Below are 66,864 nucleotides of genomic sequence, written 5' to 3'. Positions count from 1 at the left end.
TCACGGCTGCTTCGCCCCCTCGCACCCCCTTCTCCAGCCAGTGGGAAGGACGGAAGGGTGGGTCTTCGTCGGGCGTACTTCGGGGGAGGAAGAGTATGCTCTTTGGTCTGGTGCTGTTGGATTGCATCGTTGTTTCGTCTTAGTGAGAGTGAAATCGGTGCTAGTTACTCTAGGCTTATGAGTTTAGATAGCTTATCTCCTCTTGTGAGAGTGGATTTGTGTACTCTGCATCACCCTCATCCCGAGCAGCTACTACTGGGGGCACTGCGGTGGTGATGTGACCGCTCGTAGGAAAATACCACCACCCCCACCACTCCACCCTGTGCTTTTTCCTGTGGAAGACAAGCAAGCGACGTAGCAGTTGGAAACTAAATCAGAGCAGGATTTTATTTTCTTTCTTTTATTGCATGTAATGTAGTGTGTGTAGTGTAATTTTTACAGCAGTGGAAGATGAGGAGAAAAAAAGTGGACTTGAGCAAGAACACATCGAAAATCATCATCCTCCTGTTCTATTCCCGATGCAGTAATGAGTAGTTGGCAAGGGTATTTCATTAAAGGATACACTGTGTCCTTTCTCTCTTGAAGGAAGGAGGAACAAGTTGGAGGAGGTAGTCTCTGGAGGCTCATGCGATAAAAATACTAAGGAACTTGCAAGCCGTGCCACCATAAAGCAGTTGTGTGGTATCTGAGAAATGCTTTTTCAGGGAGGGAGTTGAGGCACTGCTCCTGTAAGATTGTGCTATTGCATGTAATAGTCTCCCCCCTCTGGCAATGATGTAGCTTTGAGAAAAGATGATGACTACTAATTTGAACTTAAACACATGCATTTGCTGAAAGAGAACCTTGTCAAATTCTGCATGTTCAATCTGTCTCTAAAGAAAGGCAGCTATGGGAAAGACAGAAGAGTGGATCTTCATGTACATAGAGTTTATTGCAGAGGAGGAGTAGTTCACTATCATTCCTTGTTCTGATGATGAACCTGTTACTCTTTCAATTTACTGAGAGCTAATATGCTCACGTAAGTATTGTTGAGAGGACAGATTTGGTCCTAGTGAAGCTGAATAACAAGTGTGATACTTGTTACAGCACGAGAATGCTCTGGGACTAGGTGGCTGTCTTAGCCAGAGATTACTGAAATGCTTCTTTAGAGAAGATAAACTATATGTTAGTGTAGTGGTATAAAAGTTGAATTGCTTGTGGAGAAATCTTTGTCTTGCAAAGAGTAAGTCCTGGCTAGAGCATTGTCTTTAGGTTGATGGCTTTCTTATTTTTTTTTTTAGTGGATCATCAACTAGTAAACTAAGATGCTGTTGAAATAACTGAAACAAGCAAGATCTATTGTTGTCTTGGATGTTCTCTAGAGGTACTCGAATTAATGTTTTAAAAAGTGTTAAAGACCTATTTATCTTCCTCTGTAAAATGCATCCAGCATTTTAATTTCCCACGCATAAAATTTTGAAGCTCTTAGTTGATAACAAGCACTTATTAGACAGTATAAAGCTTTATTTGTGGTAAATCGACTTTTTCAATATTAAGAAGGCACGACAGTTCAAAACCTTAAGGCTTGAAGACTTAGTTTTCATAGGGCTGGCAAACTTATTGCACTAGCAGTTTTTTCCCCTCACTTTGTTCAGCATGATTTCTGCTCTTTTGCAGTTAAAAAGGTGGAGTTGCAGGCTTGAATAGTCTTGCTAGGTTATTTTTACATGTAAATGTAAAGATAATAGTAACAATGAAGTTAAGAGCATCCGTGTGCAGTGTTATGCGGTGGATTACTATTTTAGTCTTGATGAGTGTAATTTAGATGTCAGTCTTCCCAGATTCCTTGTGGCTATGTGAACTTGACTGATAAGGCTTCAGAACATCTGCCAAAAGTGGGAATGTTTGTTTTCAAGCACAAAGTTTTGAAGCATAATTTATGGATAAAAGGGGAAACTCAATAAACTACTAGTGACTTTTGGACTGTGAGGTAAGAAGCAGGGGAAGATGGTTTTTTGTCAGTATCTTAAGTTTTACATAACTTTTTTTGACCCTGAAATTTCCCACGGTAGTTTTCCTAATCTCTGAAACTGTCACAGGTGAGTGTGAAGGAAAAACAATGTAATGATTGTAGCTTTTGAGAGTGCTTCTAAATACATTTTGAGCATGATTAGATGTTGACGGAACCTGAAACCGCTGACTGCTTTTGGTCACCATGCTTTCCTCAGGTCAGTCAATTCTGATATGCTAGGAAGAGGAAGAATTGAAAGTGGCACCACAAAAGAAAAACCCGTGTAGAAAAACTTGAGTATAAAATGAAATCAGTTTTTGTGTAATAATTTTGACTGGCAGCTGGAAATTATGATTTATTTTATCTATAGTTGCTCAGAGAAATATTACCAGGAAACCCCCGAACACTCAAACAAAAAAAAACTGAAGAGGGAATGAAGAGAGAAAATGCATATGGAATCTGAAATAACAGCAACTTTTGCATTTTTGAATAAAAATAGGCCTGCTTTAATAAATAACGCTTTTTTTAGGAAAGCGAGACTATTGGGTTCAGTGTACATGTACAAGTAATTCTTCCACTTCTCAGTAAAAAAATGCGTGATGCAGTGAAGTGTGTACTAAACTTATATGATCAAATTCAGTGTAGCTTTAAACTAGGGGAGATGTATGGCATCTCTGAGAAACATTATCCTAACCTTTAATCTATAAAATAACTTAGTATACATTGTGGCAAATATTTTTCAGCTATGCTGTATATGAGGACCTGTGTGCCACTGAGTAATGATTTCGTTGTAATTTCAGTGCCTCGTTAGTTTGCAGCGAGTAATAAGTTTTTTGCGAAGCATTTTTTGTAGTGTAAGCATGAATTAAAAAACAAGCAAAACTGTAAAGTGAAGTGAATAGTAAGGAAAAAGGGACAAGATGCCTTTTCCAGGGACTTCGCTGAGGAAACAAAATTTTCTTTTTCATTTTGAGTTGTTGGTCATGTTTAAGCTTCTCGGTAAGGCTAGAAACATAAGTGTGTTTGGGGCATGTTTTTAGATTACCATTGATTTTTTTTTTAATTTTTTTTTCCTAAAGCAGCCTGGTGTACAGAACTGCAGATTGTAGTGGAAGGGTTGGATTATAAAGATGTGGATAAATACAAGTATACAGTGTACTGTATACAAAAAATGGAATTGCAAATTAAAAAAAAAAAAAGAAATTCCTAAGTAACTATTGACCAGAACAGTCTATTTGACTAGAAACTTGTTTTATGATTTTTCAGGTGAAGTCATGACAAAAATGAGGTCAAACAACCCAGGTTACTACCTTGGAAATGGGAAAGTGTAGTAGAGTGCTCAAAAGATAACAGAATGTATTTTTTCCTTGTTTTATGTAAAAGGCAATGATGACAGTTTAGAAATTAATGTTTGAATGTGCATTTATTTTTTTGAAAATGATGTGGAGAGAAATGCACTTCTAAAAAGGGGTTAGGTGAGCCAATACAATAATTTTAAGAGAAGGAATAGGAATACTATAGAAGGTATTTGGAAGGTATTTGGAAAGTTGGAGATAATGAAATGTTCGTGAACTGTGTAGTGGGTAGGGCAGTGTATGAAACTGCTGTGTGAAGAAGCAAAGTGACTGCACTGGTAGAAATAACAGAAAAATTTCCAATAGAGGCAGAGTTAAACCTGGATTGTTTGATAATTAGCAAAAAAATTAAGCCAGAAGTTGTCAAGCCCATACTTCAGGATAACTGAATCTAATAAGCAGTGTGTCGTTTTGGAGCAGTTTGATTGTGGTAGGTCTGTTGTGTTCAAGATCACTGTGGTGCTCATATAAAATAAATACAAAATAACAAAATGTAGATGCTAATATTTTAATAAAATGTGTAGGCTCATAATTCTTGACTGCTATTTAAATTTTAGACAAGACAGCTTCAATTTATCTGTAGCATTGCATGGAAATAGTGCAAGTTGGAGTTGCTCTACAAGAAGTGGTTATAGAACTTGCATGACAGGATGAAAGCAGGCTTCATTAATCATAAATTTTAGGCTGAATGAAAAGTGAGGGTGCCAACTAACGCTTTGGCTTCTGGTGTGCAAGAACTCCCATAATATATATATATATATATGGAAGTGAAGTGTAATGTTACTTGAGTTAAGATCTAAATGCTTTGAGTATTGTAAAGAATTGTGATGGTTGTTTAGCCACTTGTGCTACATAAAGGTTGAACAGTTTCTTGATTTAAACAGTGTGTTTGTCTCTTGCCTCCTTAAATAACTTAATTTTCTCTCCTGGAATATGAAGGTGGATTGATACTGAACAAGACAAGGCTTTGGCAGGATTTGTTTCCTGTAAGATTACAGTGTCAAGTATCCTGTTTAGAAATATGGTCAAACCTAGATTGTTCTCTTTCCCATCCCCTTTTTGTAGTATTGCTTCCAGGATGATACTGGGAAACGAAGGACTGTTCTGTAGCAGGAGAAGCAAAGGTATGTTGCTGTTAGAGTATCTATAGCACCTGACTATCCTTCAGGTGCTGGTAGTAGAGCTTTTAAGGTATGTAAAATCACAATGCATCTGCTGTGTAAAAGGAATTGGGGGTGCATTGCTTCAGTAAGTAGCGTGCGTGGGGCTAATGAGTAGCATTTGTGGAACTCAAAAATCAAGGTAGAAGGGCTAGAATTGAAAGTCTAAATCTCAGTTTTCAGAGACAAAATTAGTAGTGAATGGAAGTAGTGTAAGAGAAATACAAAACCAAGTATACAAACTGGTAGAAAGTTAATCTTGGTAAGTGCCAGCTACCTGCAGTGCTATTAGTAAATGTTGTCCTTTTTTTAGTATTGATTTGGTTATCTGTTGAAGGGTCAGTACACTTAAAGAGTATTACTTTCCATCCCGTGCTATACCAGCTTGTTGCGTGGGTAGCTTGACCTGGTGTCCTCTGGCTGAATGCAACTTTATCCAGATTTCTTTATCAGAATGTATGGCTACAGACTGGTTAGCTAAGTCGGCAAAGTGAGAGTGCTGAGATTGCTTGTGTTGCCTGCTTGCTGTGGAGTCCTGGTATATTACCCCTTAAAGATGAACTGTGTGATGAAAGATTACTTTGCTCTAGCACTGTTTGTACTTGGACTACTTGTTTCCAACTTCGAATGAATGTGTTATATTGAGTCAGGATTATTTGAACTTTTTTTTATCCAGACGACTGCTATACTGACTGGGATATAGATAGTAATGCAGAAGTTCCTGTGACGAATTTTTTAGGGACTTGGTAAATGGATACTAACTGAATAGCTAGATTTTCTTACTAATATGAAGAATAGCTATAGGTGCAATTATTTGTTATTATTTTGTTATGCCATGTGTTGCTGGTTTTTGTTGCTGTTGTTTGAAGAGGAGGAGGTGTATATGATGTTTAAAGGTACCTTCTAACCCAAACCATTTTATGATTCTATGTGGGGTTTTGTATGTGTTTTTTCAGTAGGGTTAGCCTATGTAAAACAAGATTTTTAAGAAGTATTTATTTGAAGTACAGTTGCATTCAGTGCCTTGGAGATCGTAGCTATTTGAAATGCAGTAATGTATTTTTGAGAGGATGGAGAAGATAATTCATTATTGGATTAGGCCTGAGATAGGTTGATTAAGCTTTCTTGTTAGAGGTAAAGGGGTCATTAACATATTTCTGTCTAGAAAGCAGATGGATTACCTCACAGAGTATCATGTAAGTATGGAAAGTTATCCCAAGAACAGCTAAGAAAGAAAATATGAGAATAGTTGAATGTGGATAAAATACAAGGAGATAGATGAGCAGCAATAATGAGTGACATGTGCACTAAAGAATGTCAGGGAAAATTATGTTGTGTTTCCGTCTTAAAGTGAGGAGAGATGAAAAAGCTGTTAGGTGAGAGCTTGTCTTACTTCCCTATGTGTGAAAAGACAGTGAAGGTGTAAGATAGTGGGTTAAAATGAGGTGTAGGTATGTATGAGTTGAGGGAGTTCATGGCCAATATTTACCCTGGTTCTGGAAAAGCTAGAGCAGTGTTTGTTTACTATGCAATTTAGTACACAGGCTTATGGTGAAGAAATTCAAGGCATAGCACAACAACTTCTAAGTCATAAGAAAAACATCAAACAAACTTTATTATCTAATAGATGAAGGCTTCAAGAGTGCTTTTTCTCCTCATTCTTTTCAGTTAATTAACTTTTAGACTCGGGACTGTTTCAAATGAACTCAAAAATTGGTCTTTGTGTGCATGAGTTAGCAGTAGAATAAAACTAGCAGCAAGAATATAAAAACTTCCAGTCCTGGAACTTCAGTCTCTGTCCTCTATCCTTGTACTTGTGTTTTCCTGAGTACGGAAAACTAAGCAGGTAAAGTTTGACATCAGCATGTTGTCAAGAAGGTCACTATTAGTTCAGGTAGTGAAAAGTAACAAGCTTCCAGATGATCTTTAATCACTACTGCGTTCTTCTGTTCAGTATTTTTTCTTCTCTTCAGTGGTTTTTCTAGTGTACAGAAGGAAAAGCAATTTTAATTTTGTAGTACCTTAAAATAGCAGGTTTTCACATTCTTAACATGAAGGCCCCCACTCCTCCTGTCAGGTTTTCATTATCTGGCCTTGAAGATACCTTTGTATGTCTGCAGAGGATCATTGCTTTCTCCTTTTCTATTAGTCAAGGCTGGTATAACATGATAGTTTTTAAACTGGTCCTTAGTATCTTCCTGGCATTAGTTTGAACAGAACAGAATGTTTTCCTTAAGTGACTGTTGTTTTAAATACTTAGAAGGTGCTAGTGCTATCACTGTAATGCAGTGGTGTGTGCAGAATTTGAAGTCACTGAAATGGCAGTCTCCTGCTAAAAAACATGCTTCTGAAAAGGTGAGTAAAGGCTAGTCAAACAGGTCTTCATAGGTGATGTGCGTACAGATAAATGAAACAAACAAGCTGAGCTAGCTTGATGAAATTACTAGTTACTTTTGGATCTGCTATTTTCACTAGCTCTTGAGTTAGAAGATTATAAGTTAGTGTTTGACCATACCATTTTTCTTAATGCTGTTTTGCGTGGACATTCTTCACACACTTCTGTTACTACTTTTTTACTTACAATACTACCCATGCTGCATATGGTTAAGTTGAAAACTAATTATTGCTGGGACAAGCACACTTAAGAACAGCCTATTGGATGAAGGGATGCTGGAGATAGAATGTGAAAAAGTTGAGATTATGTTCAGGTTGGGTAACTAGTTTTACTGAATTTATTTTCAGTGCACATAATTGGTTTATAGTTAGTCAAGCATAAGTTAAGTTACATCAAATTCAAGGAACTTCATAGTAGAGTAAATGAGGGGGCAAAACTTTTGACTTGTGCTAACTTGGGGTAGCTTTCTTTTCTGCAAATTCCTTCTTTAGTTTCTCATACGTCACCTCTTGGCCCTTGCCACGATAAAAATATACTTACTCAACTCTGCTGAAGATTATTACTAGAGGTTGAAGAAGCAAAGATTGAGACCTGTCAAGCTTAATTAAGTTTTTGAACGTATTTGTAAAGATGGTTAGTATTTCCATTATAAAAACCCCCTGCTTGACCCTTCCCCAGTGATGTTACTTCTGTGCTTTAAACGCTTTGCACTTTTGACTTCAAAAGGTAGTGTTTCTTGAAACAGAAGTCATGTTGTTATGATTTCATTAAGGTACTTTAACATTTAAAGACGCGCTATAGATTGAAAGAAGTCAACCATGAGAATTTGATGGTTGTGACCATACCGTTAATCACTTTTTGGGAGATGTAAATGCATCCTGTTCAAAGTTTGAGTGTGGTGTTGGCAGCTGAGGTAGCATAAAACAGTCTACCTCTGGTAACTAGCAAGTGCAATATACCCATTTATCCAGGATATCCTATATAAGAAGAAGTATACAAAGTTCTGCATGGCTGTGTTTCAGCAGTTTGTGATATCGGAGGTAGTTTAAGCCTCTGCACATAGCTTATATGGCAGGGGGGTTGGAGTGAGACAATCTTTAAGGTCCTTTCCAACCCAAACCATTATATGATTCAATGTGTAGAAGACAGCTAAGCTCAATGGCTGTAAAATAGGCTTTTGACTAGAGCCAGAATAATTATCACAGTTGATACATCAGTGTTTTCACATGAATGTTTAATAACTTGTGTTACCTGCTGACAAATCAGCATGTAATAGTTTTGTGTAAGCTTCATGTAAGAACTTTTACAGATTGTGCTGAGTGTTCTACCTTACAGAAAGAGGTGAGGACTGTGGGACTCTGTGGAGCTGTTAGTCCAAGTTCCCTTGGTGATGTATTTTGAGAGCTACTCTACAGCTGTGTTTTCCAAAAACTCAAGAGGCATGGCTTAGGTGTAATAATAAATTGATGTGGCTGCGAATGAGGTGAAAACTGAAGTAAGTGAGGAAAAGGAGTTAATTTGAGGCAGCTCTGAAAAGAGGTCCTGGGTTGATTGCTATAAGTACATAGGACAAGACTGTGGACAAAGGAAGTACAGTGAGTATTATTAACCTTGAGAGGCTTTTAACAAGGTTTCATAAAGTGTCCTTGTAGCCAAATTGGTTTGGGTAAGTGGATTACTAAGTGGGCAAAAAAACTGTGTGTACTGCTGGACTCAGAAGGTTGTGATCAGCTGTATGAAGTCCATCTGGACACTTGTTACTGGTGACATGCCTTTAAGGATCAGTGCAGAGGCAGTTTGTATGTCAATCCCTCTTCCAAGTCAGTAATGCACTTTCAAGCAAGTTTTTTGATGCTACCAGATTGTGAGACTGAATTGATATGCTGGAGACTAGAGCTAACTGAGTGGGACATCTGCAGGCTGGGAAATAGCTGTCAGAAACCTCATGAAATTCAGCAAAAGAAGTGCTGAGTCTTTCTGGGGCGGAATGACCCCATGCAGCAGCATGAATGTGTTTCTAACTGGTGAAAATCAGCCTTACAGGAAAGAATATAGGGGTTCTTGTGGGTCAGTATGTGCCTTTGTGGTGTAAAAGTTGAAGGGCTTTCTGGGCATGGTCAGCCAGTTGAAGGAAGCAATTATTCTCCGCTATTTGGAGCTTGTGAGACTGCATCTGAAGTACTGTTTGCAGTTTTGGGCTCCCAAGTATGGGGTAGATGCTGAGTGGCCACTAAGTGAAAGACTACTAAGATAAGGATTCAGCAGCACCGGAGATATGAAGAGGGGCTGAGAAGTGAGTTTGTTCAGCTTTCAGAAAAGTCTAATTGCTGACTATGACTGTATAATAGCAAGTGAGAGAGAAAATGAAGACAGGTTCTGCTTAGGTATGTACAGCGAAAAAGATAAGAGGCCACAGACACAAGCTACAAGGGAAATTCTAATAAAGTGTTAGCAATATGTTTTCCCACATGGAGAATGAAGCACTGAAACAGGTTGTGGAATCTCTGTCCTTGAAAATATTCAGAACCTGGCCATGGTATGACCCTGAGCAACTTGATCTGACTTCAAAGTTGGCCCTGCTTTCAATTGGGGGTCGGATTGGATAACCTCCAGAAGTCCCTTTCAGTCTTTTGTGCATGGGTAGGCAGGAACTAGTTTAGTTCAGTTGCTGTCCCTGGAAGGAAAGTAGAAGTGGTTGAAAGTATTTTCTATTAAGATTAAAATACCAAAGTCTGAAACAAGGAATTTGACTGCTAAAAGCTTACTTGAAAGTTGAATTGCATTGTTAATGTAAGTAATAACTTTTAGAGAATTTCTTAAAGACAGACTTGCCTCTATGTCTTCTGTTCAATAAGTAGCCAGTAAAGCTAGTCCCTTACAGCACAGAGCTGAGTGGCAGTACGACAAATACTGAAAATGTAGTTTGGTAGTAAATAGAGCAGCTATTATACAGCATTACTATGCTTGGCTATCGGTTACCTGGGCTTACTGTCCTGCTGCGGTTCCTGGACAGAAAGGGTTAACTTGCTGTACTGGCTTGCAGTGGAGGGTGGCCTTAAGAGCTAAAAAAAAAAAAGTGTCAGCAATGCAGGAGGTAGCAGGCATCCAAATAACTTCCTAATGTAAGGGGTAGCTCATCAGATCTTGTCATGGACAGCTGAGATTTAGGCATTGTATCTTATGACCTGCTGCTCCTGACAAAGTGTGTTCACTTTATATTTCATAATATGGATGCAGTTGTTAAGTATTGGCAGATAACATTCAAACTTTACAAGTAATTGAAAATGTGAAGTTAATGTTTAGCTGTCTTCCTGAACTTATGAGACTTTGCTGCTTTATGTAGTGCAAAGTACAGCCTCCCTTCTCTACTCACAGACTGCAGTTCTTTGCTAGAGTAGGTGGTATGTGGGGAGACAACAAATAAAAAGTGGAGGAGTGGCCTGCTTAAGAGAATAGGGTTTTTCCTAGGGATTGAAGGTCTTGTTCCTTCACCTAGGGACATCACACTGCCAGTGTTCCTGGCCAGTTTTTAATGGTTTTATAATTTCAGTGTAGGAGGTACAGTTGTGGGGGCAGGAAATGCTGAATTCATAACAACTGTTGCTGTATGCTTAGCAGAATTGCAGGTCCTTCCTTAAAATTAATTTCATAAAAAAACAAACCCCAAAATCCAAACCTCCAAAAATCCGGATACCTGAGTGCTTTTATTAAGAAGTTCACAATTTTTACTTGTACAGATTTTGCTAGCTTAACCTTGAGCTTTCTGTAAGGGCTCACAACACCAAATGCAGCAGGTAGTCTCTCTCGGTGTGCCATGTTCCTTCCTCCATTTAAAGGTGGAACAATTTCCATTTCTGCTTGACTGAAATTTTTGCTTTGACGTTCCTATGTCAAAGTAATATCCTGTTAATATAATGGTGATTCTACATTAGTCTCGTTCACTCCAAAATGGCTGAAATGCCCTATGTAGTTTAAGTCAGCAGACATTATTTGTGTTTAAAACATAAGTCTTCGTTACGTTTTTTACAGACACTGCTTTTTAGTATGATGCACCTTTAAATGGCCATCATTTTGGCTTTTCAATACTAGCCAGCATTTCTGGTAGTATGTTAAAGTTGTTTGGTTTTAGTTTAAGAAATCAATTAAAAATCGTGTTTATACTCAATGAACTTACTTGCCTAAGACAAAGGAGAGCTATCTGTGTACTCTTCACTTTGACTTTATTGGCCATTATTGACCAAACACTTCAGAAATCCTTCCCCTTTCTTTTGAATTGGTAAAATATGGCTTAGTTCTAGGAAACTCAACTTAAACATGATCACTTTTTACTAGACCTTCTCTTTGAACATAAACAGTAATTGTGAAATCCAGAAAATGATGTTTAATGGTTTCTTGGAGTCCATAGATCAAGGCAAATGTAAGCTATTGTTAATAATGAGTCTGAGAAGGGCAGCATAGCATGGGAAGAGCAGAAGCTACAAAGGTGTGGAAAATTAAGTTACTGTATAACAAAATCATTAAGTACTGCTTTAAAAGTGCACTGCAGATGCCTATAAATATAGGCTAATTCTTGATTCAGATCTTTATTGCTTTTCATAGCCAGCTGAGTTGACTCTCATTTCAACAAGTGTTCTGTGCAGTCTTAATATGTAGATTCTGACTGACTGTTGCAGCTTGCTTGTTCTGGCTTGTGTAGATACTAATGCCTGAAGGATCAGGTATTAATTTATGATCACTAAGGCTTCAGCAGTTACAGCCCAGCCTATCTACTTTAATATAATGTTATTGGCTTGAAGATATCTGCTGTAGGATTCCCTTAGTTGCAGTACAGGGTAATAACTTTGCTAGGCACTGAAACATTTGCTACGGTGTTTTTTTTTTTGTTTGGTTTTTTTTAATTTGGACCTTTATGTGGTATTCTAATTGAACTAATGGCAGAAAGATTTGCTTATAGCTATTGCTTTTGGTAACATGCAGGATCAAAGTTGCATTTGCTAATTCTATAGGTCGTGCATTCCGCAGTGTCTGCTAGGCCTATCAGCATACTGGTGCCTTGACTATCTTTAAAAAAGGTTTCAACTGAGAGATATGACAGCTTCTTTTTTTTTCTATTCAAGAAAGCTTATTAATTTACTGGCTGCTAGCTGGTATTTATCCTGCTATGGGAGTACCTATAACTGTGGTCTTAGTGCTTTTAATTATCAGACAGAGGTTGAAGCAGGAGGAACAGTGAGATAGTATCTGAGAGTGTAGGTATAGAGCCGGAAAAGCTCAAGCTCAGCTGCAGGTGGAACAAGTAAGGGATGTTAAGGGTGACAGGAAAGGCTGCTGTAATTACACTGTCGGCAAAAGAAAAATTAAAGGAAATGTGTGCCCACTGCTCAGTGGCGCAGGGGGCTTAGCGAGGAAGAGCATGGAAGAAGCTGAGATGTACAATATCCTGTGTTTGCTTTGATTTTCACTACTAAGGTCTGTCCTGTGGCTTCCCAGTTCATTGAGTCTTCTAGCAGAATCTGTGGGATGTAGCATAACCCACAGAAGAGAAAGATATAGTTTGAGAGTCCTTAGGCCATTGGACATATTGAAGACCATGGTCCAAAAAAGATGCTTCTCAGGGTGCTGAGTGTGTTGCTGTTGTCATATTCTGTCACCTTTGAAAAGTCTTAGTGACTGGGGGAGGTTCTTGATGAGTGTAAAAAGGAAGATGCCACACCCATCTTCAGGATCCGGGAAACTACAGCCTGGCCAGGCTTGCTTCAGTCTCTGGAAAGATTATGGAGCAAATCCTCCCTAGACCTTTCCAGGTACATGAAGGGCAAAAATAGGTGGCTGGGACTGGCTTAAAGAGTAGAATTCAGTTGCACAGAGTCCAAGTGGTGGCTGTCAGTTGATACTGGGGCAAATATGGCTTCATACATTTGAAGGCAGGATATAGTGCACTTGGTAAGTTTGTGGATTATACCAAACAGGTGTAGTTCATACACTAGGAGGCAGGGCTGGTATTTTGAGGGACCTCAACATGCTTGCGAAACAGGCTGGCCAGAACATCATGGAGTTCAGCAATGGCAAGTGTGAAGTCCTGCATCTGGACTGGAATAACCCCATGCAACATCCTGGGCTGTGGTCCAGTCAGCTGGAAGGCAGCTTGGCAGGCACAGATCTGGGATCCTGGTGAACAACAAATTGAGCCTGTATCAAGCAGTTTACCCTTGCAGCAAAGGAAGATTGCGTCATCCTGGGCTGTGTTAAGCATGACAGCAGGTTGAGGGAAGGGATCTATCACCTTTATTTGACGGCATAAAACTGTGTCCAGTTTGGGGCTGCCCAGTACTAGAGAGGCGCTGAGGTACTGTAGCGAGCCAGCAGTAGGCTGCCATGCTGGTTGGGGGGCTGGACCACAGGGTGTGTGAGGAGAGGGTGCAAGAGCTGGGTTTGATCACCCTGGGCAAGGGATGGCTGAGAGGAATGAGCCCTTATTGCTGTCTGATGGGAGCATGTCAAGAAGGTGGAAAAAGGCTCTCTTCAGAGGTGCAGCACCCAGAGGGAATAGGAACAAGGTAGAGTGTGGGAAATTCAGGGTAAACATAAGGAAAAAACATTTCTCTGTGAGGGAGATCAGACACTGCAGCAGGTACCCAAGTGGTTGAGGAATCAATTTCATTTGATGGTGATATTCAAAACTTGACTGGATGAGTCTCCAAGCAGTCTGATACAATTGGGCCTACTTTGAGCAGGACTAGGCTTCTAGAGGTCCCTTGCCTCTTGCTGCCTGAAACCATTATTCTCTGAATCCATATTAGACCTAGTTTGCCTTTGCCAATAAGAAATGCATTATGAAGAAACCTGTACTCCTGTACCTAGGAGTTCGCTCGTGTTTGTGGTAGTTGGTAAGTGTCATGGTTGGAAATTATGAATATAGCTTATACCTGTGGCAGAGATGACCTGTTGAACACTTTGGAGACATCACAGGCTTTCTGTGAATGGATTTTCTCTATGAGCTCATACTGATAAATAGTGATTCCTGGGACCTGAGCATTCTGAATGCCTGGGTCTGACACATGAAGTCAAAAAAATTAAGTGAAGACTGTCTTGCTGCTGATAACTTATACTCTGGAATAGACATGAGCTTTCTAGCTGACCTAGACACATTGCAGTTTCCTTTGTTTTGGTATGTCAGCGTATGCATCTGTTGCTGTGAAGCAGAACACTGGCTTTCTACCTTATAATGAAAGACAGCAAACAGCAATGACAAAAATCTGATCACTTTCTATTGAATTTTTAGATTCTGATTGCAGTTATCTTGTATTTCTGTTAAGTCTCTGTAATGGCAAGTTTATTATATGGCAGTGCTGAAACAACCACCACATTACTTGGAAGGAAAGTTGGTTGTTGGTGTGTGTCTCTTGGAATACCAACAAGTGTTTTTTGCCAGTTTGTGGCTAGGTGGAAGAGGCTGTGCTGCTCTGTCATTGATAGCGCCCAGATTTTGAAATTAAGCAGGAGCGATGGGCAGTAACTTTTCAGACTTCTGTGGTATTCGGTGCCCTACCCCCACCCTCAATTTTCCTCTTAACTAAAAAAAAAAAAAAGTGGCAGGTATTGTGATAGCATTAAATAGCATTAAATTGTTTTTCCAAATAAGGAGTGAAGAGGTTTGGAGTCTGGAAGGGAGTGTGGGAGGTTATTTGTCTGCCCAAACCTTCAGTTAGCAGTCACTGTGGTGTTGCTAGGACCTTTCTGGAGAGAATTCATATCATGGAAGCTTTAGTCATGGGTCATGCTGGAGGACAGTAGAATCTTGTCTGTTGCATTTCCTGGAGTATGAGGTGCCCTAATGAAACATAACTACTTATTGCTGATATCTGTAAAAGGGTGTGGTGGGCAGATCAAGTGTTGGAGTAAGAGAACAAAACAGAACATACAGTGCTAACATGTAAATGGATTGCTTGCCTGTTCTTCAAATTCTCTGGTTTTTGTCCTTTGATCTTAAAAGCAAACAAAAAAAACAACCCTAAAAAGGACCTTAGGGTTGAAGCAGGTTCAGAGGAGGGCAGCAAGGACCAAAGTATGAAAGTGGGTTTCTAAGTGAAGTTGGCTAAGTCTTTCAGTTGCAAAAAGGAGTGATTTCTTGGGAGAGGGGGAAGAGAGGGAGGAATACGGTGGAATCTGTGAAATCATGTGTGATGTCAACAGTGTGTATACAAACTAACTCTTACAGTGCAAGAAGTAGATGCTCATCAAGTGAAACGAAAAGGAAGCAAGGTGTAAGCAAAGATGATGTTTTTAGGACTGTCAGCAAGATTGCTGGCACTCATTGCTGGAGGATGCTGTGGATGCAGTCGGCTTGTGAAGCCAACAGGAGATGGATCAGTACTTAGAGTAACACCTAATCAGTTGATTTTTATCTCCTGAGTGTAATTTCTGTCATCACCTTGAATTCATAGTACTGCAAATAAATGAAGAAATTGAGCTTTTAAAATAAATTTTAAGCCAGGAGCACTAAACTTATGTCTGAACATCAGGTTATAACATAACTTATCGATTAACTTACTTGGAATGAGTTACTTTTCTCAAAGCTGAAGGCTGTGTTTTTTTTTTTTTCCTCCCCCAAGTCTTATTTGTGGTTGAGAATGAGAAAGTTAAGTATCTAAGGGATTTTTTTTTTACGTGTTTTTCTGTATGTAATGTAGTTAGTTGGCAGCCCAACCAAGATACAGAACAGAAGACCAATGGTCTTTTTGATCTTTCACTAAAATCTGTTAGATATTTTGGTTATGTGTTTAAACTGGATGCCATGTAGGAGGGCTTTAACCTTTTCCTCCAGGTTGGTTTGTCAGAACTACTGACTCATCTTTTGTGTTTCAAAATATTTTGAAGATCTGGAACTCTTTAGTGAACTTTCCAATCAAAGGTTTGAGTCACATGAGCAACTGTTTTTTTTTCAATCTCTTTTGCTTTTAGTGTATTTATGCCTATTGCTTTGGTACTTGGGCATTTAAATGTATTTAAATGGGAATGTGAAGCATTTTGTGACATTTAGGGAGAGGAAGTGGTGTATATTTCTGTGGATAACTTTTGAACTACTTGTTTACTTTCACTACTATTTTTTTGACGGAGGGGGACTAAGGATGAGATGTTCTCCAGTCCTGCTTTTGAGCCTGACCCATTTGTTGGAAAGAGTAACTTGTTGTCTTGCTTGCTTCCTTTTAAAGGGGGGGAGATTGGGAGATTTGCCTGGTTAAACAGAGGTTGGAATGTTCATTGCAGAAGAACTTCCAGCTGCCTCATAGTTTGCCTCACTTATTAGTTCAACATGTCTTGCAAACATCTGAATGCTTAGTATCAGGATAAACACAAATGTCTTATTTTGTTATGTGGTAGCATACATAGAAGATTATAATATAAGAGCGTGTAAAACAGACACTTATTCTAATATGGTTTAAGTTGAAATTCCAGATGAAGTTTTAAAGTTCATGAGACTTCGTAAACATTCTTAATGAGTAGTTAGATTTAAAACTTTAACCTTATAAAATGAGCCTAACCTTTTTTAAACTTTCCTCTAGTGTCTTAGATTGTATTTAGTTTCCTGCTGCTTGATACTAAAGGTCTGCACAGCATGGTAGGAAGCAGAGTGTGCAAGGGCACAGTCTCTGCCCTATGTGGAGGTAATGAAACTAGAACAGAAGCATCAGTTACCATGAAGAAAATGGCATTGTGAAATAAGAATAGTGGGTCACAGCCATGCCTGACTTCAAGTGCAGACATGTGGAGGTTTTTTGAAGCCTCAACTCATGATGATGAGTTGGACTCAAGCTGTTGGTGTTAAACTCTGAGTTTAACTACTTTTTTTTCTTTGACTTCATGTTGCACTAGAGTAAAATACCTCTTTCTACTCTGTCTCCTTACTTTCTGTGATTAAAGTGTCAATCTTGCTGGTACTAGGTGCTTATTATGGCACCATAGAAGTTTGCATACTTTATCATCTTGACCCATTTTATTAGGATGAGAGTATTTTGTCCAGTATTGCATTATCTGTCCTTTTAACAGGCCAGAATCCTGTATTTGTGAGCTCTGGATGCAATCTCGTGAATGGCAGCTGTAGCCTTCCCCAGAAATATTGGCATTCCTTGATATCTATTTATCTGTATAGATATACATGTTGATTCAGTGATTAGAGGGAGATAATTGTTTTTTCCCTTCCATGAATTGTGGGGGAATGAAGGAGTTGAGTAACATGAGCCTTTTGGTAGAATTGTGTGATACGTTGTCAGCTCTATCCTTAGGAGCAGGAGGTCAAGGTTCAAAGTACATAAAAATTCTGCAGAACATCCCGTGATAGCACTTAACTGAGAATTTGTCTGTCTTGAGCCTGTTTTGAGTAAAACCCCTGCTTCAGCCACAGTTAACTTTTGATTGAGGAAGTACTGGAATTAAAAGACTGACCTTTTCATGCATTCTTAAACTCAAAATTTCTTGTGGCCAGTGTCTTCAAGTTCTAGATTGCTTGAAAAATTTTACCTTTTCACAACTTTTTTTACAATTTTCAACTAGAAATTATGTTCCCCTTAGTATGCCCTTTGTAAGCATGTATAGTCCTCTAAAGGAGAGCTGCTTACATCTTAAGACTAGAACCTAGTTTTGGTCCATTTGTAGGTATAGGAAATTAACACTCAGAAGTTAATAGATGCATTTCCAAGTGATGCATGTGTGTGAGCCACAGTAGTGATAGGTCAGTGCAATGGCAGAAATCTAGGAATATGGTGTTATTTAAACAATTGTTATAGTGTTTCTAGTTTCCTTTTGGTATCAGGTAAAGTTGACCTCTGGATTCAAAAGATTGACTCCCTTGAATATTAATAAAATGAAAAAGCAGCCTAAGAGAGCTTGCAAATGCAGAGAAAGGCTAAAAGGATTTCAGTGGCCCTGGCTTCAGAGTATCAATTGATACGCTTCATTTCACCAAAACTTTTTGCCTTCTGGTAGGTTTTTGTGTACTTTTTATACTGTTGTGATAAACACTGAACAAGGTTTTAAGAATTATTCTCCTAAGATGGAAATAATATAGCACTGGTTTGCTTTTTTTTAAAAAAAAAAATGTGCCATGCAAAAAAGGGAACTTGAGCTGAGTCTAGTAAGTGTAATGCTTACAGAAGCCAACCTCATGCCCTGTTTTTGCTCTCAACCCACTTCCCCCCAAAAAACTTAATTGACAAGGTAGCACTCCACCTCAGGCAAGGATTGTGATAAAGCAGATTCTTAGAGAACGACACTGGGTTGTAATACTATCTCTAAGTACTTGCTTAACGATTCTAATTGGAAGCTACTTTTGAAGCGTTTTGTACTACTTAATCTTGAATCTCTTCTGTTCCTTGGTTCTGATCTTTTTTTGACATGGTAATTTGATCATTTTCTAGTACTCAGAACACACATACTGCCTTCTTCCCAGTAATTTAAGCATATATTTTTATAAAGCCTGGAGTTGAGGTTTGAGGCTTGTTTTCTGCCTTGTCCATAAGTAATTTGATTCTTTAGTTAAGCAAATCTTAAAATACCACTAGAATGTGTGGCTGTGTTCTTGTTGCCTCTGCTGCATTGCCACTTGTGATTGACTGAGTAGGGAATGAGCCAATTCAGAAGGCTAAATCAGGAAGAAAACAAGTAAGGTTTTTGTAGGTTGGGTTCTCTTAGGTACCTGATGAATGCTCATGCAAGAAAGGGAGGGCTGGAAGAATGCGTCTAGGCCTTCTGATGTCAGCTAAAATTAAACTGACATAACAATAATGCTTAAGCCTGACCTTAAGAGTGTTTCATGGGAAGTTCTGCTGAAATAGCAACTTGCTGTCACCAAAATGGGATGTTCTTGTTGTTCTGGTGTGCTCTTGATTGGAACTCTTCTTAGTCCCTTCTGTTGGTGTGCTAAAGCCAGATGCACCCATGAGCTGAATAACTTGATGATATCAGGAAAAACTTGTGGTTTTGTGCTCTTTTGCAGTTTGGCCTTTTTGTCTTATGGAAACAGCTGGCAGCTAATGCAAAGTAAGTGGCTAGGAAGTGTCAATGTGGTGTCTCTGTCTTGCCAGTGGAGTGCTGTTAAGCAGGTCCTGGTTTTGTAGCAGGTAACAAAATGGATTGCTTTTGTAATTAGACTTCTGCATGGCTGTTTTGTGTAGAAAATCTCTAAATCTGCCATTTATTACAACAAAGAACAAGGATGGAAGTGTGGAGACTACTCTCTCATTTCATAACACGATACTTTGTTGTATTAAGAAGGTCATTATATTTTCAAGACTATTTCCTCTTTTTTTTCAGTCAGTGAGAGAAGCTTGAATTAAGAATTACTAGTGAACAGCTTCTGTTGTCACTGTCAATATTTGATAGCTCTTAGTTTTGTGACTTTTAATGCTAAAAGTGAGTTTTAGGGATTTTTTTGTTTCGTTTACTCTTCAACCTGCTTTTTGACAAGTTAAGTGAGAATGGTAAGTGCGTCACTGTTTTGAGTAAGATTCTTGCGATGGTTTGAAATTGGAGAGCTAGTGAACTCAACGTAAACCTGATAAAAACTTTGAAAAAATTATGAAATATTGTGTTTATCTGAAATAAAACAGTAACTTGTACAATTTGCATTGAGATACACTTGCAATACTGGACCTTGGGATCTGGTCTGTGCGGTTATGTGAAGGATGGGTGGGAAAACAAAGAGATACTGCAGCTCATTTGGGGTGGAGGGAGCAGAAAGTGTCAGAACTTGCAGGGCCGAAAATATGTTCCTCTGGAAGGTGTTTTACCAAAAAATATTAGTACATTTTTTTTTTTCCCTACCTGCACTCTCAAATTAGGTTGTTCAGCTTTGAACTAATTTTATTTTAAGACTTTAAGTTGGGACAGGGCAAGCTCATAGTATTAATAGGTAAGCGTGGAGCCATGAGTGTGGTAAATGACTGTTTTTTTAAAAGTTCCTTCAGTTGTTAAAATTTGAGATAGAGGTGAACTGTTGCAGTTTAAGAAGCTGAGATGTGGACTGTCAGTCTCTGCATGCAACTAACTGTATTATCTGTGAAATAGGTTGAGAGTCTTATTAGCATGCTTGCAAATAGACTGGAAAATAGGAGTGTCAAGTAGATCAAGTAGGGGAAGTATCCACCTGCTTAACTCCTGTTAGCTTTAGATACAAGGTACTTTTGTGATAGACTTGGACGTGAAGTATTACCAGCACGGATTGGATCACTGTGTGATCAAAAAAATCAGTTATTGCGTAGGGACTTAGCTAAAATTAAAACATCTAAAGGTATTGGTGATGGCAATACCATGCTGCATATGAAACAGTACTGGACAATCTCTTGCTGATCAAAACAAAGTAATCTCCTGTCTGTTGCCTCTGCAATCTGACCAGTAGTATTGATCTCTTAACATTGAAGAGGAAGTCTAGCTGACTGTTACAGACGAGGACTTCTAAAACCTATGTACAGGCTGAGTGATACCATTAGGTACAGAGCTTTGAAATGAACAAGATTGGGTGCTGTATCACAATATGATGCTCAAGTAATTACTATAACCCACCAGTAAAAGTCATCTGGCAGTGTCTTCAATTAAGCAGGTTATGCAAGAACTTAATTCTGTGTCTCAAAGACATGCTGGAAAATATGACCTGTTAGAGCACACATGATTAAGGAAATGAGAGGGAAGACATAAGCTATTTTTTCTGTCTTCCGAGTGAGCAAAAAGAAAAGGGAAAAAAGATCCACAGAAACCTTTTCGAATCTAAAGAAAAATGTAAGAAAACATGATGTAGTGTTTGCCTTGAAGTTACAAAGTAAGATCTTGATTAGTAAGTGAATACAATTTGTTTCCATAAGGGATGTTGAGACTGATGATAAGGAAGGACTTCAGTATTGTGGAAGGGTAAGCAAAGAAGGTCAGATTTCAGGACTAGATTTCAAGAGGAGGAGAGCTGGTCTTTATTAAAACAGTAAATGTGTCCTATGAATCAGTACCTTGGATCAGTTAAGGAGATGAATAAGGTGGCCTAGAAGTCTTGTTCTTCAGAATCTTGTGGATTGTAAGCCTCTGAAGCTTTATTCTTGAGCAGACATGTAGCTGTTACTCATTATTCAAGTGCTGTCTTTGCGCAAAATACTGGGTCTCGAGTGGAAGTGCCTATGTCAAAGGAAATACCTGTCTTACTCCTGAGTCTTGGAGAGCCCTGCATATCAGCATAAGTAAGTTGCTAGTTTGAACTGTTAGCTTGGTTGCTCAGCAGCCAAAATAAGTTAGTTTAGTGATAACTGGATGAAGATTAAAACTAGAGATGCTATTGCAAATTAAAGATGTGGTTGTTCTCACTTGAGCTTTAAACTATTTTAAAAACTTTGAAGACTTTGGACTATGCTGTTATATAAACTATATGTAAGTTCAAGGTAAATGATTAGCATAGATTAGTTGATTTTTTTTTTTTTTGGTCTTTGGAGTCTGGAACATGTGTCAGAAGATGAGATAAATGTGTGAAATTTGGTGCAATAATCTCTTGGCTCTACTTTATTGGAGAATGTGAAAAATAAGGTGTAACTGATTAATGTTCTATAGCTACAAGTGTGCATATGTATGTTAATATATATATGAGGCCTGCTCAGGTCAGTCTGTAGGTCTTGAAAGTAGCAGCAGTAAAAAAGTTTAACTTAGGAATATATTTATGCAAGAACACAAGGTTCTCATGCACAAATTAACTGTTAGAAGTATTCCTTGGTGGAAAAATGTTTTATTTTAACATCTTCAAAAAAGGGATAACTGTTAGTTGAGTATCAACTTTGTAAATGTCCTCTGGTCATCTTTATGTAGCCAAAGCCTCTAATTATTGGAAGTAGAGTTGTCAAAAAGAAATTAAAAGGAAACAAAACAGCTAGTGAAGGATGACTTTCCAATTCAGTTTGTTACCTTCCCAGAAGTCCAAGCAGCTTTTGTGTACGTTTGCTTGCAGAGCTCTTCCATACTAAGATTGGAGTTACAGTTGGTCATCATGTTAAGATTCCATACAGGTTAAGATTCAGTAGATATTTAAATATTAAAAATTGCTGATTTCTGAACAAAAATGTGTTTTTCTTAAATGACATTACAGAATATGTATATTCTGTACCTTCTGAAACACATTGCGGAAATGTAACTTGTGAGCCTTATTTAGATATAGGGTAGAAAGCAATAGTTAAATACTTATTAAGGAACATTCCACCTTATGCTTAAATGTAGCAATGGCAAGTGGAGACAAAGTTTGGGCAGAATTGTGTTTATTTCAGTTAGTGTTTAAATAGTTGCCCTCTTTCCAATGGCTGTCTCAACAAAATATGTTAGTTCAAGAGGCATGAGAAGACTATAGACAAAATGTTCTTTCATTACTCATGGATTAGTCACAGTAGGTATTCTCTATATGAAACTTAGTTTTTCAATTTTTTTAATATTCTGGCTATTTTTTTTTCCCCCTCACCAGCCCCTCTTAGTCACTGACATATTGACAATCTTGGTGTAAAGTTCTGGTTTAGTTTGATTTATTTGTGCAACTTAATGTTTTCATACTATTGACATCAGTCAGTAGTTTTATACTGAAGAAATCCATGGCTGAATCTTGAAATCACTCGTTTAGGTGACTTCATTGACTTAGTTATGGTTTGAACACTGAAAAATCAATTGATGGGAAATGTAGAGCTTTCAACAATGGACTCATACATAAAGGCATATAGAGAATTCTTTCCCGAACACGTGGTTTCTCTTTTGTGGGAACTTGGTCACTGAAAGGGGTGGTTAATATCTCAAATTGACTGACATCTCCTGCTTGTGAAAATGGGCCTACTAAAATTTAGATGTGAATCTTGTTCCATGGGTGAACTTTTTCAGTAACAGCTTGAGTACTGATTTGATAACCGAAGAGAAAAATCAGAGCAGTTGAAATGGCTCTCTTAAGGCTTAAGCAGAGTAAAAATAAATACAGTGTAGACTAAGATGCTGATTCTTTTTTTGTAAATGAATGAAGGATTGAATGTTGCTGGAGCATCTGTTTGGCAAAAGAGACTGTGAACCTGTAGTTTAATGAACTGCTTTGTCTTGGTGGATTTCCTTTCTTGAAAGGAGGTAGTGTAAAATGCTAAGCTCAGAATGCAGTTGCTACTGTGGAAAGTGTTTTAGGTATTAAACAGAAATAAATACATTGGATCTTAAGCAAACACTGCGTATACCTACTTTTGCATATTTACTGTGTTAATACAGAGGGAAGATGTAGTGTGAAGACATCGTGGTACAGTATAGCAGAAAGATTGTATGTGTATGATGGTATATACCTTTATTGGAAACTACGATACCGAAGCTAAAACTGAATTCTTAGATTGACTGTCACTGTTAAGATGGAGCTGTTTGTGGAGTATGAGGGGTTTTCTTGTTGTTTGTTGGTTTTTTTTAATTGCTGCTTTGCTTTTTAAGCAGATATTGGTATAGTAAGTGGTGTAAGTTTCACTTATTAATTTCTCCTTGAATTATCTTTATTAGGAGTCTTATCTTTTGAAAGTAGGAATGAGTGCTGTAATTTAACTTAATTTTTTTACCTGATGCTCTGGATCAGTAATCAGACTGCTGAAGTAGCATGTCTGATTACTATTTTTTGCAGTAAATCTGAATACATGCAATGCTCGTATCTAGTTAAATTCCCAAAAGACTGATATACCAGTTACACAATTATCATGTAATTATTACAGAAAGTTGTGTATTAGTGATAGTATTCTCTGAAGAATGATTGATCTACACTTAGTTGTGATGTTTCTGCTTAAAGCATGCTTTTGTAATGTTTCCACACAGTTGTGAATCAGCTATAATGTGATTACTTAGAAGGTAGGAATTCTCTTTGAAAAAGGCAAGCTAATTACTGAAGAAAGCTTAATGTGAAGACATAAGTCGTAAACTTCTTTTATACCAACTAACAATTGCTTTGTTTTTAGGTGCCTTAGCTGGACCAATTGTTGATCCACATGTGACAGCAGTTTGGGGGAAGAAGGTTGCACTGAAATGCATAATTGATGTAAATGAAACAATAGCACAAGTTTCTTGGGAGAAGATAAATGGTAAAAGTTCACAGACTATTGCTGTTCATCATCCTGAATATGGAATATCTGTTCAAGGAGAATACCAAGGAAGAGTGTCATTTAAAAACTACTCACTTACTGATGCAACAATCATCTTAAAAAATGTAAGCTTTTCCGATGCAGGAGAATATATTTGCAAGGCAGTTACATTCCCACTTGGAAATACACAGTCATCAACAACTGTAACAGTACTAGGTAAGTCGACTTCTTCATGAAAGGAGGTAAAATTAATAGCATAAACCTGTTGGTGAAATTCTGCAGACTTATTAATACATTGTCTTTTACCTTTTAACCCAATGAGAACACAAAAAATGTCTTTGCCAGTGTATGTCTTGGTATTCTTACTAACTTCATTGAGGAGGATTCTTCTGGTTCTTGCTTCTTTAGAACTTGCTCGTTGATTGTCCAGATATTAAAAATAAGCAGTTCCTATTTAGGCATTGTGCTTATCTAAACATTTGGACAGTGTTTGAGGACTTAGACCTGGCAATGCTGATATTAGCGATCTCTGTGTGTATGTGTGTGCTGAGAAGCTGCCAAATAGAGCTTTAGCTACCACCTTCCCTAAATTCTCTCATACATGTGTTGCTAATATGGTAAGTTAATGTGGCTGCTTGAGGCTGTTGATGTAGTGTTCTTTCCACAGTATAAATGTGGATCAAAACTGCCTCGACTACCACTGGGAGTTGTGGGAAGAAAGAGCCCTTGACTGGTTGTGGGTAGTCCATAATGTGAAGTGTATAGAAACTCAGTTTTCCACATTTTTGTTTATCTTGTTGAGTGATCAGTATTGCTGTCATAAAGGCCTAGTACTGAAGCATTGGTAGACTTATGAGGTAAAATGGTTACTCTATCCTGAAACTTGAAAAGCTATTGACTTGCCCTCTCGTTATAGTATTATAGCTTCTTATAATGAAGTTACTTCTGTATCCAGTGCAAGTAGTGAAGTGATATTTTCTACAGCTGAGGTGGTCCTCAATTACTCTACTTTTGTAAACAAATGTGCTTTTTAGGATCATCTTGGTCTTTGATCTCTGCTTTCCGCTGTAGTAGAGTACTACGAGATTAATCAAATGGCTGTAGCACAGTAGGTAAACTGATTTTCACCACAAGGTGGGGCAAAATAAATGCATCAAAGCAAGTGGCTTAATCCAATTTGAAACAAGTAACTTAATCAAAGAAGTTCTATGTAATATATAGAGCATGTAGCTTTATAGCTCTCTTTCACCTGTCTTCTGTCTGTACTACAATTGGCTGTTGCAGCAGTCTTTTGACTTCAAGTTTCAGCTATTCTGCTTTATCAACATACAGTGGGAGGTTCTTATTGCTTTCCCTCATCTTTGCTAGTCAATCCCTATTTCTAAGGTGTTTTTTTTTTCAGATCACATTAGTAGTTGTGTCCATTTTGGCCTTCAAATTTTAGGTTTATGGAGAACACAAGGAGGAAATGTGTGTCATTGTGTATTATTCTACATCTTCTATTACTGAAAATGTAGAAGGACTGCAATGTGCTTAATATATAATCAAAAATTGCAGTTGGGAAAGGTAGAAAAGTATTAGGCATACAGTGGTCCTGATCATAGGATTTTTTTAATAGTTGATGATGTAAGTGGATGCTGATAGTTGTAAGCCTCTCAGTAACTTGGTACTAACCTCTGAATTGCAAACCCAACTACTACTTGCAAAGATGCCTTTCTGTCCTAGTTAGCAGTTGCTTGCCTTGTATGTGCAGCTGGGTAGCCAGCCTGCTGTTGGACCTACCTATATATTCTCTGGGCTCAGCAGAGCATTTTCTGACCTTCTGAAAACTTTTTGGTATACTGACATCTAGACTTATACGGTAAAAATACTGGGGAAGTAATGGTTTTCAGAATATGCATGTAACTGAATGCCTTTGAGCTTTACTTCCTGAGCTCAGCAGAGTCTTAAGGCATGGAATAGCTCCAATCAAAATTTAAAACCAGATGTAACTTGATCAGCTTTATCTTGACTGTCTTCTCCCACTGTTCTAAAATCTCTTCCTTAAGTGAGGAGAGAAGTTCATGTCATGGGGCTGAAACTGTTTCCAGTCCAAGCAGCATTGCCTTTTCTCCTAATCCTTTTCTGTTCCTATTTAGAAAATAATTAATTTTCTTCCTACATGTCATGTACATACTTAGTTTAATCATGTAGTAGATGCTTTTACACTGTAAGGCAGACACTGAGGATAAATGGAGGAAAAAATAACTACAGGATAAAATATTCTATATTTTGACACAGTATGCTGATCTCTTAAGACCATATTTAGAACCTCTGTCTTATGCTATTTAAGCTTAACAGACTTGCCATGTTTGACTTTGCTCACTCCTCGTTTGCTTCACTTAGCGCATCCTGTTGTTTTAAGGAAATGCACTGTAAAAGAAGACGCTAAAACAGTGAAAATATGAAAATGCTCTCTGGGTCAAACAGGTGTATTGGTCTTGTCTAAAACAAACTTCCGTTCTTCAAACTTACCTTGTTAAAGTAGGCAAAAGAATTGTATGTCAAGCTGTTCCTTTCCCCACATGCTGACTAAACTGGTCGAAATTACGTTTAAAGGCAGAAGAAACATTGTGTGACAGGGTAATTTGCAAAGCTAACATAATTTTATGTTACAACCTTGAATGCTGTACATGACTATTTTAAGTACTTGGTTTGGTTTGAGTCTTAACTGTCTTACTAAGCTAGATTTCTCAGCATGCGTATTGATAAAGTAGATTTTCTTCTGCACACTAGCTCTTACCAATGCTACAGGCGAAGAATGAGCTGCATGTCTGAGAATGGCAAAGGTAGATGTAGGTCTGTCAGAAGGAGTAGATTCTGGACACACTAATGTAGAAGTTCTCACAATAAGGAATTAAAGGAAGGTGCATAAGTATCAAGCAGATAAATTAGTTATCTGCTTGTTTTCTGAAGGGGGCATACAAGAAAGTTTGAGAGGGACTTTTTAAAAGGGCATGCAGTGATAGGACAAGAGGTGGTGGCTTTAAACTGAAAGAGGGTAGATTTAGATTAGATATTAGGAAGAAATTTTTTCCTGTGAGGGTGGTGAGACACTGGAACAGGTTGCCCAGGGAAGCTGTGGATGCTCCATCCCTGGAGGTGTTCAAGGCCAGGTTGGATGGGGCTTTGAGCAACCTGGGCTAGTGGAGGGTGTCCCTGCTCGTGGCAGGGGGGGTGAAACTCAATCTTTAACATCCATTCAAACTCACACAGTTCTATGGTTCTAGTAAATTGACTGATCTTAAAAATAAAAAACAGCACCCAAAAACCCCCAAAACAAAACAACAACAAAACCCAAAAACCCCAAAGTCAGTAGTAAAGGATTAATTAGTGGGCAGAATAAGTTACACAGAAATATAAGACTGCTGGTTTTGAGGGGAGAGAAAATAAAAAGTAAAAATACTATTTTGGAAAGAAGCTATTCAAGTAAATGTCAATTGTGATGAAGAAGGGGCTGACAATTCCCAGTGTCATGCTGTTGCCAAGGAATTAGTGAATTTAGTGGTAAGTGGAAATAATACTGTTTGTGTTGTAATCATGCCAGTTTCGTCCAGACCTCCTGTGCACAGTGGCAGAAGAAAATTGTTTTTAAAACTAAAAGAAGCAGTTGAAAAAGGTTTATGAATTACTTAAAACCAAGAAGAAACTTTGAGGCCTCGAAACTTAATGCAATAGGATCTCAAGCTCTTTCTTTTCTGGATGCTTTGTTATGTTGCTTTTCCGTAAAGTAGTGTGAGGGCGTGAGCAGTAAAAGATCTTATTGTTCCTGTGAGTGTAAGATGAAGCCTAGAGTAAGTAGGGTTAAATTAGATAGCGGTCTTGAGTCGGTAAAAGGGCTAGCACAGATGTGCAAATTAGTTGAGAGTTCCTAAACAGCTGCCCATCCAGCACTTCAACCACCTTTTCTTGTAACTCAAATGTAGTTTATGATGTAATGTTTCTTTGGATTTGTATGGTTATTCTCCTGGAGATACCAGAGTGAGATGATCCATGCATGTGACCTTTTGATGTGCTGACTAAATGGACAGAAGTTACCTAGTCTGCTAATTATTTAAAGGGGACTGGGGAAACTGCTACTGTCCTTGAACTCTTACACTGTTGAAGCAGGTCCCTTCTGCTTTTGGATCTTTGTGGGATTGATGACTTGGTGGCTTCCTTTCCCACACTAAGCAATGTCACCATCATCTTGTTCATTTGACCTGAATAGAGCATAATGTTTCTGGTGAATGGGTGAAGCAGCTTCTCTAATGCTCTCCCAGCCTCCTTCATGTGTCCTCCACCACCACCACTGTGAGCAATGAAAGTCTGTAGGGCATGCTTCAGTATGATTCACATGGCACACTGGTTCTGGCACAAAAGAGGACTGCTACAAGGGTCTGTACATAGAAGTTACACTTTCAAAAAAAAAAAGCCAACCAAAAACCCTCAAAATCACACACTTTGGGTAATCTTTTTTCCAAATTGAAAGATGTGAAAGTGTTCCCCAATGTTAGGTGTCAATGACCCCTTGTAATTAGTAATTCATTCACAAGATATTTATCTTAGTCCATGAGTGAAACAGCTGGAAAGGTGGTAGAATGAGTAGCTGGGTTCTGCTGGTTTTGCTTCAGTTGCTAGGACAAAGTAATCGTGAAGGCTAGACTATAGAAAGAAGTATCATAACAGCAGTTGCTTTCCACTTTTTAGTATGTGGCTATTTGGTTATCTTGTTGGTGTGTAGTCCAAAAATCATGACTTATGGGAAGATGTGACAACAGAAGTCTAACCATTTGTGAAGTAGACAAAACCTGAAGCTCCAAAACACATTGTACTGGGAATAAGTGTATTTTATGAAGTTGAGTAGTTTTGAATAGTTCAGCTTTGTGTCTTTCTGACAAGCGTAAAACTAAGAGTTACACAGTGAAATGAAACTGAGCAATCTCACAAATTTCAGATATGACTTGAAAGCCAAGTACACTTTTTTCCTAATAATGATAATCTTAGAAACTGGGCTTTTTAAATGAGTGTGTATCCAGTTCTGTGGCTGCTGTCACTTAATACTTGAAGACATTTCTTCTAAAAACATGGTAAGTGAAGCAGCATAATGAGTAGTCTGCTTTAGGTCTAGAGATCTCTGCCACCTTAGTTGAGACCTCTTGTTGACTTGCATATCCCTTCACAAAGATGTAGAGGAAAAATTTTGGAGTTGTGTACTCATTTTTTTTAGAATCACAGAATGGTTTGGGTTGGAAGGGACCTTAAAGATCATCGAGTTCCAACCCCCCTGCCATGGGCAGGGACATCTTCCACTAGACCAGGTTGCTCAAAGCCTCATCCAGCCTGGCCTTGAACACCCCTAGGGGTGAGGAAAATTCAAAGGAATATAAAATATGAAACTATTTCCAGCTGAAATTATTTGGGTATTTAAGTTCTGGCATGAAAAGCTAATCACAGCTGCTAATTTAATTGATTTCACTGTGATGGATATCTGAGGGGGCGGGATACAGCAAAAGTTAGTCTTTTTATGGTTCTAAGACACTAAATGTAAATTTGGGTGTTTACTTCTGCATTTCAGTAATTGTACAGAAACTATTTAAAAGGCTTGTGCTAGTGATTTGGGGAGAACAAGGCAGTAATGTTTATGTTAAATTGGGAAAACAAATTGTGTGTCAAACAACAAAGCTATATAATGTCAAATTCTCTGTACTAGGTTTAAAAGGCTTTTTTTCAGATGATAGAAGACTCCATATGTACATGAGTTCAAATTAAGCTTATTGCAGAAAGCTTTAGTTGATCCTAGTGTTGGAAAGCAGGGAATCAAATTTTGAATGAAGCTCTGTTAGAGATGTTTCAGGTCTAGAAGAGAGAATGCAGGACTTGGCAGAAACACCCTGCTGTTGGTTTGTTTACTGTAGGGTCACTAAAAAAAAATCAGGGGGTAGGCATTCAAAAAAACCAAATAATCCACTCTCAGTATCCACCCAAACAAGCAATCCTCAGTTTGGTAATGAGGTATATTATTTAAGCACTTCTAAGCATACAACAGAAAATATTTTTTTTTTAAGTTATCAGTTTAGTAGTTGCCTTTGCTTTTAATGTAGTTGAGCAAATAATAAACTGCCTTCTTCAGACATAAGCAGTGTTTGAGCAGAAAACAATCAAAAGTGATTGTGGTGCTGAATTCACTCAAGCTGAAAATGCTTGTTGCCCAGTTATCTCTTGAAAATATAGGTAGCTGGAGAAGTATCTTGCCAGGTATTGTGAACTCTGCTCTATTTAATTTCAAGGTATGTGGGTCAGCTTCAAATTCTTCGAAAGAAATTCAGTGAATTAAACTTCTCCTTATAGGATAATGAAAGACACAGAAGTTGAGAGAGTTATCTCTGCTTTGCGATTAGTGAGGGCCTGGTCCACTGAGGTGGATTCTGAAGCACTATGGTGTGTAGTGATGACTTGACTTAGAGGGCTCCAACAGTATCATTAGATCAAAAGACAAGTATTATATAATAGGCCAGTACGCTACTGGGAAACGATCTTCTAGTATTGATGATGGAAATGGGCCTTCCTGGAAAGCAAAAATCTTGTTTTTTATCTGAAGCACCAGATGTTATTTCTAACTTAGGGTGCTACGGGTTGATATCTTGTACAGGGCTGAAACAGATTTCTTAAATAAGAAGGAAATTATTTTTTAAAAGCTTTTCAGTCTGTGGCCCTCAACAGTAGACTTGTACATCAGGAACTCCATTTTAGAAGAAAGTGTGTTCTCTAAGCCTCTGAAATTTTGGAGTGAGCTATGGGTTTACAAGGTCATCAGATCCTTCCCCGTGCAAATTTATTGAGTCTTAGACGTAGTATTGAGTTCAAATTTTTTACTTCTGTTGGGATTCATTCACAAGAATATATGAAGACAAGTTTATTTATACACAAACAATTTATATAAAAGCATATACAAAGTTTATATCAAATTATGATTACTTGTGTGTACATATTAGATTTTATATATATGTATATATAATAAAAATATTTTTTAGGGGTTGACTGTCCTTTTTAGCATGAAATCAATTTGTATGGTTGTACTGATCAACTTAAAGCTTAACCTCTTAATTTCAGGTGTTAAAACACTGTATTAAGTTAGTTTCAAAATGACGCAAACTGACAGTATAGATTAATACTTTAATTGTACTGCTTGCAAGTGCAGTGGAATCTAAACTTTTTTTAAAAATCATGGTATAACTTCAACCTAATATATGTTAAGCTGTCTGTTGTCAGACACTGCAACTGGGGCACTGTGGTTGCTGTTTTGAACCTGACCATGTTGGAATTCCCTGTCAATGCATTAAATGTAGTGAATGGGCAACATTAGACTTAAGTGAGTGGACAAATGTGAGCAGTATCAGCAGACAAAAACTTTGTGGAGCTACCACCGCTGATATATGACATGATCTTATTTTTAGGATGTCTGATCAGCATGAGCTTTTGCAAATGGATTAGACCTTGTCTAACTCTTACATACCAGTAGTTTCAAAGATGTGGAGTCTGTCTTGTTTAAATTTACTTTTTTTTCCCTCCCTAGTTGAACCTGTTGTGAGCTTAATGAAAGGACCAAACCCTCTAATAGATGGTGCAAATAGAACAGTAGCAGCCACTTGTACAGCAGCCACTGGAAAACCTGCTGCAGAGATTGACTGGGAAGGAGGACTTGGTGAAATGGAATCCAGCTCTACTTTGTTTCCAAATGAAACTGTGACAGTTGTAAGTCAGTATATGATTGTCCCAACACGATTTGCAAGAGGAAGACGTATAACTTGTGTTGTGAGGCACCCTGCTTTGGAAAAAGAGATAAGATACCCTCAAGTCTTGGACATACAGTGTAAGTGTTCTGTAAAGTATTTACTACTTGGTATATATCTTATAACTACCGTCTTTATTGGTGTTTACCTTCCATTGTCAGGAGATGAGCACTTACTGCTTCAGGGAAAAAAATGGAAATTAAAACTGTATAGAAAAGCGTGTGAAAAGAGGTAGGTCAGACAGGAGCAGAAATCTAGGGTCTCTGTATTTAAAAAAAAAAACCACCACACCAAAACACAAAACAATCTAGTCACAAAGCTGCAATACCATTGTGTTTCTACAGTTTGTTTTAGATACTGGCTCATGGGTAAACATTATTATTCATTTTTACATTTAACATTGAAAGGATTACAGACAAAATAACAAACTCAGTTGATCTGTAAACTGTTTATAGTGCATTACAGTTTTAGCAGTATTAAAGAATTCTGATTAAGATTCATGTTTGAGATGACAAGTTGAAAGTAGGTCTTATTGGGGGCCAGTAAGTTATTTTCAAATTACTCGCTAAGCTTTTTCCACTCTAATTTATATAAGGGAACAAGAACATAATGTATCTGTTCCTAACGTTTGTTATTCAGCTTCAGCTTGCTCATACCTGTACCAGGCTTGTATTAAAAAAAAAAAAATTGTGGCTTTAAAACACATCAATAGTAAGTGAGATGGCTTATGATGCTGCTCAGCTAAAACCAGGTGAGACCAATGAGCTTTAGGCATGTGATCTATTTTTATTTGGACAATGCATATGTGACCAGAATGAGCTATTCTCAAGTTCTTCCTTTGATATCCTGTATCAGGTGTGTCCTGCTTTAAAGTTTCTAAATCGTAGAAGTCTGTCAATTCAATTATAAATGTAGTGGCTAGAAAAAGTGAGCTTTGCTGTTTTGGTTTGACTAGATTCTCTTGTGGGTTTTCTTTTGTCCTTTTTTGGTAAAGAATCGCTTATTTGGCCATAAAATAGTGATTAATACTGGTTTATTTTGCCAGTGTTGAAGGGAAGTTCTAGATTGACTTGTCATTGATACAGAAATGGAGGATGACTTATTCCCATTATTGTCTTAAGCTGTGAATAAGAGAATGAAGTTCCATATCTGAAGTAAAATGAGGTCTTAAACTTAGTTTTATCTGAAATCAGTGCTAAGGCATGTTTCAGAACTTCTGAAAAAATTGTATAGTAAGCAACACGGCAGCAGGTGAGAAGCACAGATTTTAAGTTTGTGTTCTCTAGTCTTCCTTTAGTCTTCCCATATGCTTACAGCTTTTGCAACTACTACCTTATACCAAATCATACTGATTCTTCTGTTCTCTGGGTTCTGAATATTTCAGCTAGGTCTTTCTGGTTTATCTGAAGTGTCCTCCTTGCTCTTTAGAGCCATAACAACATAATTCCACATTATGATGTCAGTGTATAACTGTTAACCTTTTTAACTGGCATCTGTGAACTTTTTGATGATTTCCTAATTACCTGCTTGTCAAAATGCTGTTTCTGATCCTTTGCTGTATCTTGTTAGTGAGAAATGGCTCTAAATTACCATTCCTCACTTCCAAAAAATGGTAAATGGTTCTTCTGAAGTCCTTTCACTTCCCCGAAGTGCTGTATGTTTGCTGAAAGCACACAGTGGGACAGTTGGATTGATTAAAACAAGTTACTGTCTGTGACCTGATCCACTGCTGCATAGTGTGCTGTAGCTTGGAGCTGTGTTGGTATTGTGTATTTTGTTGTTGTTTTTTAAATGAAAAACAAACAAACCCCAGTAAAACAACACCTTCTGTTTCACTGAGCTGACCATTACACACAGTTTTTGTTTACAGAAAATATTGTGATTGATAGGTTAAATCTTTTTTTGTCAGATGCCCCAGAAGTTTCAGTAACTGGCTATGATGGAAACTGGTTCATTGGAAGAGAGAATGTTCAGCTCAGATGTAATGCTGATGCAAATCCATTACCTATGGAATTTATGTGGACCAGGTAAATATTTATAAAAAGGGCCTTGCCACATGATGGAAGTGGTATAATCTCTTGGCTTATAGTAAACATCTGTTTTGAAAACAGAGTATATGACTTGTATTGGGTTGTAATGGTATTAAACAGCCTAAGAGGATATAAGATGTGTGTATGTATGAATATGGATGAGTGGATGTCTTGTAAATTTACAAGCCTGAACAGTCTGTCATTACTCAGGATAAAATCTTTTGTAGTTACACAGTTTAGTCTACTTTATTAAGTATGTTGCAATATATAGAGCAAAGCGCACTAAATCTAGTAGGGATCCAAATATTACTTCATTAGTTCTGTTTTATTATTACTTAAAGTAGATTGTAAGCACTTGAACAGACTTTTCTATATCTGCATTTTAAAATCTGGAAATTAGAGTTGAGATGGAAAATACTGCTTACTGAATTACTGAATTTGTCATGTTTTTCAAAAGTGCTCAGGTAGTTGCCGAGGCAGATGAATGCAGTATTTTGCATAATAATAGAAACCAGGTCTTGAACATGACTCTAGTGGAAAGAAAAAAGAAAAAAAAAGGAAAAAAAAAACCAAAACAAAAAAAAAAAAACACAAACCAAAACACCAGCATTTCTTACATAACAGCCTCGTTTATGGATTGGGTGGGCTCTATTCAAATTTACTGCTTTGCTGTTGCGGCCATGGATGTACTTTGGGCAAGAGACAGAGGAAGACAGTAAAAGCAAGCATAGATCAAAAATCTGTCCTGTGAAGAAGAAAAAAAATTGAATACATGCAGCTATTTTCAATTAATTTGTTGCCTGTAGAAACAAAGGATAACTTTCCTAAGGACAGCGTACATTTATATGTAGCTATGTTACAGTGGTTCTCTTGGTGAAATCACAGGAATATTTACTGTTGTGAAGCTGTAATCCATTTCCCTACCTTCTCAATGGTAGATGTAATTTAGAATGTAGGAATGATAGTCATAATGTGGTTTGAAAATGTTGTATTGATAACTTTGGAATTGTTTGATGGCAGCTTCACAGGAAAAGAAAACATAACTATAACTGTCTCAATCCTAAAAGCAGCCATTGAAATCTTAAGTCAGTATTGCAGCTAACTAGTCAGAATGGCATGGCTACACTACAGTAGGCTTAATAAAAATGTGTGTTTTACCTATGTCCTTCAGCAGGCTACCATCCCCATCCCATGCTTAGCTCAAATTCAGTGTGATGAAAGATTTCAACACACACAAATTCCTGTGTTTAAAACAGCAGTACTGCTTGTTACTTCAGATGACATGGGTTCTCAGTTCTGTGTTGAATTAGATGTATCTAAGAACTAATCAATACAACCTCTATTTCCAATTCCATAATAAATATACATATTCAAATTTAAATATAAAAATTGAAAGCACTTCAGGCTTCAGAGGTCACTTTGAAACTTCCTAAGGTTAAAAATGAATGAACTTTTTTTTAAAAAAGCTTAATTTTCTGTAATACAACTAGTGGACCTTTTTGTTTAAGCAACAACAAAACCTATCCAAGAAGCTGTAATACTGGTGAATGAGGAACTTCATGGGGTGGTGGGGGGGTGATTCTATGCAAAAGGAGGATAGCTTGGGTGTTTAAGCAAATGGAAACTAGCTGGACTAAAATGGTGTGCTTTCTTACCGGTTTCAAATTGTAATCGCTTCAAGAACTGCCACACCAAAAAATCTTTATCCCTTGGAAGCAAAGGTGAGATTGTATTTGCTAGGATAGTAGTATTTTAATGGTCAATAATACTTTAAAATGTTGCACGTATGATAACTTTATTAGAATAGAGCTTTCAAACCAGTTGACTATTTTGTAATGTTTTTTGAAATAAATACTTCTGGTTCTATGAATTATTAAGTACATGCTTAATCTCTTTTTATCAACTATATATGGCTTAAGCAATTCTGGGTGATAATCATTGTCAGCAAAGCAATGGGAACGTTGTCTTGAATCTTTACTGAATCTTGTCTTTACCGTTGACTGTGGGGTTTTGGCTTTTTCCATTTTAATACCTGTTTTAAAATGTCTGCAGTGGCTTTTTTGTTCCATACCACTTACAAAATCATACTTGCTAAGTGCTTCCAAGATACTGAGACCTGGTGACCACATCTGAATATTGACTTAGTCCTGCTTAGCTGTTAATAGGTACTTAGGTAAAAGCAAAATGGGATGCAGTCCCATGAAATTACTCAGGTGCTTAATGGGCAGTTGGCAACTCTGTTAAAATAGTTCCAGTGCCTCTGCGCTTTCCCCTTTCTCTGTGTTTACACAGTTGTTACTGCAGTAACATTCAGAATACTACAGGGAAATGATCGATTTGGAAAAGCCAGCTGATTGGAAACAATTGTTATATCTATTGTTTCCCTAAGTGTATCACCAAGCACCAATTTTGGTTTCAGTGCTGTAATTTAGTTGGTAAAGTGATGGAGGGTGAGAAAAGGCAGGGTGAGAGGGAAGAAACTGCTTGAACTCTTACTCGGAAGTCGTAGACAAAATGTCCTGTAAATTAAGCATGTACTGACAGAAATATTTATTGTGATAGCTCAACTGGATACAAAAGAACAGGCAGATAATCCTGACAGCAGTATAAGTGCATCTCAGTTTGACTGTTAGTTTTTAGAGCTTGAGTTGGATTGTTCCTCCAAGTTCTTTTGAGATAATGTTTTCTTGGTTGTAGTAGTGTTCATTTGTAGGCAGCTTGCTAGTGTTAGCAGATTTGACATTTAAAGGACTTGGCACAGAAATTAAATACTAAATGTTCAGGTGGACACTGAGAATATCCAATTAAAGCCCCCTGATAATGTCAGAGCACAGTGAAAAGTTCACTCTCCAGACTATTGCAAATATTATTTTAAAGTAGTTCTATTTAAGCTTTAGTTGCAAAGATTCACAGTTGAAACAAATTTTTGTTTTAGGTTGGATGGACAATGGCCTGAAGGACTGTTATCTGTCAACAATACTCTGCAGTTCAGCAGCCCATTGACTTATAACTACACTGGGACTTACATCTGCAAGGTGACTAATGCACTTGGTCAGAGAAGTGATCAGAAGACTGTCTACATATTAGGTAAGTCTTACTTCTCAGGAAAGACAATATGTTAACTTGGGATTTTTTTGGGTCAATAGTTGAAATAGCAAACTGAAGAGCTAGTCGATGCATAAAATATTTACACTTTCTAATTGTGTGAAAAGCTATGGAAAGTACGGATTTGAGAGCTACAGTAAAAATGAAATTAGACTGTCTCCTCAATAACAGCAACATACAGTGGAAATCCTTAAGGTTGAGGGAGTTCCCATAGTGCTTCTGAGATTACTACCTTCTCTTGGTACATGAACTTTTGGGGTTTTTTTTAGTGTTAACCTGTGTTAGGGCAAGACACATTGACTGCAATGAACAGTACCTTGTCTGTAATACATTGAAAAGACATGTTAGTGGGAGGGGAACAATTACATTTGGAAAAGTCAAAGATGCTCTGCTTTAGGAAAGTTAGGGCTACGTTCTGAATGTGTGTTGTACGCCAGTTACTACTTGTCTTTTTTTTCTCAGGACCTTGTGTCTATTAACACAATGTAATGAATGTTTTACTATGATGCCTTCTTTTCGAAAGAACAGCATGACTTATGTGAGTAGTGCTGTGAGAGTGTGAAAAAACTCTCCGGCTTTCCATAATGGATGTGATAAATTAGCTCATACCTAGCTTGATGAATAAGTGCCAATATATTATAATTTTTAAATGAAAATAATGCAGACATGAAAATTAAATCTTCATTCTTTTGCATGGTGTTACTGCTCTTCAGTAAGTTTCTGACATTAGTTATTCCACAATGTCAATTTGAGTGTCAGAGTGCATGTTGGCCAGTTAGAGGGTACAAACATAAATTACTTCTTCATAATAACTTAAAACTAAATATGAACACTTAAAGGTTGAGATGAGAATGAAATCTTAAGACTAAACCTGAAAGTACAGGATGTTTGAAGCCACATTTGTCACCATTCATGTTTGATAGTTATCTGCATCTTTAGGGCAAAGGATGGTGTTTCAGCCAGACTGATAACTACAAGGCAGGGCATTATGGAAAAGTAGTAAGTTCTAATTAACTGACTAGTTAATGAGCGAGTTAACTGGCAACTTCTAAATAGTTTGACAGTGGAATTATTTGTAAACAGCTTAATTATATAAAATTCTAGCTATTAAAAGATTAAGTGCTGCAAAAAATTACGAAAGTTGCTTCTGTGAGAAGTTAGTTTTGGATTCTTGGTTCTAATGCTTCCTTTTTGGAGAAGAACTCATGGCTGTGCAACAGTCTCAAAACTGTCACTAAGAAGTATCAAGTAAAAAAAATTGGAATATAATCATTAAACAGGATGAAATAGTCTCCTGGAATGTAACATTCAAATACACTTAAACTGTATTTTTGTTTTCTGAGTATAGCTCTGTTCTGAGCCCTATTTCTAACTATAAGGAGAGGGGAGGTTTTTTCCAGTCCACCACTTTTCAAGTTGTCAGGTCTGTGAATATGATCTGCTGTAAATAGAACTAATGTTTTTACCATGACTGTCATGCATGAAAATATATGGCTATAATTCGAATTATGTTTGCAACTAACAGAGTAAAATCGGCTAACTATGAAACTTTATATGATCTTTCGTAAAATGAATCAAGTTTTTGAAAAAGCAGAATACAAATACATGCTAGTTGAGATGTGGTGATAGCTTATGCTCTAGCCTATGGCAAATGCAACATAAACTAGCTTACTGGAGAGATGGTTAAGCTGCAGTAGATGGTCTTTGGTCAGGACTGATGGACAAAGCTTATGTGTATGCTGCTTGTGAGCTTTGCTCAGCAACTTTGTTGTGCTGCAGTAACTTTATTGCAAATAGCAAAACTTGGCACTCCCTAAAAACAGCTAAAACTGAATATTAGCTAGCTAGAGGTCATGCAGGGTCACAGTTCTACAAATTACGCACTATGTTCTACAAGTTTACTGTGTTGTACAAGTGAAAACAAATACTCTAGTTGACATTAATTTCAGTTTTTAAAAACTTCATGTTCATCTTGGACTGTGTAGCACAACCAACATATAAGAAAAAAACAGGTGATTTTTAGGCAACTTAGAATAAATCTGGTGCCTTATCACTACAACTAATGTTCAGACAAGTCTTGCACGTCAGTTTAACATGAAGGCAAACTTTCAGCCCTCTGCTGTACATACCTTAGAGAAGATGATACTACACTAATTAAAAGCACTGTGTATTAATTTCTAGTATATAGGAGACTTGATTAGAATGAGAGAGGTGAGGCAATCACAAAGTGTAGCACCTGTATTGTTTTCAAAAAATAATATTAAGCACATTTTATTGTAGCTCTTAACTTTTCAGTGTGACTGGCTCTTTAAATAACTGAAATGTCCTGAAAATGATGGAGGTTGGGTAAGTGATTATGATATAGCAAAAATGTCCATCTTAAATAATAGTCATTCAGTTTACAGAGGGAATATAAACTCATGTCAGGAGTACAGAAAATAAGACTGAGCAGATAACTGGTCAGATATTATCTAGTAATGGTTGACATGGAACTGCTGTACTGCAGAGCAATAATTTAATTACCTTATTTTTCTATCTTAGCTGTTTTCCACTGTATAAAACTTGGCAAAAACATAAGTGAGTATTTGAAGATGGCAGACAAAGCTGTATGGTCACACCATCTTTAAAATTTTGACTATGAAGCCAACATAGAGGATTTATGAAGCTAATGTTTCTGAAAAGTCGTGATGCTGGTAGTTGTAAAGCTTTTTCATTGCTAGAAAAAATAACTACTAAGTTGAAAAGTGTTGTAGGATTGGAGTGTAAGCTGAACAAAAATGCTTTTGGTCCTAATGTGCATTGTTAAGAAATAAAGATGTATTTTTAATAAATTCTGTTGTGCTCCTAACCTTGATGTTAATACTCTTTACGTGGAATAGAGAAATAAAAGAGAAGTAGTTGACAGAGAGTAAATGATAAATTCACCAGCTTTAGTTGCAGATGAAACATCTTTATATGGATAGGGAGATAATAAAATGGTGTTTGAAGCTCGAGAGTTTTTTTTAATGTTGGTTTTAAGGCAGATAATCTTCGCTCTTCTTACTTGTTCAGTGATTTAAAGTTCAACTTGGTGTGTTTAGTTGTCCAGCAAAAGGAAGTTATGCTCCTCATGGAGTTCAAAGCTGATCAAGTGTCATTGAGGTTCCTGACTTAGTCCTACAGCAGCAGGTTTTCCAAAATAAGCTGGCAGCTTGATATGTCAAGCACTTCATCTTGTAATATAGATTTACTCAGGTTTTTTTACACAAGGAATTGAATTTTTTCTTGGCTCTGTGTTCCCTCACCTTCATATTCCTTGCTGAGACTTCTTTCTCCGTTTGCAAGAGCGGTGACCTGCAAGACTCACCTTTAGATAGGAACATATTTGCTTCCTCTGTTACCTGTTCAAATGACTGCCTTTGGAAGAGGCAACTCTGTAAAAATTAAAGGCAGCCTTTCTTAGCCAGCAATCCTAGCAATTCTGGGAAGATGTGACTTGTAAGTGCAGTCATCTTCTTGTAGAGTGAATATTGTCAGGGTTAACTTATCAGAGGCTGATCATTATTTTTGCCTTTGTTTCTTCATATATAGATCTCTCTTCTGAGAGAGCATTGTGAATACAGGCACTCTTGTATTTTCTGAAGTACTTATTGGAATGGATATTGATAAACTACTTTTTTCTACTGTATAGAAAAGGGGCTCCCAGGATATCCTAACTGCTAACTTGCATGCTGCCTGCTATAGCAGGCTTCGAAATGTTGATGTTGTTCCTGAATATTCCTTGCGAGCTTGAGGTTATGTTAATGATAACAGTTGCGCTCTTATGTCCCAAAGAAATGCCAAAATGCTCTACTTGGTGCATGGAAATCTCAGTGCAAAACTGCAAAAGTACATTGAGCTTTGAAAATGGGTGATTGATTGAAATAAATCATTGGTTACTTCAGGCTGATTTCAAACTTTGTAGCTATCATGCTGCCAAAATTGGACAGAACAAACTGAAGATAATCTGAAGAAAAATGGCTAACTCCTATGTGGAACTTGTATATACAAGACAGCTTGGGGAGACGGGTTACACAGTGTTCTTATCCACTACTTGATTTCAGAGTGGGAATGGTTGGAGAAACAATGATAAATTTCAAAATAATTTAATCTCAGACATTCAGAAAGCCTTCTTTCATGGAAAGGCTACTTTCCTTGCTGTTATAAGGGAGTTGCAATATAAGCTTTTCAGCAGTTGAAAGAAAGGGCTGTTTTTATAATGCCCAGCTACACAGAGTTATCAACTACTTTAATTTTTAAGTACTTAGCATCTAGGGGAAATTTAGCAATAACAGTAGGTTAAGAAGCAGAGGTAAGTATGCATCTGTGCAAACATACGTGTAATACATATACAGGCAGAAGTTTTTCACTCCGTAAAAAGAAAACTGTAAAGAAAGATCTTGTAATTTGTGCAAAGCCAATTCACTTTTGGCTTATTAGTAATTGATAGCAAGTCCACGTCTTGCAGAAGGCAAAGGGATGTGGGAGTCATGTTGATCTTGAATTGTGTGGGGTTTGTGTTTTGTTTTTTAAATGGGGAGAATGAGACTTTAGTATGTTTTTTGGAACTAGACAGATTTTGACTGTATTAATACACAACAATTAGCCAAGGCACCTTCCCTTCCAAAACTTTGTTTCTGCAATACTTGAGTGACAAACTTTGGCCAAAGGAGATGGGTGCCAGTATTGAATTTTTTTCTTCCTTATTCTAGAGGTGACCGCCTTACCCTTGAAATACTTCATAGTGGGCTAAATCCAAACTGGTTTGTAGTTTAAAAATATTGTGTTCTCTAGTTGATTTTTACAATGGTGTGCTTCTTGATACCAAGACAGGACTTAACCTAAGATTGTGAAGCTAGTGATCTGGTTCAAAGGATGATCCATCCATCATTTCTGCCTATTCATCTTTGACTTTTGGCTTCTGGTTGGCTTTGAATTCCCATGGAAGCAACGATGGCTCCTGGACATTTGAACAAGGATGTACTGCAGGGGGATTGAGGCGGGGAGATGTAGTGTTTGGGGACATGAGACATATCATGTAGTTGGATGTCTCTACTAAACTTAATTGTAGATACTCATGCCCAAGGTAAGTTGTTTGTATTGCAACAGCTGGGAAAACTGTATCAAGACTAATCACTTGAGGGAAAAGTAAAAATATCAGACCTAAGCTGTTAAAAGTTTATGTAGACATTCATGGGAAATATCTGGAAAATAACAGAGAAAAACTAAGCATACTATACGAAGACTTCATTTGAAGTAAAGACCAAATCTTGCTTTTCTTAGTAGAAAACTAAGACTTTGAAACAAACTGGAAAAACTTGCCTTCTTTTTATGTATGGAGTGAGCTGATCGGTATACTCTTTCATACAGAAAATACGTGTTTGCTTTCTTCAGTTGTCTCCTATCCTATTTTAATGAGGATGGTAGCTATGTAATAGTAGAAGACATCTTTTGGGCGTCTTCACTTGTCCTCATCCTTACTACAGTGTATATGTAATAAGGATTTGAACAGGGCCCAGAACATAGTAAGAGACAAAATGGAAATCAAGATGCATTTAACCTAAAAGCAAAATTTTTTTGAATTTCTGCCAGTTTCAGCTCCCTGGCCTGCATGGATATTTTGATATGTTGTTGTGATTTGTGCAACAACACAAGCCTACATCAGTGAAAGAGATGAGAGCTGTTAAACATTGGGTCTTAAGTAAAATGTTGAAGGAAATCAGTAGGAAATTGATGCTTTTGAATAAAGTGCCTTTTTGAAACAATTAACTTAGAATCAAAATGTGTTCAATGTTTTGTGGAAAGCATTAAGAACTCATAGAAACAGGTATTGGTGATGGTGTGAAATGTTTTAATTAAACAACTTGTTGGTATGGAAGGATACAGTCTTTCATACCAACAGACAAGAGTGGCATTTTCTTAATTTGAAGATAGCATTTGAGATGTGACTTGCAAGCAAAATGTTATGGAGTAGAGGTATGGAACTCATTACATTCCTGGTCTTACTGTTGTTTTCTATTTGGGAAAATTGCTTGGTGCAGAAAGAAAAAAAAAAAACTAGTTTTATGTTCAGAATGCTCTGGGTGACATTGGGAGTTAACTTCACGTGCTCTTAATTGTGATTTGCCTTGTAAACAAGGAGGGACGACTTCAGTTTTGTCATTCTTCAACAGTAAGAGATACTGACACAAAGAAACGTGTAGATATGGTGCTTAGGGACATGGTTTAGTGAGTTAGGTGGTGTGGGTTGACGGTTGGATTTGATGATCCTTGAGGTCTTTTCCAACCTTAATGATTCTATGATTCTATGAATAGGCAGTAGCAGTATTCATGGTTATGTATTCTAGGAATACATATAAACAAACACTGAATTGATAGTATATTTGCAATGAATTTAAGATTTATATGTTAACTAGTGCTTGTAGATAATGCAGATGGACAACCTGGCAACTAGTGGATGAAAGAAGTTTCAAAGGAACAGCTTTTTGTAAAACACTTGTATTTTAATATACTAATATTAGAGTGTAATTGCCACTGTGTTTATTTCATGTATGTGATGGTTAAACTTACCAGGATGCCAATACTCCATACTTGTGAATATGTATTTTATATTGTGGATGTGGAGGATGAGACAAGATGTCAGTATCAGAGGGAAACAGATGAACAATTACAAAGCCATTTAAAAAAAAAAAAACAACCTATATGTATAGCCTAGAAGAGGATATTGTGGGTACTGTCTGAAATTGGATTTTAAGCTAACAAATCTTGTGTCTAAAGCAAATACTTTGTAAAGGAAGAGGGTTTTGGGTTTAACTTCTTGCCCTGTGGATTTGTGGGACGTGGGAACCCTGGTAAACTTAGATTCCTTAATCTCTATTTCTTTGTTAAATTATTAAACTCGCATCAGTTTTTACTAAAATCATAATCTGAATTCCTCTTGTTCATTTTGGTAGCATATCTTCCTTGTTCAGTTTTCTGTCTTCTGTCAAATTAATTTCATTTATGTATAGCTCCCTAACAAATCACCACTTTTACATAGTCAAATAATATAATTATCTGCTTTGAAAGTACATGTAAAACTTATTATGTCAAACTTAAAATGTTGCATTCAGCAGTGAGGTTCTGTCTGAAGTATGATTTGTAATGATTGTTATAAATGTGGCAATTCTGTCTAGTGTGAGAGAATTGTGTGGCGGTCTCTGAGTAGTAAAATTGTCATATTTATAAAATTTTAAAGTTATGATTTGTCAAATAACTGGAAGCTTGACAGATCTCCAGTTCTATCTATTTTACTTTTTGTGGTGGTAAATTTAGGGTGCTTCTGTAATATGGTAGTAGTAGTTCCATGAATCTTGCTTATGGGCATTTAAGTAAAAAACATGACATAATGAGCTACTTGGCTGTCTGTGTAATATAGCTTGAATCTTTTAGAGAGAATAATAACATGTTTATTGTTTGCTGTACTGACTTTAAAACTACCTTGCATTGGGCAAGGCAAAAACCTGGTTTTATTCAGTGTGGCACAGAAATAGAAACTGGAGTTGCATGTTACATTGCAATTGACTGGGATAATCTCAGGAGGCTTTTTCAGTGTCATCAGCCCATCACTTGCAACCTTATCTTCAATATAGATGCATACATCTCTAGTAGACCTAGTGAAAAAAGGAAAAAGTTGAGGGCTGGAGAAGCTTGGTATCTGTCAATCTCTTGTTTAGTTGCATAACCCAATATGAAATCAGCTGATATTTTGTATTACGGAGTGAATATGGAAATTTCTTCGTGCATGAGGGATCAAACTGTTTTTAGGAAGAATACATAGAAATATTTTTTACTTCACATGTTCCAGGTTTTTTTATTTTAAAATACTGAAAGCTCCTTGCTCAACATAAATGTTATTTTGAAATTAATACATGCCATTTTTAACTATGCTTCTTTCACTAATCCCAAGGTGAAGCCCAGTAAATTGTATTAATGCAACAAATGTTTTTGGAGAGAATACCTTAATCAATAGTTCATGTGCTGCTGACTGAGCACACAACTCATAGTTTTTCATTCTTATAGTCAGTGCCCTGAGCAATTTCTGGAGTGGGAGTTTAATGTCGAATAATTGACTCTATGGCATTATCAATTAAATTGATCCAGCATTCCTAACTGTTGACTGGAAAGATAGAGGGTTTTTCCTAATAGCATTCTTCTGTGGGGGAGGTAAATCAAATATGAACAGTGAACATCTGAGCAGAAAAGCCGCATCTCCTTACTTTGAGGAGGGCAAGATGTCTACTTAAAGATAATTTTTTTTTTCTCCCCATACTTCCTATCCTGCTGCAGCATAGCTCAAAACTAGATGTAATGAAGCTGGTTCAAAGCCTGTGGAAAGTGCAAGACTTTTTATCGTGCCATGAACTTGAGAATGAAAAACTATTCTTGTAGAACATACCCATCAACTTTGCTTTCTTATAAACCCATAACTGATTTAGCTTGCATTGACATTCTGTGCCTTTTCTGTGTCTTGTCTACTTCTTTGCTCTTTCCATTAGATCCTCCTACTACTACCACTCGACTGCCCACGGTTCCCTGGCATCCTTCGACTGATGGCATCACAGGTTTAGCAACAGAACCTAGAATAATAGATTTCCCAACATCAACCTTGCCAGCAATGCAGGAAGACACTTGGGGTACCGTCATCGGTAGTGCGGTGGGTGGGGCTCTCTTCCTCATACTGGTCAGTGTTCTGGTTGGAATTATCTGCTATAGGAGAAGACGGACGTTCCGTGGTGACTACTTTGCTAAGAACTACATTCCACCATCAGATATGCAAAAAGAGTCTCAAATAGATGTTCTTCAGTCAGATGATGTGGATTCTTACCCTGACAGTATAAAAAAAGAAATAAAGCATCCAATGAACAGCTTAATATCTAAAGATTATTTAGAAGACCCTGAAAAACCAGAGTGGAACAATATAGACAATATTAACAGGTACCAGGAACATTATGAAAGATCAATGGATTACTATGGAGGTGGAACATTGGGAATGAAGTATATGGGTAGTGAATGTTACGATGACAATGAAGAAGACTTTGTTTCTCACATAGATGGCTCAGTAATATCTCGGAGGGAGTGGTATGTGTAGTAACCACTGAAAACTAAACATGTACCTACAGTTCATTTCATTGGCTGATCACTTTAAGATTGTTTATACTTACACAAGAGGAGGAATAAACTTTTTGAAACTGATTTTTTTCTTGAAGGTTTTTATATTGTGACTTGACAAATGGAAATATTGAATCTGGCGAAAATGTATTTGAGCTGCTTTTTTTTCCCAATGGTGTACTACTGTTTAAGATTTAATGCAGAGTGCTTATATTGGTCTATGTCAGAAGTAAAAAAGGCTAAATTAAAGTTGCCATTCAAAATTGTTTAAGAATAAAAAGTGGCTGTCTTGGGTCTCAGATTTTAAAAGAAGTTTACCTAAGGCAGTGATCAAATATAATCTTTTGGGGCATTTACTTTGCAGATTAAGTGAATTACTCCACTCTAGATACCATCCATCATAAATTTAATGCTTCTGTATGGCAAATACTTTACCAATTAAAATTAGTTACAGCAAAATCAAAGCTTTATTTTTAGGTTTTTCTGCACAAAAGTGAATACCTCTTAGCATTTTAATGAGCCTTCTTGTAACTATGGACTTAAAATAAGTCATTGCACTGAAACTAACTTATGAACAAAATTTTGAGGAGTAACTGTGTAAACAGGTCAAAGGCTTGTCTTTTGAATAAGATGAAAAATTAATTTTTATAGTAATTGATCTCTAAAGCTTATGCTTATGTGTGTGTATATATACATACAGTAAGGTATTTTGTTAGGCCTGGAATTGGCAGGATGTCAAAATTCATAAACAAATACAAGACTCCTTTTGCAAGTACACAGGGTACAATTTTAGAGACTAGTTTCTGAGGCTTTGTGGGAATCTTACTATTGAATTTGAAAGCTGGAGAGCTGGACAAAACTAAGAAGAAAATTCTAATAAATTTTGAAGCTGAAGGCTAGTGCAAATTTGCTTATTTTTCCAGGTGCCAGTAAACATTAAGCATGCTAAGAGGTGTCAAAGCATTTGTTAGGGTTTTAAGACCAGAAGTTAAACAGCGGTTTTACGCTGCTTCTGAATAAGTTACAGTGCTTGCTTTGAAGAGGGTAAATAGAATTTCAGATTATTAGTAGGGAAGTGGACACTTGCATTGCTACTTCATATAGTGAAAACACTCTCGGTGATACAACTACAGAGCCTATGAAACAGGAGTTTAGATAAATTGTGCAGTCTCTGTGCCGCAGTGGATTTGTTTTCCCAGCAAATAATTGATACTGATTTGACAACTTGTTAATGTTCTTGTTCTTTAAAATGACATTGTATTCATTGTATGTAGGACATCTCATTTGACATCTGAAATAGTTCCACTTTGTCTTGAGCAGGTTCACCAAACTAATTCTGCTCATTATGTAAGGAGGAGTGAAATAACTATAGGTGAATTACAGAACAGTGATAAGTTCATAATTAGAATAGTAGATCCTTTGAAGTGCCATTTTTAAGTGTTTAGCTCAAGAAAATGGAGCTGTTATGGCCATTAGAATTTGAAACCTGAAAAGGGAAAAATCTCTGCTACCTTTAAAATGAAATAGGCTGCATAATTATGGCTGCTTCTTGAGCATTCATGCTGGAAATTCTTTTCTGTCCTCATGATCTTTGGTAGCTTGCAGCATTTAGAGCTTCACAAAAATAGTTGTATTGAGCTTTGTAGACAATACACTGTGATTGCATATGACTGCATGTCTTTAAAAAAGATGAAGACAACAGCTTTGTTTGAAATTCAAATGGAAAAGCATCCCTAAACAAGTTAATGTTTGGATTAATAGAGTACTGATAAGTAATCGACCAAAGTCTCAAGAACAGTAGCAAATTATATTGTGTGTATCTGTAGTTTGAGTGCAAACACAAGGGAAGGAGTTAAATTTCTAGCAGAAGGTTCTGATCCAAATTACTTCTGGAATAAGATCGTACCTCTCTTCAAATAAAAAAATACTTGATATATCATCTTTAAAAGATGGTGTTACTTGGAAATAAACATAACCATAAACCTGTTCTCCACATGGGATATCTTGCTTTTGTCTCTGTGGATTTTTTGTTTTGATTTTTAAAAATATATCTATATATTTAATTCCTATGGGTTAAGAAGTTGAAATGTTTTGGAGTTGAAGTTGATAATAGGGATAGGGCTTACGCGTGTTGCAATGTTTTGTACATTATGTCTGCTGTAAAAAGAATTGATTGTAAGTACAAATGGCTGTTGTGTGAATAAACTTTTTGTTACGTTCTGGAACATAGGCAGTGTTCAAAAATGTTTGACAAATATATTCTTAAAATTGAAGATAAAAAAGCATAATAAAACCAGAGGCTGGGTAGAATGAACTAAAAGTATTTAAGCTGTTTATGATGGGCTTTTTAGCATTTCCTCTGGGAGACCCTAAGCTTATAAAACAAGTGTCTTTAGAAACTATTTTTTAAAGTATGAACCTTGAGAATAATAAATAGGGATAGTTGCTGTCCAAACAGTATCCCTTTAAGCACAGCTGGTAAACTATCTGGGATTCATATTGTTAAAAAAAAAAAAAAAAAAAAACCACAAAAAAAACACACACACAAAGAAGAGCTCAACCTTTAGTTTGGTTGCTGTTGCTCTGCTTTAACCATATTTCTTGGAGTGAATCCAATCTATTTTTGACCAACTGGTGGCTAAAATGCTCTGTAGCTGGCACCATTGTGCATCTTAGGTGCTCTCTGGCGCGTGTGGTTTGGCACAGTAGTCTGGGTTTCTGATTATTCCTCTGGTAGACTGATAGAGTTATTATGCCTACTCTTTTGCCAGAGCAATTCAAAAAAGCAAATTAAGTGAAGCCCATGTGGTGATTGCAGGTTCCTGTATGTTGCTACACTCCCTGGGATACTGCTGTTTTTCTTGCTATTCAGAGGTAAATGCGTGGCTGTTGTTGTCTCACCCAAAATGGGATTCAGTGGCTGAACTTTCATTGAAAGTGTAATACTTTATGATGTTGCAATATTGTAGCAGAATTTACCAGGAAAAAAAAAAAGGCCCTGTAAAGTTAGTACAGTATGAAACAGTCAAGAAACGTTTCTAGTGAAGTTGTAATCACAAGACCAAAGTGTCTTTATGAATTCTGGACCTAACTGTGTGTACTAGTTACCTGCACCTTTCTCACTTAAACAAGAGGGTACCCAGTGTAAACTAGACTTAAGCCTGTTAAAATGCAGTGGTTGAGTGAGCCTTCCACTGATACACATGCCTATTCTTCAGGAGAAAAAGTGAATTATGGTTCTTATGGTTCTGGTGCTGACAGACAAATGGATCTTATGCCACGAAAGCTGTTTTGTAAAATAGAACAATGATCGCTGAAGGTGGTATGTTACATTGATCTTCTGGAGTGATTTAACTTCCTGCAAATTGTTTATCTATGACTTCGTCCCTTAAGAAAGTCCCAAAAAAATGCTTATTTCAGTTTTGTTCAATCTACTTAAACATACCTGCATGAGTGATCCCAGGGGAGTATTGCTGTTAGGCCTTTCATATGCAGTCAGAGGGCGGGAATCCCTTTATCACATTGGAAATGAGGTGGTTTGGGTTTTGGTTTGGTTTGTTTGGTTTGGTTTGTTGTTTGGTTTTTTGGGTTTTTTTTTGAATGAGGGATGAGAAAAGATGCCTTTGTCCAGCTTTCCAGCATACAGGCAGAACAGCATTAGAATTATAAGCAATTGATAAAACAGAATGCATAGGTGTTTTGGTTTTTTGACCTGTGAATAGAATATATAGCTGGAGAGGCTCCAAAAATTTCCCCTGGTAAGAGATGAAATAGAGGATGATGGTGTGGTGTTTGGATAAACACAGCATCTGGTTATTTCTGAAGGAAAATGGCTGAAGTAAACTGCATTATACAAGTAGAGAGCTGTGTTAATTTTAAACTCCTGTTACCTTTCTGATCCAATAATCAGTGTAGATCAGAGTATTATGTCTGTGTGCTACCTATATTTTTACAGGTAAAGGTTTTAGTTAAGCTAATGTGAATTACTCCAATTGTGCAACTTTTTACTAAGCCTTTTGTTGCAAGTTTGAAACACTGAGGTTGATTATATTAAGTATGCTAAAAGGTTTAATAGCTTTATGAGACTTAAAACTTTTTGAATTCCTAGTGTAGTGAAATGGGTGACCTTTGAAAAGTGTCAGTTGTTCAGTATGAGTTGTTAAACCTTGGATTTGACAATGCTGAGGTCAAAAGAAAAATGCTTTTTAAAAAAAGTTCTCCCCTCTTGTAAAAAAATATTTATAAAACTAACTGTTTGTCGTAGCTTGAAGTGTGAAGTCCCCGAGATGATAGAGGGTCTTAGGGGTTGCTTTGATAAGTGTAAGCAAAGTATTAGTGGGTTTGCGTGGTCATTGCTCTTACTAGTCTATCTTTTTTCCCTGATTTTATGTTTCCCTTTTTCCTTTCTGCAGACTTCAGTGGCTTAAAAGAAAGATTGCAAATAAAGCCATAGTTGTCTAGCTTTTTGAATTAACATCTCATTTGCTCATCTAAGTGTAAAGCATGTGTTCTGTAACTTCATCTTGCCTTGAAAGCGAAAATAAAAACATGCAGCTAGTATTTATTGAAAGTAGTCAATTAAGTTTTTGAAATGATGTAAATGATTCATGAGCTCTCAATTCAACCAGTTTTTTAATTGGGTGACTGAAGCCAAGACTTTAAGAGGGTTAGTGCAGTATGAGGCTTTCTGTTGGTCATGGAAGGAAGAAACATTTCTTGGAGCAACACTGAAATAGCTTATCTGAGTATTGAAAGTATGTGAACTTCTTAAAGGTGTAATCTATAATATCACATTGCAGATGTGCCATTTAAGCAGACATCTTCTGTTGCTGTAGCAGGGGCTGTGATTGGAGCAGTCCTTGCTCTTTTTATTATTACCATCTTTGTGACAGTGCTGCTGACACCAAGGAAAAAAAGACCATCCTATCTTGACAAAGTGTGAGTATGTGTTGGAATTTTTTTAACTGGAAGCAATATGCAGAAAGCATTTCTTCTATAAGGAATTTAAATGTCTGAGTTTCCTGAGCAGTTGTTCACCTGTCATAATTTCAGGTCTGTACTTTCAGAGTAGACGAATGTAAAATCACTTGCATTTCTGAAAAAAGTGGGGAAGCAAAGAATGACTTCAGAGGTTATACTTTATCTCTTCAGAAGTTTTTTTTGAAAGAAAACTGCTCATCAATTTAGTTGGAGGGCAGGGAAGAGGTCCACATTGACTAATGCCACAGACTACTAGTTTATCATAACTGTAGGTCTAACATGGAGCAAGCTGACCATACTTTGCAGAAGTGAAAGTCCAATAAGACTTATCCTGATATGTGTGTAAAATGAAGAAAGCACCCACAAAGTGTGCTTAGAAATAGCTTATTTAATGTGCTTTCTGGAATGCTGCTTGTTTCTTCAAGTCTGTGGTGCAGAAATGTGGTTTACTTTTTTTAAGCATCCGATATGGTAAAACAAAAACAAACAACAGTCTGAAAAGATTTTGTCAGTTGAAGTGGCTGATGTCTAGACCCTGTTTGGAATATGCATAAAAAGTGACGATGGCTTTGAATATCTGTAAATATAAGTCTTTCCACGCATGCCATATTCAGTTAACACTTAAACTCAATGAGGAATTAAAATGTCTGTCATGTCTGTATATCCTTAATGAGAAGTAGAATAAATTAACTTGCAGCATTTAGCATAAAATAAGTTTCATCCCTAGAGCTAGCAAGATGTCAAGTGCTTTCTTGCAACTGAGTAATTTGGTTAGAAATACTAGGTTTGTTTATTTCTCTTATTATTTTCTTCTCTTAATTCTGGAGCTGAAGCATATTTATAGTCTTAAATATTTTCATTATTTTCTAACTATTTGCTTTCACTGAGAAAGTTACAGTAAAGAAGTCTTGCATGTAATAATTGATTACAGGGCTCTCTCAAAGGCTTTTCAAAGAAAGGCTGTGGTAGTAAATGCTGCTCAGGCTGTATCTCATAACCTAGAAATGATGATAGATAGTAGTAGTCCCTAATCTGACTCAGTTGGAGGTGGGTGGTGGTGGGAGTTCAGTCAACTTAACACCTTATAGGACAAATAACAAATTGTAGGCGGTGCTTTTCTACAAAAAGTGCAAGGCTGAATTTTTGCCACTGCTGGGTGTGTTAACATGACAGTATTCCATAAATGTGTCATTGCTGACTGAAAGGTGTGTGTCCCTGCATGTGAATGTTGGATATTTTGGTAGATAAAATAAATCGATAGTATCTAACTGACTATTCAGTTGGACTTCACAAACATGGCATGTCATATTTCATTCTTTCTTTACTACAGCATTGATCTTCCACCCACTCACAAACCATCTTTGTGTGAGGAGAGAGCATTCTCTGTACCACAGAAAGAAGCTATGCTTCAGGTGAGTTAAGTGGCTATATATGTATCTTAATTAAGGTAGGAAAGTGTTAAGCTTCCTTTATTCTGTTAATTCACTCTGATTTTATTTTCCTGGTAATGTATGTAGTTTTTCATTTGTTGATTCCCAACCAAGGGGTTTCCCTCCCTGTGTGTCATCTGAATCGTATGTCCTTGGTGTTAAAGTCATCCCTAAAGGTCAGGAAACTGGTAGATAGATCCTTTTTGTATCTCTAATAGTGTTTGACAGACTCTGCTCCTCTTGAAGTAGAAAAAGCTATAGTTGAAAATCTCTGCTGATTAGGAGAATATATACAGCTTTATAAACCAATCTTCATAAGGGGGAACAAATATACTTGGTAAACTTAACAGGTGACTTCAGCATCATCATCTTTCTTGCTAGTTACAACTGCCATTCTTTTAAACTGTTAAGGTTTGAGTGGTGGGGATATATTGTATTTTGCGCTTCAGCATGGCTAATTTACTGAAGTATGATTTTGATTGCCAGTGAAGATCACTATATCACTCTTAAATGCTTGCAATTATGTAGCTTCTTATTTTATCTTTTTTCTTGATTTTATCAGCAACAAAAGTCTACTAATTCTTTGACAAGTAATTGAATTTTTAGTATGCTTTCATGAGTGGCTTCATGTGATCTAAAGTAATGCTGTTCAAACAGGACAGCAAGTAGGCAATTAAGTTCCTGACCAGCATTTAGTGTTTGTGTGAGGGTAGTCTGATATAACAGGATCATAGAGGTAATGTGCTGGAAAACTAAATTCTAGCAAATGAGACAGTTAAAATAAGTTGGGAAGCAAGGAAGGATAGGACTGCACTTCTTAGCTACAGCATGGACTTGCACTGGTTTGGGTTGCTTTTGAAACTCTAGGTGAATTCAGAAGGCTTCTTTTGCACTAGGCAACACGGAAGGGACCTGTTTATGGCAGACAGTTTCAGTTAACAGCATTGATTATTACACTTCATATAATAAAGTAGTCTGTTCATGAAAGCATAGATCCTGACTATAGCCCCTAAAGTGTGGGGTTTTTTTAATTTTTGGTATGTATTAGTCATCCTGATTTTTAGTTTACACTTTTTCAGTTAACACTGAAGAAAACTTTAATCACCTATCAGTGTTAGCGAGAATGAGATTATAATTGTTCTTAATGGGATTTTTGTTCTATCTTTAGTACCTTGTATAAATAATGTGTTTCTAACCACTGATGTGATGATTTAGAACATGAGGTATTTTGGGCAATCATTTGTTTATAACAAATACTGTTCTTCCAATATTCTGGTGTACCTTTGCAGCTTTAAGGTCCTATAGAAGCCTCTCTTTTTTTCTGATAGAGGGATGCCCTAGGAGAAAAAATATATCCATCTTCAAAGACAAATTTTGATGGAGTAATGCTGAAAATATTCTTGTAGATCTTCTTGTGATTACTGGTTACTAAAGCTCACCAAATAAGAGTTGCCAATACAAGCTTTGCTCTTTCTCATGAAAGTAGTGCACAAGAAGAATCTTGTGCATTACAAATATTATATTGAGTAATACTTGCTAATATTGTTGCTGAATGAAGCAAGAAACTTTTCTGAGATCCGTTGCTACTTTTAGTACAAACCTGATGCTTATAACATTATGAAGGTATAAAACATTTAGTTGGCAAAAAACATAATGGGTTTTAGTCTTCTGATCTTGAAACTGGCATAACACCTAAGATGGCACAAAAGAAACAATGCTTTTCTGTGCTATGTAGTAACTCTTTCTTCTGTCACTGTGATACTCAGCAACTGCAATACTGATGAATCATGCTTCTGCCAAATACATTCCTATGCTTTAATTATTATAGTAAAAGATTAGCTTGCTTAAAGAACCAGAAGATATGGACTATTTTGTTGTTTGTGCATCTGGAGTGCTGCTAGATGGCAAAATTACAATAGAATGAAATGCACTTATTTTTCCTCTATAGTGCTGCTTGTGAAGTGTATACTTCCTGTTTGCCTCCTCTGAACTCTGCTGTCTTTGACTTCTTTATTGGTTTTGCTTACTGTGACTTCTGTTAGTGAATACTTAAGAACTAAGAAAAGCTGAAGCTGACTGTAGTCTTTGTTGAACATGTAAGTTTTATCTAAACATATTTTGTAAATAGAGAAAAGACCCTAAACAGACTGAATCAAATACTCATTTCCCTCAAGATGGATAAATACAGTTTTAAGTTGTTTTGGGACAGGGAGGAGAGAGATGTAGTTCTTTTTCAGACTAGTTGTTAACTGTACTTTATTTAAAAATAATGGATGTTGGCATAACATTGTTAGTGTACCTGTTCTTTTTGTATTCTGTGGAACTCCAAAACTGAAAAGAACTGGAGCTGGAGTCTTGGGTCTTCCTAGATGATACTACCTATAATCAACATGTACTCTCTTATGATTGAGGCAAGAGCTTCTGCTTTATCTGATAGAAATAAGTGCCAAAATACTAGCTTTAGCCAAGAAGTGATTGACTGCATTGTTTTGGTGTAGTGAGCCAACACTTGAATTATCTGGCAAGAGGTAAAAGAGGCACATTAGCAGCCTCTTACTATGTCTTGTCCTGTTTGACTAGAAGTGTATACTAGCCACACAGCTCATGTTCCAAATGCTGTTTGAACTGCATTGCGTAGTCATAACTGAGAAGCATGCTGGTGAGCTTCTCTAGGTAGTTCAAATGTAAGCTTCTGGTTACACTGAAAAGAACTGCAGGTGAAGTGTTGCTGCGTTGTCAACAGCAATAGATGATCAAATTCAATCTGAACGGAAATGATATGCTGCACAAAGGTGCAAAGTATGAATGAACTTAAGTGGTGTCTTCTGGATACTCACAATAGCTGAGGACTGAGAGTAGACTGATTCAATTTAAGCTGATTCTGGTAAGTTGTTACATGAAATTTTTAAGTCATCTCTAAGGTTATTGTTCAAATCATGCACAGGAGCTTTTCTGGATCTTGTAAAGTATTCCAGGTGCAACTGAGTAAGATGAAGTTCTCCTGGTGGTGTCTCAGCAGTCAACATTTAAGTAGATTTTACCCTATCTGAGTATATGGTATGTTGGTTTTAAAATGAATGGGGATGTAGACATTCGATAAGACTGGGTAGCCACTGTCTTTCATAGTTACTCCTTCAGACTTGGAAGCTTTAAGTATACATTAGCATTTATGTACTAATGTTAAATAATCTACATGTGTGAGAGTACTATGTAACTGAATACTCATAATAATTTCTCTGTACTGGTATTTGCAGATATCAATTTATGTATTTATGTGACTCCCTTAATTGAGAATAACTGGTTCACTTATAGCCCTAAAACAGTGAGGCAGAAGTCCAAAACATAGGAATATTAAACAAAGGAAAAATAGCAATGTAAATAGTTTTATTTACTGTGAAGACTGTCGGTTCCTCTTTAGCAACTTTTTTAGCAGCAAAGCTATTGCTTTTGTCTGGATGGTTTTTTAATAATCATTGTCATGGAAATACTATTCTGCTATTAGGAACTATTTTTTCCATATAATGTGAAATAGTGGTGAGCAGCCTGAAGGTTATCTCCTTGGTGGGATGGGGATCTCTGCTTGGCAGCTGAGTTTTGAGGCAAATCAAGAGGAAGTTGAGCAACAGAAGAATTCCAGTGGCAAAGAGGAATTCCTCTGTTACATCATGTTTATAAAAGGAGCGGGAGTGGGGGCACTAATTCAAGCAATCCTTTGAATCGTTACGTTTAGTTTCACTATATTTCAAACAATATATCACTAAGAAGCAAAACTTCTTTACTTTCCTGGAAACATGACTGAGATGGATAGTCAAGTTATGTCTAGCTTGACAGGTGCTTCTGAAGGAAAGGAAGAAATGTTGTTTTGTATAATGCAATGCATGAATTTTCAAAATTCTTGAAACATTGAGAAACTAATAGTGCTTTTTTGTAGCAACAGAACAAAAGTGGAGAAGGGAAATACAGCCCTGTAGGTAATTCTAGCCATGAGAAAACTGACTTTAGACTTCCAACTTGTAACAATACCTGACATAGCCAAGCAATGCAGTCGAACACTAATGGTAATATTTGTATTCCTATTCAAAACATTAAAGAAGATGGTGAAATTGTATTAGCACAGTTAACAGCATATAATGCTGTTTACTGAATTAATATTTCTGTATCAAATTTGAAAAGATCACCCACAGTAGTCTTAAACCTAGCATAATATTGATTCATTTATAGATTATGGTTCTCTTGCACTCTTCTAGTTCTTTTCCTAATGGTCTTAATACCGGTGGGAACACCTCTTCATTGATGAAAAAGGAAGTGTTATTGTTATAATATGCCTTAGACTGAAGAGTTCTTTAGGCAAACAGGATTGAATTGAAGGAAGCACAAAATGTGCATAGGTAAACTCATCGATATTGATGAGGGATCTTACAATGGAAAAAAAACCAATCATATAGGGACTAGCATGAGGCACAAGTTTTTTTTAATGAACACTACTTTCATAATGGAATTTCTAAATTGGAACGGATGTGAAAATGTAAGATGTTGGTGAGATAACTGGTTTTTAAAGGACTTTGAGAAGGAGCAGGTTTAGAGTAAAACTCAATGATTTTATGAAATTGCAAAATCAAGCATTTTATTAATATTTATAGTTTATAAACAATCATTTATTATTAATATTTATAATTATCAAGCATTGGAACAGGCTGTCCGGGGAAGTGGTTGAGTCACTGTCCCTGGAGGTATTTAAAGGACATGTAGATGTGGTGGTTGGGGATGTGGTTTAGTGGTAGACTTGGCAGTGTTAGGCAACCTAAATGATTCTGATTCTGTAAAATATAAAGGTAAGACAATGCAAACTGTTATAAGTATCAAAGCACAAAACTCCAGATAGAAACATAGGAACACTGTAGCTCAGCACCAGGTTTTTTTTTTTTGACAGGACCTGATGATTTTGGTTCTATCATTTACTTGCTCCATGAAGTAAAAGGTGCAACTCCCTTTTCTAGCAAGGGTGTTGTGTTTTCATGCCATGTGGGATGATTTCCCTTGTCTCTAGTTTTAAATGAATAAATGAACCCACTGGAATTTCCTGTTCAGGTTCCCACTGTTTGTCTAAATCATGTGCATTCTCTGTTGGTAAAAATTCTAGAGCAGGCAGATTTTTTTGCTCACAGAACATTAGCCTTTGGTGATGTCAGGGTTCTTGTTCCCCGCATGTTTTGCCTCCTTGTGTAGTGAATTCATGCTCTTAGCTCAGGTATGAAAGAGCAATGTCTCCTGGTAAGTGGTAAATCGCATATTCTCAGAATTGATCTACAGATTGCATTCTAAGACTTCAGGAGCAAAAGCAGTATGACTTTAAGAGCAGGGGAAGAACCCTTTTAATGGAATTACAAGACACAAAACACCACACATAAAATTTTGAAAAATAGGCCTGTGAAGACAGTGGAAGAGAACTGTTGGAGGAGTGGAAAAAGCAGAAAAGATTTAGATAACTTTTCAACTTCTTTCAATAGTGATTTTGCAGGTCATGTTAAAAGTTAAGTAACTCAAAATTGCTTAAAAACTTGAACTAAATAGTGAATGTGGAAAAGTAAAAAATGAAGAGGAAGGAGAGGAAAAGAATGAAACTTGAGATTCGTCAGGTTCCTGCTGTAAGACCAGCACCTTAACTACTTTGTTGCTACCACTGTGAGGCTGTTTGGAAAAGCAGGAACTAGAAAGTGGAGACAACTGGGCAACTGTGCAAAAGCTATTGCTGTAGACTATTGTGCTCCTGTACTACTAGCTAAGTGTGGCACAGAGGGAAGAACTCAATTAGGACTGATGGTACCATAGTGTATGAATCTGAAGTCATAATTCTCAGATAGCACTGCTTGGTATGATTCAAATTGGCCATCCTTTCACTCAGGCAGTTGGTGATTAATGGCACGTTTGGAAGTAGCCCGTTTCAGTGACGAAGTTACTCCATCCCAATAATGACAGAAAACTTCGGAAAGGAAGGGAGATTTTGAATCTTCTGTGTTAAGTAACTGTCTAATCTAAAAATTCTGGTGTTACAGTAACTTTTTAAAAGTAAACTAGTGTTAATGTAGACTTCTTGCTGAAAGTTAAACTGATTTTTAGGAACAGAATTATTATCCAAAATTTATGCCAATATGTCTGAAATGGAACATTGATGTGTCACTGATATGGTTCTGTAGTTCTGAAAGCCATTTGAGGTGTGAAGGGCTAAGTGAACTGACTGATGGAATTGGGCAAATGGCTAAGAAACACCTTACTAAGCTCAAAGCAAAGAGACATCAAAGTCTTATTTCTGAAAGGTTTGGGAATTGTACTGGCTCTTGATAATTTCATAAATTTATTCATATACTACAGTATTAGTTTATTACATGCAGACCTCTGTTTATATTGCAGATTTAACCAGTAGGTGTTTTCAGACATTGTATTTAATATTCAGTAAAAGATTTATGTTAGTTGTGAATAAGGCTTTAAATTCTTGCTTATTCACACTTTTTTTGCCACTGAACAGGAGGGGGAAAAAATTCCTAGTCTGTAATGTTTCATTTGTCTGAAGGTCTAGAATTGGACAGCTAGTTGTAGTTGTTCTTTTGTTTTCTCCTCATAGTGCCATTAGGCACTAGTGTAACTGTAGAAGTATTGAGTTTACACTGTTTTTAGTGAAGAGTTGCTTCCCAGAAATGTTTAAATAACAGATAAAGTGGTTAGGATCAACACTGGCACCTCTGACAGTGAGCTGGCTCAATTGTAGGAAGGTTTTCTACTCAGGGGGCAGTAGTTTTCAGTTGTGCCAAATCTCCCCGGGAGGCAGGAGGGGACGCTTCATTTGCAGAGATGCAAATGTATGGTTGAGGTACAGTTTTTTCTTTTTTTAAAAAACTAAGGTTAAGAATAGGAAAAGAAGTGCAACATTTAGATACTTTGTACCACTTTTGATAAAAGTGTAAATGCCTAGCAAAGAACTGAGTTCCTTGGGACTTGAAAATAGGCATTTGAGTGTGCTCTCTGTAACATGTGCAGTGTATTTATTAGATGGAGCCTGGAAAAAGGGCATGGAAGCATTTCTTCCTGAAATGGTTAGAACTTTGTCTCCCAGATATAATCAAATTAAAGGCAAATGTATAAACATGCACAAAATGACAAGTTGCATTTTAATTAATAGTTTTGTAAAGAAGTTAATTGAGTTTTAGTTTAGCTGTTTGATCTGTTTGGAAGGTTCTTGTGTTGCCTGTCCTCTTGAGGATACAGTGCACTGCTCTGGTTTTGTGCTTTGGTTGGTTGTTTAGGGGAAAATCAGTGAGCCAGTTCCAGGCCTGGACTCTTCTGCTTAGTCCAAATTTTGGACTATTTTGCATGTTCAAGGTGTGTGTATATAAGCTGATCGGTGCTGTAAGTACTAATTGCAAGTATTGCTGAAATATTCAGCAACTTCATGTATGTGAGCAGGTGTTGAAAGTGATGACCTATTCAAATTAAGCAGTGAAGAAAAAAATTATATCCAATTATTCTTAGTATGAGTAGGTTTATTATGAACTGTGCACTGTTTGTATTCTGTGCTCATTTGAACCCTGTTACAGAAAAGAGCTCTTCTTAATGTGATGGTTAGCCTTGATTGATTATATTTCTTCATGCTGTTGCTCTTAATGCAGTGCAATTACCCTCTCTTTTTGGAGATAATTACAGGCACCATATGGTCATCCACTCTGTCTTCCATTTTATCATATAATCTTATAACTTTTAAGACTGTTCTGCTTGTCCATTAAGTTTCACCTTTCAGGTCATCACTGATATCTCAAACCAGTGACTGCATAACCTCAAGGTAGGGGTTTGTTCCCTTTGGCCATACCTGAGCCTGTTGTCTTCAGCTGCTGTAATGTTATTTCAGCTTTTTGCCTACTTGGTCACCCTGAGATTGCTGATGGTAAATGCAATGGTAAAGCTGTGAAATTGGCTAGTGACAGACTGGAGCCAAAACAAGCAGTATTAAGCTGCAGAGTTGTCTGTTTTCTGAATAAATCTGATACCTAGTCATTGAAGGTTTCCCTATACTTGACGTGGATATACTTACTCCTATGTTACTCTAAAGAAAACTTCTACTTACTGTCTCTACACAGGATAAACAGGAATTATTTTTTCCAGGAGTTTTGCTGTCTTTTCCAAAACAATCCCAGAGATTGGTAGACGGTTGATTCTTTGTTTAGAAAGATGACTGAGGGAGGAGAATGGATTGAAGGTCTTGAGCTTTATAGAGTAAGCTTTAAGTTGTGGGAAAAACAATGTCTTAGTTGAGAAATGCTGCTAGTGAATCATGAGCGAAGCAGTAAAAGTCCTAAGATCCTGTTAGGGTGGGACCTGAGCAAAGTCTAGATGCTTCTTGTCTCCTGTTGGATCAGTGTGGTGAATTGCTCAAATAAACATCTTTTATTGTCATACAGCAGCTGATGGTTTAGCAGTAGTTTGTCTTTTGAGATTGGACCAAATTTCCACTTTAAGCACTGAAAATATCAGAAGGTATGCAGGGCATTTTAACAATGTTTATCATGATTGGTACCTGAGTAATGACTGAATGAAACAATTGGCCATTCTGAAAGAAATATTGAAAGGACATGGTGTTCTTCCTGCCAAGTGAAGGACCATTTTGAAAAACAGAAATCTACGTGCTCTCCTTTGCTCCTTTGGCTAAGACAAAAAAAACCAACAAAACAAACAAAACAAAACACACTATCACACAGCAACAGCAAAAAACACCAAACCATAAAACCCCCAAAATGAAGCCAAACAAAATAAAGTTATTTGCAGAAATGAGATTTTTGTCTTGGGTATTAGAAAAATCTTGCTAATAGAAGAACAGAGAAAATATGTCTGGGAAAATTACTTGTAGTCCAAATGGCTTTTGAGTGGTGTCTCCAAACACTGTTCAGGCAAGACAAGGTATGGGTGATTCTACTTCAACCAAATGTCTGGGTGAACTCTGTCAGAAGTTCCTTTGTGCTGTGTTTTTCTAGCTTGCTTCCAAGAGCACAGTAAGTGTACTGCTTTATATGCCAGTAGAGCTGGTTTTCTAACAATAGAATCTTCCAATAAATGTTGCTTCCTCTATACGTGCATGTTAACCCTATATTGTTAAGATTAGACAAGCTACGTGTAGCTCATTTTTCTTCAGGTGTATGCAGTGGGCAAGGTTTCCATCTGGTATTATTTCTTGAAGTTAGATGATTTCAGCCTAGCTGGTTCTGCAGCATTTGTGTGCTTGAATATGGTTTTGGTTTCCATTAATATGTTAAGTGTATACTAAAGCCACAACTGTGTCTTCCTTACGATATCAGGAGTACTGATAATGACCAACTGTTCCAGAAGTAATGTAGTTGACAAGCTAGAGAAGCTTTCAAAGATATTATTTTCTGTCTGGAAGTTGTGTATTCAGTGTTTAACCCACATAACATCTGTAATAATCTCTTCTGTAAAATAATAAAATCTCTTCTGTACTGGTAATTTTATTGATATGCATTTGTTCCCTCAAATTGAGGGCTAATGCAAGCAGTTCTGTCAGGCCAAAGCATGGTCATGTTCTTGGGAATGTTGGTGTTTGCTATGTGTGTTCAGGCTCTATGTATTGGCTCATAACGCTGTCAGAGAGCCCCAGTACATATGGGAACAGCTTTATTTGGAAATGTAAGAGGTATGGGTAGGGTAGAGAGCAGTGATCATCTACCTGAGAACCTGTTTTTATTAAGGAGTTTTTGGGAGACCTGACTGAAGAGTTAAGAGACACCTCTCAGACACTCTGGTCGCTAGATCAGTGTCAGCTTTGTTACTGTAATAGCTATGTGGTACTAATGAGTTTTGAAATGTAGTGTTAAACAGTCTGTAAAATACTGATATTGGTGATGGGACTGTTATTGGAGAACCACAGAGGGCAAGTAACTGCAGAAAACCATGACTTTCTAAGACTACTTTTGTAAGTAGGAGGGAGAATTGGATAGCAGTACCTAGCCAGATGGTGAGTTTGGGGTGTTTTTTCCCTATTCTAGCATAGCCCATCTTCCAAAGGACTAATGGGCTTAATGAATAAGCAATGGACTTCTGTTTGAGTAGCAGAAGTTACTGCTGTACACGGCTGTTTTTTTAGCAAGCCATGCTGAACAGTAGGAGCAGACCTACAGTTGATGTTGAGATTTCAGGGTGTTCATACAGTTGATGTTGAGATTTCAGGGTGTTCATGCGATACATGTTTGGGGGATTTTGTTTGCTGTTAGCTCTTGTCCTGTCTTGTGACTAGAATGCTAATTAGTTCCTGATGTACGTCTAGCTCTCAGGCCTTGCTAGGCCTCTGAAATAGTATTTTAGAGAGGTATACTTTGAGAAACAGGTTTTAGGCCTCACAGAAAAAGTTGATAGCAAAATGTCTAGGCAGTGTGGAACCTGGCAAAACAAACTTTTGTAGACAAATTGTAAGTAATTAGTTTAATTTTACTGAAAAGCATTTTCTTTGTTTTGGGTAGTCTCATTAGAAGTTTTTAATTTTTCAGTAGGAAGTACTTCAATTAGTTTTATCAAATAAAGAAACAAAAACATGTGCTCTCATCTACTCTCAGTAGTGTACAGGTAAATCCCTTTCCAGTTAAAAGCTTTTGTGTAGTATCAGACTCAGCATTTATCCATGTGATGTTTGTGAAAAGTTCTATGCAGTATAAACTGATTTTGGACTTTGTTTTTAACCTGTGACATATTTAAAGTAAATGTCATGTTAGAATAAAAATTTAAGTCTTTCTCAAATGTATTAATGCTTAAATAAAAAAGTCAAAATTAAATGTGGGTAAATAGCGCTTCCTGAATTGACAATAGCATACTTTTCCACTGGAGATAAGCTTGTAAGAAGTATTCAAAGTGGCAGTCAGTTAAGACACTTCACAAGGCAAAGTAGTTTGTGATGACTAGCATTTTTGTATAAACCAAACGTGTTCTGCAGTACTGAATTTTGACTTGTTTCCACTGTAACTTTTCTTCTTTCAGGAAGAACACTTTGCTTTGCAAAAACAGTATGGAGAGAAAGATGCTGGAAATTTGCACCACATGGTAAATAATAAGATGGCTTGAATTCCTAATTGAAGCTTTAACTTCATCTTGTTCCTTAAAATAAGCTTATAAAGATGTTTTTTTCATGAAGAGTAAAGTATTTGTCCATCCCAGTCAATAACTGCTGGATGTGTGCGTTTGCAATCCCTAATGTGGAGTCAATATAATTTTAATACCCTGTATTTCCTAGGTAGTTTTGCTGACTAATTTAAATACTTAAACACTAGAGCTTTAGAGTTCTAGTTGAATAAAATAACAAAGCACAGGAGTGCTGACAGACTTCTTCATAGTTTGTGTTTTATTTTTTAGATTTATTCAGCCTTAAAATTTAACCTCCTTTGAAACAAAAGTTTGAGGTTAATTCTGAGTAGTTAGTAACACTTCTGTCATATGTCCGTTAGTGATTTAGAATTGTTAAGTTCATGTTTCTTGATTCATAGGACTGTTCTGGAGATCAAGTGCCTTTTATTTTGCTTAAAGCTTTAACAAGAATAGGAGTTGCAGGTTCTGTACATGAACTATGAAACTGATTACTTCTTGTGTGTGTTTAGAAAGCTGTGAATGGAAGGCAACTTACTTGCGAGGCTGAAGAGCCACGAGAACAAGAGGATCTTCAGCATATGTATCCTGTTTATCAGCAGACATACTATAAAAATTGGAGCAGCAGATATCCACAAAACTCAGGACCTGGAAAAGTCTACATCAATCCAAGGGAGCATTATGTATGATTCTGTACCCAGTATCTTAACTTTTAAGATACGAGGGGTTTAATACCTGTTGACTGTGTGACCAATATGTCTCATTGGCTTTCATCTCTAAAATTATTGGTCTTTTTTCCTGTGGGAAGAAATTGCCTGGAGAATTTTATATAGGTGAACCCTATGGAATCTGAGACTTAACTTGCTTCTAGTCTTTGGTATGTATTTGTTTTTGTAGTTATATCAACCTGCCAAAAAAAAGGAGAGCCATTTTTAGCTTTACTAACCTTCATAGTCATAAGAGGTATAAATTAGATGAATTGGTTGACACATGCCAAAATGTAGTTAAGCTGTTTCCCTGGTTGTTTCTGGGAGCATTCTCTCTCTGGACGGATATTTTACAATAACATTACCTATGTAAAAGTAAATAAATATGAGCAAGACAACCGAATCCCCGGTGAGATAAGGAGTCTCAGGCTGAGAGTAGTTTTTTTGCATCTTAGAAAACTTGGGATAATTATCATTTTGACTGGCCTTGGCTATTGATTTCTCAACTAGCTCTACCTCTCCCAGTCAAATGAGCAACTACACTACCTCGGAAATACTGACTTGCTGTTTCATAATGTATGCTGTGTGTCTTCCTGCCTTGTTAAAAGTGAACCAATTTCTTTACATCAAGAACTTTTTGGTTTATATTGATCCTGGCTGTCAGTTGATGTACTTGCTGGTTGTAGTTTCACAGTAGGTCTATATGAAACTTAGTTGCTGGAAGTAGGTGACTAGACATACAAAACTTCCTGAAAGCATCTTATGTGTAGCTGTATCTTACCTACAAATTGCTATTTAGCCATTTTTCCAAGTATGACTCCCATGTTAAGTGTTGCAGAGTTGCTTGGTAATAAAAACATTTCATGTTCTTTGGCTTCTTCTCAGTTTGCAGTAAAACTGCCTATGATGTGTTCTCATGTCTTCAAGAAAAGCAAAGCTTCAGTACACTTCAAGTAGTTTTCAGTGCTGTCCTTTAATCTTAACCAGTACTGTGAAGTAACTGGAGAGTGATGTTACCAGTACTAACAGTATTCCACATTAAATTTTTAGTGTAGGGTAATGGTTGAAAAATGTGCTCAAGATTTTTATAGAAAAATGACTTTTCCTTTGGAGTAAAAAAATAAGTATTTAGCAAGTAAAAAAAAAAAATGTATATAATGTATTTGTCCTGTGAGCTCATTTCGGTACTATCTTAAAATATTTTAACACAGCAGGAAATAAGACACTGACTAAAATTTGCTGAAGAAACTTAGAATAACTTATATGTGTTCTGTGCACATAAGTACAGAGTAATGATTTTTAGTCAGATGACCTTAAGACAAAAAGTTGAGAAGAATGGCTATGTCATACTGAACTAGCGATTGATACAGAATTAAACATTACTTCTGTGATATTAGTGTTTTTTCTCTGCAGATGGTTGGATTTTCCAAAGGGGAGTCCTAGTTGTAGAAGCAATAGAACTGAAAGCTAGTGTAGTTAAGTGTGGTGCAGGCAGGATGCTGTTATAAAACCTGTATTCAACCTGCATTCATCTCCATCATAGTAAAGTTAATGAGATCCGTATCCACAGTAGGGCTAGGTAAATATTTCTAGTTTGTTACAGGTAGCTCTAGAAGATAAGGGCTTAGGTGCCCGTGTTCTGGTCGCTGAACGAGTAGACATTAACTGTTCTCTTGCTAAGCAACTTTGGTATATGATGTGGATGAAGCTGAAGGAATGGTAAAGAAAAAGATTGGAGAGAACCTGTTTCTCTGGAATTTTCTTTGAACCACTGTCAGCTTGCTTTTCTCTTAGGGACTGAGTGCATTCATGTAAATTGAGCAACTTTTTTCAACTTTAAAGCTTCCTACTCTATTTGAGACTTAAGGAAGAGCAAGTTTGCCCCAAAAATATTTTTTCAAATAATGTCCATTTAAGCAGCTGCGTCTTTCTTCAAGCATTGCCTCACCTATCCTTACATTACTGCAGTTCCAAAACCCATCTGTTGCCAGAACATGAAAAGAAAACGGTGTCTTGGCCAAATGTTAAATCAAATAGAATGACAGAACATTGCGAGGAACTATAAGCTTAAGATAATTTGACCAATATCACTGAGCAAAACTTTGTACAAAAAATATTTAGATGTACATTAGAGGGTGATTCAAACCAGTGTTACTGTGATAATGCTTCCACTACATTCATTAGTGCAGTGTGATATTGAGCAGGTGATAATTTCAGTTGCTATTGTGTTGGCAGATGATGTAAAAAAAACAATTATTTTAGGTTCAGATCTCTTCTACTGCTTTTTATTCTTATTTGCAGATACATTTTTGTTTCAAGTGTTGAAACTTCGGGGGAAGGAGGGAGGAAGGAAGAATGCTATCAACAAAGCTATTATTGCTTTTTTGAATTTGTAAAAATAGCTTAAAAAAATCAAGATGTAGTCTAACTACATTGCCCAAGTTATATATCAACAAATGACAGAAAGCTTGAATTGCAAACTATCCATCAGCATGTAGTTTGCCCAAAAGTCA

General features: G+C 36.9%; 1 protein-coding gene across 2 annotated transcripts; it reads left to right on the top strand.

The window, feature by feature from the left end:
- The first annotated feature begins 23,808 nt into the window (after positions 1 to 23,808).
- Positions 23,809 to 46,387, top strand: PVRL3 (poliovirus receptor-related 3). Of its 2 annotated transcripts, XM_010080056.1 has the most exons (5): positions 23,809 to 24,209; positions 31,588 to 31,884; positions 33,714 to 33,831; positions 36,770 to 36,921; positions 45,495 to 46,387. In XM_010080056.1, exons 2-5 carry the CDS (start codon positions 31,608 to 31,610, stop codon positions 46,085 to 46,087), a joined length of 1,140 nt encoding a protein of 379 aa, XP_010078358.1. In that variant the 5' UTR covers positions 23,809 to 24,209; positions 31,588 to 31,607; the 3' UTR covers positions 46,088 to 46,387. The 2 variants fall into 2 exon arrangements, with proteins under 2 accessions (XP_010078358.1, XP_010078351.1); XM_010080049.1 differs by lacking the exon at positions 23,809 to 24,209 and having other exon boundaries at positions 31,443 to 31,884.
- Positions 46,388 to 66,864: the final 20,477 nt, after the last annotated feature.

The sequence above is a fragment of the Pterocles gutturalis genome, unplaced genomic scaffold, assembly GCF_000699245.1.
Source record: "Pterocles gutturalis isolate BGI_N339 unplaced genomic scaffold, ASM69924v1 scaffold11446, whole genome shotgun sequence".
Classification (NCBI taxonomy): domain Eukaryota; kingdom Metazoa; phylum Chordata; class Aves; order Pterocliformes; family Pteroclidae; genus Pterocles; species Pterocles gutturalis.
The sequence above is the reverse complement of the archived record's forward strand: the minus strand, read 5'-3'. Positions and strand labels throughout refer to the sequence as shown.

What these genes read in the sequence shown, in the direction of transcription:
- PVRL3 (XM_010080049.1), top strand. Translation starts at nt 31,542, where the DNA reads ATGTGGAGTCTGTCTTGTTTAAATTTACTTTTTTTTCCCTCCCTAGTT. An exon ending in TCAAGTCTTGGACATACAGT is followed by an intron (nt 31,885 to 33,713) that starts GTAAGTGTTCTG and finishes TTTTTTTGTCAG; the next exon opens with ATGCCCCAGAAGTTTCAGTA. An exon ending in ATGGAATTTATGTGGACCAG is followed by an intron (nt 33,832 to 36,769) that starts GTAAATATTTAT and finishes TTTTTGTTTTAG; the next exon opens with GTTGGATGGACAATGGCCTG.